Source organism: Henckelia pumila, chromosome 2 (genome assembly GCF_033568475.1).
Source record: "Henckelia pumila isolate YLH828 chromosome 2, ASM3356847v2, whole genome shotgun sequence".
Lineage (NCBI taxonomy): Eukaryota > Viridiplantae > Streptophyta > Magnoliopsida > Lamiales > Gesneriaceae > Henckelia > Henckelia pumila.
The window spans coordinates 30193713-30263912 of NC_133121.1; the positions used below are offsets into that span (position 1 = coordinate 30193713).

A 70200-nucleotide genomic window follows, 5' to 3' on the forward strand; every position below is an offset into this window, starting at 1 on the left:
GACGAAGACAATAAAGAACGAGAGCCAAGCGATAAAAGAATGGAGCAGTGAGGAAATCGATAAGTTTGATATGTATGAGCAGAGGAGACAGTGAAGACAAAAGGAAAAGATTTAATGCGTACAACCGGTTGTCGCTTTACATCCCAACCAATAACATTTAACCATTTTGTGTGTGAATCGATGGAGACGTAGGACACAAAACACGTGTATTTGTGAGACGAGGAAATCCAAACACGTGTAATTGTGGCGGACGGGAGACCGGGATTTTATCGTCTTCTAACCAAATTCCAGCAACTAGGGATGCGGTAGGTTTGTTAAAAACGCGTTGATCAACAATAGGGTCGGCTTGTAAAGCAATGTTATATTCGTTTAAGTTCTGAATTGTACTAAGACTTCGGAAAAAATTTCCGTATGGATTCATTTCTAAAATATGAGTTATTTTTTGTACGAGAGTTTCTTGAAATTTAGAACTAATATACATTCTATTCAAGATCTCGTGTTCAGTGTCAAAAAAATACAATTGCAGATTTTTAGGGTTCTGATTGTTTGATGGTATTAGTTGATCCAAAAAATGATAAACTTGGCCTTGTACACGGAATGTATAAATCCCAGCATTTCTTATAGCTAAAGATTTGTCACAATGTACACCCATTGATGTGAATGCAAACATATTATTGTAACTACGGACGTAGTTAATGAATTCTTTGGCATCCTGATCATTACCAAGATATAATCAAACTAAGTCAGTAGGCATTTCAGTGTTTAGAAAATTTACATCACCTAATGAGCAACAAAATGTAGGTGGTTCCAAGTAAATACGGTGTGCACCACAATATTGACAGTTTGGAACACCAGGCAGTAAATTTGGACTGCTGACTTTGCATGCTAATGGTTCAATATCAACATTTTGTTTATCAATTGTATTTGAAATTGAAAGTTGTTTCTTTTTTTGTCGTCGATTCTTTTTAGACACTCTACGATCTTCTATGCTATTGTATTTTCATTTTTGAGTTTTGTTGACATGATTGCAAACGTCAAGAGGTAGAAAAAGTATCAAAATATAGGCTAAATATTTTGGAACTTATATTTTCTGCGAGTAAAAATTCAAGTAATGTGATTTTATAAGATTAAATAATTTTTTTTTACAGCTAAGTAAAATACACAAAGACAGAAAGTTAACAGAATAGTACAAGATAGAGTTTAATTTAATGAATCTAAATAACCCTACATATAATCATAGTTGAAGCTACTTACTAAATCAGTAAGGAAACAATTTTAAATTTTTTTTTTCAACTACAGCCCATTAAATATCTGTAAGAACATATATTATCAAACAACCTAGTACAAAAAAACCAGGAATATCATTAGAAGAAATGATAAAGGTAATCTATAATTGCAGACTGGAGGTTAATAGTATTAGTAGTCAGATTTAAGCTACTTAATGAAACTTAGGATACTAAATCAGTCTGCATGTCTTTATTTCGTAGTCCTTTTAATTTCAGAATTCAGAAGTGACTAATAAAAGAGACAACTGTTAAGTTTTTCAATTTTATCGTAATCTTAAATAACAAACTAGTTAATGGTTCAGTCTGTAACAATCCTTTGATTCTAGGTTGGGAATATAAAAAAGTGAAGACACAGTTAAATGGTAGCCGAATATTCCATATATATGCATGTGTGGTTATGATGTATTTAAAAACAACGTAAGTTGCAGACAGAACAAATAATCCAAAGTGCATTAATTAAGTTACAGGGAAATAAGAGAAATGACATAAACTAAGGTGTTTGAGGTCAGGAAAAAAGTGAAAAAAAAAAAAAGATATGCGAGAAATGACATAAACCAAGCTGTTTGATGTCAGATGCGCATAAAAGAAAACACAAGTAAATGTAAACCAAACGAATCAAAATCGGATGACTTACAACTGAGCAGATCAAAGAAAACACAAGTAAATGTAAACCAAGAGAATCAAAATCAAAAGACTTACAACTGAGCATATACATGTCGTAAACACAGTCAAAAACTAACTGGCGAGCAGATCGGAGCAAATTGATGTCGAAACCTAAACAAGGAAGATTTAGACGCAAGAGTAGAGAAGAGAACACAACTATATTCGTAAAACCAGACGAAACCTACCGATTTCGAGGCTGAGAACCCAACAGTGAGCAGATCATGAAAAGCACAAGGAGAGGTGATGAAGACAGTAAAGAACGAGAGCCAAGCGATTGAAGAACGGAGCAGTGACGAAATCGGCAAGCAGATCGGAGCAAATTGGTGTCGTAACCTAAACAAGGAAGATTTAGATGTAAGCGTAGAGATGAGAACACAACTCAATTTGTAAAACTAGAAGAAACCTACCGATTTGAGGATGACAACCCAGCAGTGAGCAGATCGTGAAAAGCATAAGGAGAGGCGACGAAGACAATAAAGAACAAGAGCCAAGCGATTAAAGAACAGAACAGTGAGGAAATCGATAAGTTTGATATGTATGAACAGAGGAAACGGTGAAGACGAAAAGAAGAGATTTAATGCGTACAACCGGTTGTCGCTTTACATCCCAACCAATAACATTTAACCATTTTTGTGTGTGAATCGATGGAGGCGTAGGACACAAGACACGTGTATTTGTGAGACGAGGAAAGCCAAACGCGTGTAATTGTGGCGAACGGGAGACCGGGAGTTTATCATCTTCTAACCAAATTCCAGCAACTTGGGATGCGGTAGGTTTGCTAAAAATGCGTTGATAAACAATAGGGTCGGCTTGTAAAGCAATGTTATATTCGTTTAAGTTCTGAATTTTACTAAGACTTCGGAAGAAATTTTCGTAGGGATTCATTTCTAAAATATGAGTTATTTTTTATACGAGAGTTTCTTGTAATTTAGAACTAATATACATTCTATTCAAGACCACGTGTTCAGTGTCAAAAAAATACATTCCAGATTTTTAGGGTTCTGATTGTTTGATGGTATTAGTTGATCCAAAAATTGATAAACTTGGCCTTGTACTCGGAATTTATAAATCCCAGCATTTCTTATAGCTAAAGATTTGTCACAATGTACACCCATTGATGTGAATGCAAACATATTATTGTAACTATGGACGTAGTTAATGAATTCTTTGGCATCCTGTTCATTACCAAGATATAATCGAACTAAGTCAGTAGGCATTTCAGTGTTTAGAAGATTTACATCACCTAATGAGCAACAAAATGTAGGTGGTTCCAAGTAAATACGGTTTGCACCACAATATTGACAGTTTGAAACATCAGGCAGTAAATCTGGACTGCTGACATTGCATGCAAATGGTTCAATATCAACATTTTGTTTGTCAATTGTATTTGAAATTGAAAGTTGTTTCTTTTTTTTTTTTGTCGTCGATTGTTTTTAGCCACTCTACGATCTTCTATGCTATTGTATTTTCGTTTTTGAGTTTTTGTTGACATGATTTAAAATGTCAAGAGGTATAAAAAGTATCACAATATAGGCTAAATATTTTGGAACTTATATTTCCTGCGAGTAAAAATTCAAGTAATGTGATTTTATAAGATTAAATAATTTTTTTTACAGCTAAATAAAATACACAAAGATAGAAAGTTAACATAATAGTACAAGATAGAGTTTAATTTAATGAATTTAAATAACCCTACATATAATCATAGTTGAAGCTACTTACTAAAGCAGTAAGGAAACAATTTTTTAAATTTTTTTTTTCAACTACAGTCCATTAAATATCCGTACGAACATATATTATCAAACAACCTAGTACAAAAAAACCAGGAATATCATTAGAAGAAATGATAAAGGTAATCTATAATTGCAGACTGGAGGTTAATAGTATTAGTAGTCAGATTTAAGCTACTTAATGAAACATAGGATACAAAATCAGTTTGCATGTCTTTATTTCGTAGTCCTTTTAATTTCAGAATTCAGAAGTGACTAATAAAAGAGACATCTGTTAAGTGTTGATATTTTATCGTAATCTTAAATAACAAACCAGTTAATGGTTCAGTCTGTAACAGTCCTTTGATTCTAGGTTGGGAAAATAAAAAAGTGAAGACACAGTTAAATGGTAGCCGAATATTCCATATGCATGTGTGGTTTTGTTGTATTTAAAAACAACGTAAGTTGCAGATAGAACTAGTAATCCAAAGTGCATTAATTAATTTACAGGAAAATAAGAGAAATGACATAAACTAAGGTGTTTGAGGACAGGAAAAAAGAGGAAAAAAAAAAAGATATGCGAGAAATGACATAAACCAAGCTGTTTGAAGTTAGATGCGCAGAAAAGAAAACACAAGTAAATGTAACCAAACGAATCAAAATCGGAAGACTTACAACTGAGCAGATCAAAGAAAACACAAGCAAATGTAAACCAAGGGAATCAAAATCGGAAGACTTACAACTGAGCAGATCCATGTCGTAAACACAGTCGGAAAACTAAATGGTGAGCAGATCGGAGCAAATCGATGTCGAAACCTAAACAAGGAAGATTTAGACGTAAGAGTAGAGAAGAGAACACAATTATATTTGTATAACCAGAAGAAACCTACCAATTTCGAGGCTGAGAACCCAACAGTGAGCAGATCGTGAAAAGCACAAGGAGAGGTGACAAAGACAGTAAAGAACGAGAGCCAAGCGATTGAAGAACAGAGCAGTGAGGAAATCGGCGAGCAGATTGGAGCAAATCGGTCTCGTAACCTAAACAAGGAAGATTTAGATGTAAGCGTAGAGAAGAGAACACAACTCAATTCATAAAACCAGAAGAAACCTACCGATTTGAGGATGACAATCCAGCAGTGAGCAGATCGTGAAAAGCATAAGGAGAGGCAATGAAGACAATAAAGAATGAGAGCCAAGCGATTAAAGAACGTAGCAGTGAGGAAATCGATAAGTTTGATATGTATGAGCAGAGGAGACAGTGAAGACGAAAGGAAGAAATTTAATGCGTACAACCGGTTGTCTCTTTACATCCCAACCAATAACATTTAACCATTTTTGTGTGTGAATCGATGGAGAAGTAGGACACAAGACATGTGTATTTGTGAGATGAGGAAAGCCAAACACGTGTAATTGTGGTGGACGGGAAACCGGGAGTGAACTGGCCATTTTAAGAAATAGCACGCTTTCATATATGTAGATGTAGATGTATTAAACGATTAATATTTTTTGGCAAAAAACTTTATCTATTTATTCATGCAACTTGAACAAATAAAGACCTCGAAGACTAAATGAACAATGAGATGGCAAATATGATGACTTTCATAAAACATCATTTAATTACTGTATATTTTAAAACATGTTTATGGTCTATTGGTCAAGCTAAAAGAAGGATAAATGTCTCCTGATGGGCTATTGTCGAATCACGTACCAAACTTAAATATCTACTCTCGAATAAAAATGAATTTAATGATGAGCAGGATAAAATCCACAAAGAATAAGGATTTATTTCTTTTGAGAGTATGTAAATAAAAGGTGGATTTTTTTTTGTTTTTCTACTAATAATGAACAAATAAAATACTAAACAATAAATAAATACGTGAGAAAATGATTAAAGAAATGTTAAAACTCAATATTACCAAACTCTGATTCATAGGGTTTCGAATATTCAATTGTATCATTGGTCATCGACTAATAAATAATTTATTTATACATTTCGAGACGATTAAAGAATCTTTTAGGATAAAAAATGCGTATAGAGAGGGATTAATACACATTTAAAAAAAAAATTTAAAAATGTTGTGGCAATTAAGCTGAGTTACCTGCTTGAATATCTAGTTTTTCTTAACAACCAACTCAATGCGAGAATTGAACTAGTCAAGCGGAAAATTCTAACGGTCAAAGTTTGAGCTAGTTACTTAGGCAGATATAAAATGCAGTGAAGTACATAACACAAAGATTTTTTTTATGGAATTCAAAGTCTAAACTTCTACGTCTCATCTTCATCTTTTTCCATAAAGATTTCCACTAGAATAATTTAATTTATACAACCACTTGTACAAACTCTATCCAACCGACTCTTTGATTAGAACTCGTCTTAACAAGATTCTGTCTAAAATCAGAACCACTTCTAATAGAGTTTCAACAAGAAGTAACAAGTAATTTTGATCTTCAAAATCTTGGAGGTGTAGCACTAGCTAGTTGATCACTTAATTGATCTGGTAATATAGTGAAAGTGTGCTTGTAGCTAAAAAATTTGATATGATCTCTTTTTAGCATGAAAACTTATAAGGCACAATTCTCTTAATTTCTCATAATGATGATTCAAAAGTCCTTCAAATCTTTATACTCCTCGAGTATTTATAGATGTTGAGATCCAATGTCATAAAATATAGCTCGTGCAATCTTTTTACAAATATAACCGACACTTGTGCAGAGTATTCCACGTGTCTTTGTCATCTTTTCCAAAAGAATACAATAGAGCGGGGTTCTTTTGGATGACAATTAAATACGGAAACAATGATTTTTTTTTTTTTGCATTATCTCCAAAAAATCAAATTGATCTTTGTAGATGTTTGAAATTATTCTGACAAAGAGTTTATCTATTATGGATAACTAGAACTGGTCTGGACAAGTAAACTGATCTAGAAAACTAGACTGGTCTTGACTTGAAAGATTAGTCTGGGTAGAATTTGATTTGATAATAATTTCCTTATCAGTTAGTGTTTGTCCAGAGAAATTTAAATAACCAAATTATTATATATATATATATATATATATATATATATATATATATATATATATATATATCAATTAAGTCCTTTTGGTTTTGTTCAAGTGCTCCCATCTAATCTACTCGGCAAATTTGATATGCTCGGGTGATCTGCGTGAAGTTTGATTTATATAATAAGTTATTTGTCATCACCAAAACCTTATTGTTTTGACTTAACAGTTTTACTTTTTTTGGTGATGTCAAAACCAAACATAAATTGAAGTTTGTCTGACACGAAGAAATATGAAGATAAAGAATTGATCTGATAAAAATCAGTCAGAATAACTCTAAACAATTATCTCTTGTAAAGCTGATATGATGAGTAGCTCGGTCCTCTTCCTCCAATTCTGCCTTGACGGCCTTGCCTCTTTGGAGGTGAAGAAGGTCTTCTTGAAGTAGAAAATAGGTACCTTGTCCTTTTCTCTCTTTTGGCTTCACCGATCCGCTGAAGGAACTCCATAATTATGGTGAGCTGGCTGTCGAAGGTGAACTGCATCGACTGAAATTGACTAATGAGCTCAGTCTGGACTTTGTTGATATGGCAAGTGTGAGGACCTCGTTTCTAATCATCTAATCTTGAATAATCATTCAATCGATAGTAAATATCAAGTCAGAAAAATTAAAGAAATTTTTTTTTAAAAAAAGACTATGCCCAGACCCCGTGCACCCTCCGTGCATGGGTCCGTGCATTTATCTGAAGAGTACACGGATACCATACCACCTCCGTATCTGGGTCCGTGCAAAATCAATACACTAAAAACCGACTTTCTGCCTCACTACACGGACCCTCACCTGGCGGTGGCACGGGGTCCGTGCATGATAAAAAATTGCAAACTCCAACCAATGCGAAGGTGCACGGACCCTTGCACGGACGTGGTACGGGGTCCGTGCCCTGATACACCAGCAAAAATAAAAATAGCAGCAGATCATGCAACTCAATTCCAACTCCAAAAATCCTCAATTCAACAGGCATAAATCCATACAACCCGTATGAAAATAGTACAGGATAGTTCTAAGTTGTACAATAAACGATCTAGTAGAACATGCATCAATTCTAAGCTCTGCAATTCCAAAAACAACAAGTACAACGAGTTCGAAACAAAGTTTGACTTCTAAAACCAATTCCTCACTTCTATCATTCCCAACTCGATCTAGTCATGTTGCCTCTGACTCCAACCTATCTCACCTGTTGCCAAGCACACATACAAAGACAAGATAACAGCCGGATAAATCAGGTGAGAATACAATTCCCAGTAAAAGAGACATAACATATAATTCATTTAATATATCAAATCCTGATATACGTAAAAACATGAAAAGCAAGTCAAGTAGTATATCAACAACTCCATTTGAAATGCAATAAAATGCAATGTGTGTCTTTAAATCGGGTTCTCATATCTAATAGTTAAAGAAAACGGTTCTCTGCTCTATTTGGGATCCCAAGGAAAAAATATCACACAACTCACCGACTCTACCGATCGAGGTGGAAGGTGCATATTTCAATCCTCTAGACTCTAGGGCATCTACATAGAGCTGATCGACAATTGGTAGTAATTCGTCCACCAATGCCACTCGACAATAATCCCCAGAACGTCTAATTCTCTTGGGCCATCTACGCCCTTTCAAATCAAGAATTTAGGCTCAATATGAATGCAAGTGCAATTTAGAAAAACAATCAAACATATAATTCAGTGACATGCAAGTATGTGATTTCTTCGGAACACTCGAATCAAGTGAGATTCGAGTAACTCGTTCCATTCAAGTCTAAGTCGTCTTATACCTCTTCTTTGATTCGACGTAGCTGCAATCCGGACAAGCGTTCTCGATCAAATCTTCAACGATTCGAATTCTGCTACTCCTGAACTCCACAATTTTCAACCAATATGTACGGAGATACACAAACATACAATATCAATCAATCCAATTCAAGTCGATTCAAAGACTTAACTCAAACTCCTAAAATCCCAAAATCTCAAACCGGCGGCATAACGACTATAAAATCGACTAACCGAAAATGCAACCAACAATATAACAATCCAAACAACAACAAATCCTCCAATTCAAACCAATTCCAACAAATACCAAAATCCAAATTTTTGAATAAAGCCTAAAAATTCAAAACAAATCCGAACGACGTTATTTTTCCGATCCGAATGCAAATATACAATCTATTTTAGCTCAAGAACAACATATCCGAATTTAAATAAATTCTGACAACATCCCAAAATCAAAGTATATTGGATCGAAGAAAAACTTACGGTAGAACGGAGCTCTCTCAGCCGTGATCACTAATCTGCCTTCAGATTGAATTTCTATCGGATGGATCGAGCACGAAAAGATATCAGAAAGCCCAAAGGGGCGTGGATATGGTAGATCGGCCAAGGGAAGAAGAGTGAAGCCATCTACACGCCTCTTTCCTATTTATATGCAATTGACCAAGTCAAATTCCAAAAATTGCATTTTAGTCCCTGAAAATTCCCAATTTGAAATTCAGTCCCTTATCGAATACCAATTAAATCCTCAATTTCCAAAAAATTGCATTTTAGTCCCTAAAAATTCCCAATTTGAAATTCAGTCCCTTATCGAATACCAATTAAATCCTCGAATTTCTTAATCTCTGATTATCAATCTTAGTCTTCTAAACTCTTGATTAGGCTAATTTTGGGGCATTACAATTCTCCCCCTCTAAGAACTGATTTCGTCCTCGAAATCTAATGGGGTTCAATCTCAAAAGATAAGAGATATTATCCAAACTGCAGAAAGAATTCACCTCTCAGAAAATAACTCCAGGAAATGCTGTCTCAAATCGGACTCTGTCTCCCAATTCTCTTCTTCAAATCCGTAACAGCATCACTGAATTATCACAAACTGAGTCTGTTGGTCTTGGAAATACTTCTAATTTCTGGTCAAAACTCTGAATCGGTCGCAGCAACTCGACGACTCACTACAGTCGTTCTTGACGGTAGAAGAACATAAGAAGAATCTGGTGATAATCCGCAACAAAAGACGGAAGAATACATCGAAAACACTAGAAGAGATGGAACAAAACAAGTCTATATACAAGAGCGCCTATCATCTCCATACTCTAATTAGAACAATCAATCTCAAAGACGGCTTCCCTATCTTCCCATAATCAAAAAATCATCTGAAAGTCGAAATCTTCAGAATATTCGATCTTTCCGATCAAAATACGAAAGTCTGCATCTAAGATATGTATACTTCGACTGTCTAGTCCAAGTCATCTTCATTCTTGACAGACATTCTTCATCTGTCCATTCAACCTCAAAACAAATCTGGTTCCAAATCAGGAGACTCAGAAAAATCATCTCAATTCAATTGAGATTTTCATTTCTGATCGTACAAATCATCAAAATATGCCATCCAGATAATTATCTGATAGCTGTTGTTGTACAAGAACTTCATAGGAGTTAGCGACACTTGTCAGCTAATGCAAGAGTCAAGCACCATGCTCCAGATCTTCTCCTCCCGGGATCAGGGTGTTTCATATCTTCCTATAATTCGAACCATGGACCTTCAGGATCGATACCATGATCTACCAAGTTTGGTAAAATTGAGCTTAAGAGATGGCATGGACCGATCACCCTCACCTAGCCCAATCGAGCTATTCAGATATTGGGTTGGCCCAGCATTACAGCTCGGCAAGGCCTCTAAATAAAATCGTCTGTTTTGACTGTCTGTCATTCTGAGGATAACAACTATACTCAGATGTAATCTAATAACAAAGTCTCTTTGAAGACCATGCCAAAAGGAAGAGTACATCAAGGATCTCTATCTGAAAATGACCCAATGATATGTCGATATTTTCCTATGTTTACTTGGATTAAATTATGATGATTAGGTGCATTTTGATTGATTATATTCATGTTATAGTTCCTAATCATTGTATGTGATTTGATATAGGAAAAGAGAAGAAATGAAACTAAATATGGAAAAAAGAGGCGAGATAAGAGGAGAATTACAAAATAGCAATGATCAGAAAATCATATTTAATTTTAGAGAATTCCAAATCCAATCTCAACCATTACGAATTAAGTTCAAGATGTTTTAAAGAAGCTGTCCAAATTTCAGTTCAATCCGACGGCTAGATCTCTGAATATGAATTTTGTAAAATCGCTGCTCGCTGGAAAAAAGTCGTGCCCGATCCTACCAACTCACAGGATCGAGCGCGAGAAAGAATTTGCAAACAGTAAGTTGAATATTTTTGCGCGCTCGATCCTACCAACTCGTGCAATCGAGCGTGCCCATGAGAGACACAGGCATTAGGTTCACCATTTTCTTGGCGCTCGATCCTACCAACTCACAGGATCGAGCGCACCGAATTTTCCGAGAAATCCTTTTAAGTTAGGAAACTTATTTATTTATGACTCTAGTCATATTTAAGGTTTTTGATCTCATTTTTTGAGAGTATTATCAATCTTCTGGACGGCTGAACACGCAAGAAAACATCTGGCGGCTAGGTTCTATTTTTCTCTGTTCTTAATTTTAATCTTTCTAGTTTTTATTCTTGGGTGAGGAAGACAAACCCTTGATTTTATTTACTGTGTGAGATTTTGATTTTTAGTGTTTAATTCAATTTGAGTATCAAGAGTTGTTCTAATTTATTTCATGCTTGTGTGTTTGATTATTAGATTGATCACCTGATAATTCTTTCGTACAATCTATCGCTAAATTATAATTCAAATCTGTAATTGTTTGATTCATCTAATTTGTGAAGAAACTGCGTTTAATATTTTATGCTGTTGAATTTATTAAATCGTAGAAACAACAATTGACTAGGCTAAATACATCCGCTGGTGCATGTGTTGTCTAGATTCAACAGTTTCACTCATATGAATGCTACCTTAGATTTAAATCTAGATCGCTGGTATTTGGGTTGATTTATTGGTAAGGGTTAATCTAGAACGCTGGTGTCTAATTAACTAAAATTAAGGTGAAACAGGAATTAAATTTTCAATGGTGAATATTCTATGAGAATTAATTATTTTTAGAGAATCGATGATCGAGTGAATGATTTCAAGGGTGTAGTCGACCGATACCAAGGCTTGTTTTTAATTGATTTTTCTAGTTTAATTTAATTCTTGCATAGTAGTTAATAGAATCCAAAAAACACCCTTTTAATTATTTTCAGTATTTTTAAGAATCACAAATAAATTTCACTTTCCTCCTGGGAATGATCCCTACTCTTGCTACTACATGTTTATTTAGTTAACCTGAGTTGAATTTATTTGGGCGCGACACGACTAAGCGCTACCACCCAAATTCGGCAAAACGAACAATCTAAAAAGGTTCTGACAAAATATCTATCATCTGAACATGTCTGAGGATCATACTGTACAAAAAACAGTAACAGATTACATCAATCTTCCAATCATATTCGGATAGCAACTCAAACTCAGACTGATAATAGTAATCTCGTGATGAATCCCTCGAAACATGATCTGTATCCCATTCTGAACCAGAATAAACTGTACAACATATCATCGGGTCGTTCTATCTCTGCTTCTAAATGAACTGACTCTTCAATCATTGTATACCTTTCGATCATCTGAAAGAATTCTGAATAGACTGCAATGTGCCAATCTCAAGATATGTTGTCTCAACCAAAACATCTGGCACAACAATATGCATAATCTCAATAAGGCATCAACACCAACTTGAATCTCAGACTGGTTCAGTTCTGACTTTTCTTAATCGAATTCTCACAATCGAATCAAATCTCTAAACGACCTTGATCTTCTAAATCAGTTCTGATTGGGCTCGAAAGCAAAGTTCTGATAGACCTTCCATCTGCTTCAAATTCTAAACCGGAAGTGTCGTATTCATAAATCAAGGAGAATGCCGATAGTAGATAAAATAAGAACAGATCTTTCGGCTCAGAGCATCCGCTGCTGCATACAATCTCTCCGGATAGAATGGATTTCCAATCAGAAATTCCTTAGCACCTCTAATCATCTTCTCTTTCTCATACTCAGTCTGTACGGCGAAACTGAAAGAGTGGGTGCCCGGTTAGCCAACTTGTGGCTAAGGGCTTTTATGACTCTATGTATAAACAATCTTTGTTTAATATAATTTACATTCATTAATGGCATTTTTTTGTCTTTCTTCATATTGTTATATTGTGATATACTATTGTTGTTTTGATAAAGACCTCGAATATACTATAGTGTAAGTAAGATGAGATAGTGAATAAAGAGAGATCACTATTATGAAACACATCTTATAGTCACTGTATATTCTAAACAGTTCCTAGTCAATTGAGCCGTCCGCTAATAAAGATAAGGATCGCTCGAGATTGAGACTAGCATTTGTGATGCCAAGTACCACGTTTCATTGGTAATGGATATGGAGATGTTCAAAACATTCAAATGGATATTCATATGATGAATGATCAAACTACCCTATTCGGACTTTTCAAGTGGTAATCACTTATCGAGTGGATAAAGTCCGCGGTTTTGGTTGTACACCATTAGTCCTTACTACTTGAAACATCATTGAGACTCTATATGCTAGTACTGTACTTTGACTCCTTTACCGACTCTATTGGGGTCATCAGGTGTCGGGATTGGGTACAGTTATGACACATATAGGAGTCAATGCATTGTTGTCAAGGATTCACCACATACTTGCGAGTATGGATATCCTATGCGATCTGAGGAGATATTAGTGTGACGAATCTCTGGCCAGAGTACATGATGTGTTTTAGGTTACTCGATTTTCCTAGTAACACATGCGATGTCACTATTTGATCTCCAAGATGTAATGCATAGTTATCGAATCTCGAACGACTCTCGATGCACCAATGGTTGTTGATTCGATCGGGATATATGGATGAAGGGACCATACTGTACGCTAACCAAAATCTACTGGTTCTTCCAGGCACTATCAGTGATACCTAGGGAATCATGAGGCGATGTTGCTAGACACTCTTACCATGATTCGTTGGGCAAGTCGGAAATTGTTGTTCCGAGTCACAAGGAGTTGTGAGCCCACGACTAGCTGTATCCCTGAACCATTGAGGGTCACACAAGTAATGGATTACTAAACCCCGTTGAGATAGTTAAATTTAAAGAGTTAAATTTAATGAAAGAGAAGTTGGACTTCTTAACTAAAAGGGAGTGGAATTTCCTAAAATGACATAGGGATGGGCATTTTTGGAAATCACTGAATTCGGATTCAGAAAAATTATCTTGACTTTAAAAGGTGCAAAAATGGTTTCTGTGCACATTGGTGAAATCGGTTTATCAATCGGAGTCATGATAAATTTTATATTAATTTCTATAATAACGAGCTTGGCTTGTTGGGCTTAAGTTATGGATTATGGGCCCTAAGGATTTAGAGTCCTAATACAATCATAACTTAATCTAGTGTAGAAATTATCTATAAATAGATGAGTAGTGTTCGAAAATCACAAGAATTCATTCTAGCAATTTTCAAAAATCACTCATATTATTTCAAGGGGATTTTCGAAATCCTCTGTCCCTTTTTGAGAAAATTCAGTTTGTGATTTTTACGAAAAATTACATTCTGAATTGACAGATCAAATCTGTTTATTCTCATCGATAAACATCTGATTGATTTCTAGTGCAATCAATTAGAGGGTTTCTGTTTTCTGTTCGTGGACCTGATTCCGGAGATTGATCGTGAAGCTATCGGTTCCCGGGATATACAAAAAGAGTAGATTAAATTCTGTTGGTGTCCATAATCAAGCCATTACTTGAAGAGGTAAAAATTTAATTGTGATTTTATTTTTACTTGAATAATTTAATCGTAAAGTTTTGATACCCATGATATGGAATCGTTCCATATATAAAAATAAAAATTTTAAACTTCCGCTGCACCGGGTATCAATTCTTAATTGATCTGAACACGTTTTTCCAATAGTGGTATCAGAGCCAGGTTGCTCAGATCAAACGATTAAATTAATCGATTGTACAAAATATTTGGCCTCGGTTTTTGAAAACAAAACGAATTTTAAAAATTAAAATTTTGACGGAACAGGGGCATTGGGGCAGCGATCGTCGCTGCCCTGGGCAGCGATCATGGGCAGCCCTGTCCCACGTGGAGGAGGGGGCTGCCCAGGAATGTCCCGGGCAGTCCGGGAAAATTAAAATTCATTTTTAATTAAAATTTTGAAATTTTTGAAATTTTAGTTTTTGGTTCGATCGAAAATTGTTTTTGATTGGTCCACGAGGCATCGGATCAAATTGTTTGAGTCCGAGATTTTTAAAATTGATTTTTGGATAAATTTGAATTTTTGGAAAATTTATAAATTTTATCCGTTAAATTAGATTTTATAAAATTAATTATTTTGGTACAATTGATGATAAGATATGATCTTATGAAAGGATAAGATAAAATTTGATTTTATCTTGTTAATTATGATGCCATTGCATGTTATCCAATTATTTAATTATTGAATTAATAATTAGATAAAAGGATGATCGATTGCCATGACCAATTTGGTAGGTGTATGTTAGGTTATTTACATTTGGTTTTATTGTTGTTGGGTTTTATTAATGGGCTTGGTTTATAGCTCAATTTGAATTGTCATTTGTAATAAAAGTGGGCCTGGTTTATGGCCCATTCCCACCCTTAAATATGTATCTCCTACTTGTCATCGAAATTTATTGTAAATTTATTAGACTTATTGGGAGATAAAGATTTGAATACAAAGGTGGGTCCAGCAGACAATAAAGACCAAAAAAATGTAAATTGGAAGCTCAATGTAATAGGATTGCATTGCATACTTGCATATCACCTAGGATTGGACTTAGACTCGTGATTGGCAACCACGGGTTGATTAGTGATTGGGATCGATCATCCTTTAAATAATATATGATATTATTGTTGTATGCATGTTTAGACTAAATTGTATGAATCCCGCAAGCATACAAATATTGCATGATGAGACAATTTTCAAAATTAAAAATCCCTCATTTTAAATATGATTTAAAATTGATATCAAGATAAACAAAAGGGAATTTAAATATTGTTTAAATGTTCCTACCTTCCATCAACGATCAATGTATGAGATGCTACCCGCGGGCACGGTCCGGCTCATATTTGGGGGGGGGGGGGGGGGGCCGTTCGTCGGAAAGCTGTACATTGGATTGACACATGTTGTAAGTTGGGTGGAACTCCCATGGAATTGGCTCATATTATTTGGGATCCACATGGCGACCGTCCATCACAACTTAATATTGATGGTTCATCTTGACATGTCACATTAAACGGCGTCATATTATTGGGCCCTTATTGGACATGAGGTAAAAACATGGGGGTTGCTTTGGAAGCAATTAGGCTCTACCTTTTGAAAATTATGGTTGGCTGATATTATTCGTGACTATAGTTTGTCAATTGGATTCCATGTTCCCACTAAGGAAACCAGTTTCCCGTTTTCACTAGAGGGTAGTGAAATCGTTAAAATAGTGGAAGTGAAATTCATAAAATAAATTTTGCCATATTTTATGTCTTAGTAAATTAATTAAACAATCATCGATTATTATCTGTTTCATCTCAGTATATCATTATGATGAATCTTCGTAATCCACATGTTTCAATTCTTGAACAAAAAAAACTTTTTGGCGCAAACTATAAGGAATGGTTCCATAAGTTAAGATTGTCCTGAGCTCGGAAAAGATTTTCCAAGTGTTAGAAAAGGCTCCACCGAAAACAGCCCCGGCTGATGTAACTTCGGAAAGGTTGGCCGAACTAGAGAAATGGTAGGACCATGATCTCAAGGCCAAATGTTACATGCAAAGATGGACAAGTCTAAATAAGTTTGTCATCACTGCAAGAAACTCAGTTACTGGAAGCGCAACTGCAAAGAATGTATATCGAGTAGTTACGAACTACAAAGGATATATTTTATAAATGTTTCACTTAATATTAATTCTTGGGTATTGGATACCAGATGTAGATCTCACATTTACAATGAGTTGCAGATGATGACAAGAAGTCGTAAGCTTAGGATGGGTGAGACCCAGTTAAGGCTCGGAAATAGTTCCAGAGTTGAATCCAAAAGCTATGGGAAACATTTGTTTAATTTTGAAAAAACAATTTTAAGCTATATTTTGAGAGAGATGTTTTTATTTGTACCAAGATTTCATTAAAACATTATTTCTTTTTCTATTCTTGATAGAGAAGATATTTCTTGAAAATTTGCGAATGAGATTTGCAATATTTACAAGAATGAATATTTGATTTGAAATGGACAATTTAAAAACGATCTATATAACTTAAAATTAAAAGACGTTCCAGTTGATTATGTTGATAAACCGGTAACAACAAACAAAAGGAAAATCGATAGTCAAAACCCGGCAAACCTTTGGCATGCTAGGCTAGGTCATATTTCCTCAAGGAGGATGAACAAGCTAGTGGGAGAGGGAATGTTTGATATGTCTGATATTAACTCTCTACCTACTTGTGAGTCCTGCCTAAAAGGAAAAATGACTAAATCTCCTTTCAAAGGGAAGCCTGAGCGTAGTCAAAATCTGTTGGATTTGATCCATACAGATGTTTGCGGACCATTTAAGTATCGGTACTAAATTTGGTCACACCAACTTCATTACCTTTACTGATGATTATTCTAGGTATGGGTATTTATATTTAATGAAATATAAGTCTGAATCATTTGAAAAGTTCAAAGAATTCAAGGCTGAAGTAGAAAACAAACAAGGTAGAAGTATTAAAGCACTTCGATCGGATCGAGGTGGAGAATACTTAAGTACCGAGTTTTTGAGCTATCTAAAAGAGAATGGGATTCTCTCTCAGTGGACTCCTCCTATGACACCACAGCTAAATGGTGTCTCGGAGCGTCGCAATCGAACTTTGTTGGACATGGTTTGATCTATGATGAGCTTTACTGAGCTCCCTCCTTCGTTTTGGGGCTATGCACTTGAAATGGCGGTGTTGTTGTTGAACAATGTTCACACCAAAGCAGTGAATAAAACTCCATACGAGTTATGGAATGGCAAAGCTCCCAAGTATTCGTACTTGAGGATTTGGGGATGTCCTGCTTACGTGAAGCAGACAGTGGGAGATAAGTTGGATAGTCGATCCACCTTATGTTATTTTGTAGGATATCCGAAGAATTCAATCGGATATTATTTCTATCATCTTACTGAAACAAAATTGTTTGTTTCGAGAAATGCCTGCTACAACTTAAATTGTAATTCACCCAAGTGTAGGTTGTCTGCAAGTAATATACTCGTGAGTACGAGATCGATCCACGGAGAGGATGCTGTAAGTTAAATTTTAGCATGATATATTATAGATGGAAATATTATTATGAAACTTCAAATACACAAATTATAAAATTGTCAAGGTTTCAAAGGTTCATTGTTGGTTTATTTAAGATTGCTTAATAAAAATAAATAAAAGAAACTAAAATAAGAATAAACATAAAAGAACAATGAAATATTTAAACAAGTATATCATATAATATAGTTCCCACTATATTAATATCAGATTAAACGATATTTAATACATGGTACCCATAATATATATATAGATGAATAAATATAAACATAAAAAGAACAATTAAATATTTAAACAAGTATATCATATAATATAGTTCCCACTATATTAATATCAGCCGATATTTAATACATGGTATCCATAATATATATATAAATGCATAAATATAAATTGACATAAAAGTAAATGTTAGATTAAATCACAAAATTTCATTTAGAACAACCGGCAGAGCCACGCTATCATCTAAATAAAATATATGACTTTATATTAGATGCGATAAAGTAAATGTTAGTTGCGGAAAAATAAATGTTATATGCGAGAAAGTAAATGTTAGTTGCGGAAAAGTAAATGTTAGTTGCGATAAATTAAAAGTTAGATGCGAGAAAGTAAATGTTAGTTCAAATCACAATATATTATTTAGAACAACCGACAGTGTCACGCTATCGTCTAAATAATATATATGACTTTATTATAAATAGATACATATATTTATAGTATATAATTATTGTAGTATTTATTGTATCATATTTGACAACAAATCTAGGTAACCACATTCAAGGTACCAAGCATTTGATGTAAATAGATAACAACAAATCTTCCAAAATTATACCTACAAATAAGGATCAATTAGAAAAAAACAAATAGAAATAGAAAAAGAGAAGAATATACAAAATATAAACAATCTTACTTGACCAACAATGAAACCTTTTCACCTTGACATAAAAAGATTTAGCTTGCCATGAACATGAAACTCAAGAGTAAGGATAAAATAAATTTCATACTTGAACTTGAGAAATATGCACACTCAAACTTTTATTCTCACACACACAATATTTATTTTACAAGTGAGGACTTCTCTACACTCTTACACACTACAAATCTTATACAACACATCTATTTATAGGCCAAATGAGAGCAAGGGTCCAAGACTCATTAAATATGAAATAGTAAAGTTGGTGGGTGCTTGTCTCCTTGAATGTCAATACATTGACCCAACTTTAATTGGCATGTTTGATGCCTTAGACTTCCGATTTGGCTTCTGCACTAAACATATAACACGTAGCCCTTTGTCTATAGATGTGTTTTGACAACTCATTCACCCCTTTTGGATAAAATATGAAATACGTATGATATTTGTACTCCAAGCTGGTCATAGTAAAAGTAAATCTGTCTCCATTTTCATGTTTGATTATTTTGATCATCTTAATGAAGTTTTTGGAATTTCTTGTTCTCTACAAAGTTGAAGATGCCTCTTTTGTGATTTTACAGGTTTTGAGATTACTCCATTATGACCTCTGTAGCTTGAGTAATTTTATTTTTACCAAACCTGCGCAAACCATAAAATACAACATTTTAGTAAAACATTTAAATATAAACACATAACACTAAAATAATACAACTTCATAATTTTAATTAAACTTAAATTTTAAAACACACTTTTTAACATATAAATAATTACAAATTTTAAGTTTCATCACACCCCCAAACCGGCTAATTACTAGTCCCTTAGTAATAAAATTTCATAAAATCACAAGTTAGATTTTTATTCCTTAATATATATATTCAAATTTGCAAACTTTGAAATTTTAAAATATACTTGTAAGAAGATCATATGTTATTTATAAATCTTGATATCAACTAATATATTAATATATAATTGGATGGGATATACATATATATTTCACAAAATATCAAAATAGAAATCCTTTTCATAACATGTATATCTTCAGGAATTTTAATGTAAAAGTCTCAACTCCATATTCTCTCGGGTTATGATATTTTTTTTATATATATATATATATATAACTAGTTTTCACTCATGGAGTTGGAATAAAATTATACACTCATTGAAAATGGTTAATATGTAAAGCAGACAATCAAATAACCTAATATTGAAAATAAGATAGGATAATTTACAAAGAATAAACCCATTTTGTTTTTATTTTGTTTTTGTTTTTATTTTTAGTTTTTTTCTTTTTTCTATTTTTCTCTTTTTTGCTTGGCTGCAAAATTGTTTTTACATAACCAAATACCTCCAATAAACTTTGAAAATGTAACATATATTTTTTTTTTCAAAGTTTATTTTTTTTGTTTATTTTTTATGAGGTAAATCTATTACATTGATAATTATAGTAGAGATATTAATACTCTACATCTTTACAATCAAACTTCAAACAATCTTTGCAGCCAATTTTCATATGCACAATAAATTTTTTTTTAAATGGGTTTAATCTAGTAATCAACCATTTCTTAATAATCAATAAAAGCTTATAAGTTGTTTTCTCAATTCTCACCTCTCACTCACAAAATTTATGTGAGTAAATATTGCACTTTTACAAATTAATTTCCTCAATTATACATGTTATTATTCATTCAATCAATATCACTTTAATTATATACTCATAAAAGTTTTAAAAAATATGTAATTTGAAACACACAATTATATATTATTTATAACTTATATCCCATCAATTACATATTTTCTATTAAATTGATAAAAAGAAGAATAAATAAAAATCTATACAAAAAGACTTCATTTTCTTAGTAGTTTGCAATTTAAATATATACGGAATATTAAAATCTAATCTATTGTGATAATATGATAAATAAAAACTAATGCGTGTCAGGAGTTTTTGACTCCTTACTCTGCCATTGAAAAAGGAAAAATATATATTATTATAGAAATATATATATTTTTTAAATTTTATTTTTTTATTTTTTTTAAAAAAATAAACCCTCCCCCAAACCTGAATATGACATTTTTTTAAAGAAAAATAAAGAGTACATGATGAAAGAGATATCACCTGGAATTTATTGAAGATGAGGAACAAACACAAACCATTTCGTGACATGTTGAATCAATGATCCAGTTTTCTTTTCTTACTGGTTGGTTGAGACCAATTGATCTTTGTTATAGCCGAATCAGGTTGATGAACAAAAGCTTGGAGATCATCAATTAATTGGTCCTCATTCGAAGCAGAGATGAGCATCTTTCGTGAATTTTCTGAAATAAAATTTTGTTCCACGGCTACATCAAGAAAAGTCAACAAACCATCATAATAGTTATTGATATTCAACAAGCCAACAGGTTTATTATGGATATTAAGTTGTTCCCAAAAAACAACATGAAAAATTTCTTCTAAAGTACCAAAACCACCAGTTAAGGCAATAAAAGCATCAGAATTTTCTATCATTTTAGTTATTCTCTCGTACATTGATGAAACTTCAACTCTTCCCCAACCGTAACACCTATAATATTTCCTTCAGCTAAAGCTGTAGGAATAATACCCAAAACCTGACTACCTCCAAGATGAGCTGCTGTTGAAATAGATCCCATTAACCCAATATTTCCTTCTCCGTAAACCAAGTGAATTTTTCTCTCTGCTAACTTTTTTCCAAGATTAATTGCTGCATCAACAAATATTTCATTCTTTCCAGTATTAGAACCACAAAATACACAAATATTCTTCAATTTTTGTGAAGAAGATCCTGTCATGTTTTTTTTTTCTTTTCAAAAATATAGAGAGAGTTGAGTGATTTTATAAGGAAAACAAGGAATAAGACAGAAATAGGAATACATATGTGAACAAAATGATGAAAATAGTAAAAAACAATAATATATAATAATAACATGCATGCGTATAAACAGTGATGTGATTGTGGCTCACAGTGTTCCTTCAATATTTATGAGTCGAGGGTTGGCTTACCATCCAATTTTCTTATAAATTGGCAAATAGGGTCTTTTTTAGTCAGATTCCCAAGACCATTACCATGACGCTGCGCTTGGAATAGTTTCCATAAATGGAGAAGTTGACCTTGAACATCTCCACTAGAATGCGTCTTAAGAGTCAATGAGATATCATCTAATGACTCTTTACTCAACTCATTCTTAATGAAATCAATTTTATCTTCTCTATTTGTAGAAACATATCCCAAAGATCTGCATTGTCTATTACAAGTCCATCTAGCACAATTATGACAAACATCTAACCTTTTAGCCCTTCTTTTCTTCGCATAGTTACTTTTTCCTAGTCCAGACATATTTCGAACAAGTAAGAATTTTGGAACTTCACCACCTAATCGAACCTTGGCTTCAATTATAAGAATAATATCCTCCGGGATTCCTTTTTGCATAAGCATTCTCAATCTTTCACATCTGCCTTCATAAATCATTCTCAGAACTTTTTTAGAAACAGATGGAAAATATTTACCAAGTTTTTTGATAGCTTCATCCATAATATATATATATATATATATATATATATATTCAATTATTTTGGGAAATTGAAATAAAACCGACTGAAAGTAGTCACGGAGTACCGTTATCTGCCATTTAACCGGGAAGTGAACTCAATTCTGCAAAAATAAAATAAAAATATAAGTAACAATTAAGTTGGATCATATAAAGGCATAAACTCTTCATTAAGAACTTCATTTTCTATAAACGGTTTAAGTCTTTGCCCATTAACTTTAAATACATTATTATTTTTAGGATTTTCAACATCAACAGCACCATGAGGATAGACAAATTTAACAATAAATGGTCCAGACCATCGCGATCTAAGTTTTCCTGGAAACAAATGCAAGCGAGAATTATAAAGTAAAACTTTTTGTCCGATTTCAAAAAATTTCCTCATAATATTTTTATCATGAAATGCTTTTGCTTTATCTTTATAAATCTTTGCATTTTCATATGCATCATTTCTTAATTCTTCTAGTTCATTTAATTGCAATTTTCTTAATTTAGATGCATCATCTAAATTAGTATTAAACGCTTTAATTGCCCAATAAGATTTATGCTCAATTTCAACAGGTAGATGACAATGCTTTCCAAAAACTAATCTGTATGGTGACATCCCCAATGATGTTTTAAATGCAGTTCTATATGCCCATAATGCATCACTTAATCTTAAAGACCAATCTTTTCGATTTGGATTGACTGTTTTTTCCAAAATTTGTTTTATTTCTTTATTTGCAAGTTCAACCTGACCATTCGTTTGAGGGTGATATGGAGTAAAAACTTTATGTGTAATACCATATTTTCTTAACAACGAAGAAAATGATTTATTTATAAAATGACTTCCCCCATCACTTATTATAGCTCTAGGTATTCCAAATCGACTAAAAATATTTTCTTTCAAAAATTTTATCACAACTTTATGATCATTAGTTCTACATGCAATTGCTTCAATCCATTTTGAAACATAATCGACAGCCACTAAAATATAAGTGAATCCAAAAGATAATGGAAATGGACCCATAAAATCTATTCCCCAACTGTCAAATATTTCAATAATCATGATTGGATTTAAAGGCATCATGTTTCGTTTTGAAATTGAATCCATTTTCTGACAATTTTCACAAGATTTGCAAAATGAATGTGTATCTTTGAATAAAAAAGGCCAATAAAATCCACATTGAAAGATTTTTGCAGCTGTTTTCTTTGACGAAAAATGACCTCCACATGCCTCAAAATGACAAAATTTAATGACAATACTAACCTCATTGTCGGGTATGCATCGTCGAAAAATTTGATCAGGACAATACTTAAACAAATAAGGATCATCCCAATAAAATTTTTTGACCTCTTTCAAGAATTTATTTTTATCTTGTGAACTCAAATGAGAAGGCATTTTATTTGTCACAAGAAAATTTACAATATTACCAAACCAAGGCATAGTAGTAGCATAAAATAGTTGATCATCCGAAAAATTTTCATTTATTGATATTTTATTTTGAGATGATTCAGAAATTATTCTTGATAAATGATCGGCTACTACATTTTCTTTTCCTTTTTTATCTTTTATTACAAGATCAAATTCTTGTAACAACAAAATCCATCTTATTAATCTCGGCTTAGCATCTTGTTTATTTGATAAATATTTTATGGCAGAATGATCAGTATAAACAATAGTAGTAGAACCAATTAAATAGGATCGAAATTTATCTAATGCAAACACTACTGAAAGTAATTCTTTTTCAGTTGTTGAATAATTGATTTGAGCACTATTTAAGGTTCTACTTGCATAATAGATCACATAAGGTTTACCTTCTTTTTTTTGTCCTAACACGGCTCCTACAGCATAATCACTTGCATCACACATTAATTCAAATGGTAAAGACCAATCAGGAGGTTGTAAAATAGGTGATGTAGTTAAAAGATTAATTATCTTTTTAAAAGAAGTTTCACATTCTTGAGTCCATTCAAATTGTGCATCTTTTGTTAAAAGATTTGAAATTGGTTTCGATATTATGCTAAAATTTTTTATAAATCTTCTATAAAATCCCGCATGACCCAAAAATGATCGAATTTCTTTGATCGTGTTTGTGATGGTAAATTAGCAATAACATCAACCTTAGCTTTATCAACTTCAATTCCTTTTTCAGATATGACATGCCCTAACACAATTCCGGATTTAACCATGTAGTGACAATTTTCCCAATTTAAAACAAGATTTTTTTCTTCACATCTTTTTAAAACTTCTTCCAAATTTTTAAGACAGTTTTCAAATGAGTTTCCAAAAACAGTTATATCATCCATAAAAACTTCCACAAATTCTTCAATCATGTCACTAAAAATACTTAGCATGCATCTTTGAAAAGTAGCCGGGGCATTACATAAACCAAATGGCATTCTTTTAAAAGCAAAAGTTCCGAACGGACAAGTGAAAGTAGTTTTTTCTTGATCTTCTAATGATATTGGTATTTGATAATATCCCGAATACCTATCAAGAAAACAATAATAAGGATTACCTGCCACTTTCTCTAAAATTTGATCTAAAAATGGTAACGGAAAGTGATCTTTTCTAGTTGCATTATTTAATTTTCTATAATCAATGCACATACGCCAACTAGATGGAATCCTAGCTTGTAATAATTCTCCCTTTTCATTTTTTATAACAGTGATGCCTGATTTTTTTGGTACTACTTGTGTTGGAATTACCCATTTACTATCCGAGATTGGGTAAATAATTCCGGCATCTAATAGTTTTAAAACTTCATTTTTAACAACTTCTTTCATGTGTGGATTTAATCTTCTTTGTGGTTGTTGATATGTTTTAGCATTTTCTTCCAAGTGAATTCTATGTGTGCAGATTAAAGGATTTATACCTTTTATATCTTGCAAAGTCCATCCAATTGCATTTTTGTGTTTTTTAAGTAGTGTTATTAAATCTTCTTCTTGTTTTGGTAAGAGGGTAGAAGATATTACAATAGGATATGTTTGATTTTCACCAAGGAAAACATATTTTAGTTCTATTGGTAAGGGTTTTAATTCAAGTTTTGGATGATCATTTTCTTTTACTTCTTCAAGTTCATTAATTTCTTCAAATAACTTTGATTTAAAAACATTTTATGAATCAAAACTTTCCACTAAACAAACTTCAGATTGTTGATTTAAGTTTTCTTGGTGTATATTTTCTTCCACGATTGTTTCTATTGCATTATCATCTTCATCTTCATTAATACTTGGTTGTTTACATAAATTGAACACATTAAGTTCTAAAGTCATATTTCCAAAAGACAATTTCATTATTCCATTTCGACAATTAATTAAAGCATTTGAAGTTGCTAGAAATGGACGTCCCAATATTACTGGAATTTCGTTATGTACTTCTATTGGTTGTGTATCCAAGACAATAAAATCCACGGGATATATGAATTTATCAACTTGAACTAATACATCTTCTACAATACCTCTAGGTATTTTGATTGACCTATCGGCTAGTAAAAGAGTAACAGATGTAGGTTTTAAATCTCCCAACTTAAGCTTTTCATAAACTGAATAAGGAATTAAATTCACACTTGCTCCCAAATCTAACAAAGCTTTTTTAATTTTATTTTTTCCAATAATACATGAAATTGTTGGACAACCGGGATCTTTATATTTCAAGGTAGAATTATTTTGAATAATTGAACTTACTTGCTCCGTTAAGAATGCTTTCTTCTTTACATGCAATTGTCTTTTCACAGTACATAAATATTTTAAAAACTTTGCATAAGAAGGCACTTGTTTAATAGCATCTAATAATGGAATATTTATTTTTACTTGTTTAAAAACTTCATAAATATAAGAATCATTTTTTTGTTTTTTATTATTTACTAATGCATGAGGAAAAGGAACATGTTTATTTATTTTATCATCAATTTTTTTATTTTTAGGACTCAAAGCATCATCTTTCTTAAAAGTATCAAGATTTTCATCCTTACTCTTTGAGTTTGACTGATCTTTGTTTTCATCACTATATGGATCATTAACTATTTTACCACTTCTAAGAGTAATAACAGATTTTACTTGATCAAATTTATCTTGATTTTTAGGATTAGGTTGTGGTTGAGATGGAAATTTTCCTTTTTCATGAATATTAAGTGCAGATGCAAATTTTGCAAGAGTTTCTTTCAAATCATTCATAGATTGAATGTTTTGAATATTGATAGACTCTTGCTTTTGAATGTATGCATGAATTTCATCTTCAAAATATTTTCTTGGAGGTGGGATATAAGGAGCATAACCTTGATGATTTTGGTTATTTTGAAAAGGTTGTTGTGAAGGTTGTGCATTATTATCGTTCCTCCAACTAAAATTAGGATGATTTCTCCAACCAGGATTATATGTTTGTGAAAAAGGATCTAATGTTGATTTTTTAAAATTGTTAACATAATTGGCTTGTTCATGGAGACATTCTTTAAATGAAGGCAAAGTAGGATAATTTTTTGTAAGGTGATCATGTGTGTCACATATATGACAAACAATTTCTTGAACACTTTTTAATTGATCACTCTTTTTCATTTCTAATGACTCGATTTTTCTTGCTAAATATGCAAGTTTAGCTTGAACATCTACATCATCTTTAAGATGATAAATACCACCCCCATTTGTTGAATTATTGGTTTTACTTGGTGGTTCAATTGAGCCTATATTATCCCAATTTTGAGCATTTTCTGCTAATGACTCCAAATATTCTATAGCTTCATTTGGGTTTTTATCTTCAAAAGTTCCATTACACATGAATTCTATCATTTGCCTATCTTTAGGTATTAAACCTTCATAAAAGTGAGAAACTATCCTCCATATTTCAAAACCATGATGTGGGCATGTATTAAGTAACTCTTTATATCTATCCCAACATTGATAAAATGTTTCCCCTTGTTTTTGAGAAAAAGTTGTAATTTGTCTTTTAAAAGAGTTTGTTCTATGGGAAGGAAAAAACTTTTTTAGAAATTGTTGTTGCATTTCTTCCCATGATCTTATTGAACTTGATCTCAAATTTTGCAACCATGTTTTAGCTTTATCTTTTAAGGAAAAAGGGAAAAGCTTTAATCGAACAGTATCCATGCTACAATTTTGATCATTATATGTAACGACCCACTGTATCAAGACTAGTCTTTTCAGCGTGCTTATGTCCTCACTCACACGCACCCTGAGAAACTTCCCAGGGGGTCACCCATCCTATAATTTTCCCAAGTCAAGCACGCTTAACTTTGGAGTTCTTATGTGATGAGCTCCCGAAAAGAAGATGCACCTTCTTGATATGAGCAGTACATATGAAATCTTTTAAGCCCTCCTCAACTATGTAGTCCCATACCTACACAGTCTCAGAATCCCCCCTCATTCCGGCACGAGATCGGTTCATTCATGTCTCCCTCCGCCTAGAAGCCTAACAGGAGCCGCTCATTGTCCGTGCAACCTCTTGGCACCGGCGATCACTCCCTGCCTCTTCAGCCCCGGGCGTCACATGCCCACCAGCTTCCGCTTGGTTCGTCCCCGAACCATACCGTACTAAGAGAGGTCGGCTCTGATACCATTTGTAACGACCCACTGTATCAAGACTAGTCTTTTCAGCGTGCTTATGTCCTCACTCACACGCACCCTGAGAAACTTCCCAGGGGGTCACCCATCCTATAATTTCCCCAAGTCAAGCACGCTTAACTTTGGAGTTCTTATGTGATGAGCTCCCGAAAAGAAGATGCACCTTCTTGATATGAGCAGTACATATGAAATCTTTTAAGCCCTCCTCAACTATGTAGTCCCATACCTACACAGTCTCAGAATCCCCCCTCATTCCGGCACGAGAGCGGTTCATTCATGTCTCCCTCCGCCTAGAAGCCTAACAGGAGCCGCTCATTGTCCGTGCAACCTCTTGGCACCGGCGATCACTCCCTGCCTCTTCAGCCCCGGGCGTCACATTATAAGTGTTGCAAACCTCCTCAAATTCTCTTAAATGCAAATATGGATTTTCAGAATCTAGGCCATGAAAATTTGGTAAAAGTTGAATGATTTGAGGTTTAAAATTGAAATTAGACGCATCGGGAGGAAAGACTAAACAAGATGGTGTACTAGTTCTTATTGGATTCATATGGTGCCTAAGTGTTCTTGGTTGTTCATGTTCTTGATTATTATTATTATTATCATCTTGATTATTATAATTATCCTCCATGTTTAAAATATTTTCAGATACTCGAACAAGTCTACCACTTTGTTTACGACTCCAAACAATCATACAATTAAAAACAACATACTATTTACATAAATAACATAAAATTAAACTTAATTTATACCTTCCCGGCAACGGCGCCAAAAACTTGCTACAACTTAAATTGTAATTCACCCAAGTGTAGGTTGTCTGCAAGTAATATACTCGTGAGTACGAGATCGATCCACGGAGAGGATGCTGTAATTTTAATTTTAGCATGATATATTATAGATGGAAATATTATTATGAAACTTCAAATACAAAAATTATAAAATTGTCAAGGTTTCAAAGGTTCATTGTTGGTTTATTTAAGATTGCTTAATAAAAATAAATAAAAGAAACTAAAATAAGAATAAACATAAAAGAACAATGAAATATTTAAACAAGTATATCATATAATATAGTTCCCACTATATTAATATCATATTAAACGATATTTAATACATGGTACCCATAATATATATATAGATGAATAAATATAAACATAAAAAGAACAATTAAATATTTAAACAAGTATATCATATAATATAGTTCCCACTATATTAATATCAGCCGATATTTAATACATGGTACCCATAATATATATATAAATGCATAAATATAAATTGACATAAAAGTAAATGTTAGATCAAATCACAATAAATTAAAAGTAAATGTTATATGCGAGAAAGTAAATGTTAGTTGCGGAAAAGTAAATTTTAGTTGCGATAAATTAAAAGTTAGATGCGAGAAAGTAAATGTTAGTTCAAATCACAATATATTATTTAGAACAACCGACAGTGTCACGCTATCGTCTAAATAATATATATGACTTTATTATAAATAGATACATATATTTATAGTATATAATTATTGTAGTATTTATTGTATCATATTTGACAACAAATCAAGGTAACCACATTCAAGGTACCAAGTATTTGATGTAAATAGATAACAACAAATCTTCCAAAATTATACCTACAAATAAGGATCAATTAGAAAAAAACAAAATAGAAATAGAAAAAGAGAAGAATATACAAAATATAAACAATCTTACTTGACCAACAATGAAACCTTTTCACCTTGACATAAAAAGATTTAGCTTGCCATGAACATGAAACTCAAGAGTAAGGATAAAATAAATTTCATACTTGAACTTGAGAAATATGCACACTCAAACTTTTATTCTCACACACACAATATTTATTTTACAAATGAGGACTTCTCTACACTCTTACACACTACAAAGCTTATACAACACATCTATTTATAGACCAAATAAGAGCAAGGGTCCAAGACTCATTAAATATGAAATAGTAAAGTTGGTGGGTGCTTGTCTCCTTGAATGTCAATACATTGACCCAACTTTAATTGGCATGTTTGATGTCTTAGACTTCCGATTTTGCTTCTGCACAAAACATATAACACGTAGCCCTTTGTCTGTAGATGTGTTTTGACAACTCATTCACCCCTTTTGGATAAAATATGAAATACTTATGATATTTTTACTCCAAGCTGGTCATAGTAAAAGTAAATCTGTCTCCATTTTGATGTTTGATTATTTTGATCATCTTAATGAAGTTTTTGGAATTTCTTGTCTTCTACAAAGTTGAAGATGCCTCTTTTGTGATTTTACAGGTTTTGAGATTACTCCATTATGACCTCTGTAGCTTGAGTAATTTTATTTTTACCAAACCTGCGCAAATCGTAAAATACAACATTTTAGTAAAACATTTAAATATAAACACATAACACTAAAATAATACAACTTCATAATTTTAATTAAACTTAAATTTTAAAACACACTTTTTAACATATAAATAATTACAAATTTTAAGTTTCATCAATGCCACCCTCATGAAGAAGGAGTTTTTATTAGATAAGAAAGGCAAGATGATGGAACTCTAAGAAATTCGAGAACCTGAAATACAAAATAACGATCTCACACCTCAAGAACCTTTAGTGGACACGCCTACATCTAGGAGATCCGAGAGGACTTCTAGACCTCCTATTCGATATGGTCTTCTTCTTGAAGGGGATCAAAGTAAACCCGACATTGGATGTGATCCAAGAAACTTTAAGGAAGCAATTTCTGATGCGGATTCGAATTTATGGCTTGACGCTATGCAGTCGGAAATAGACTCGATGCATACAAACCAAGTTTGGTCTTTAGTAGATCCTCCCGATGGAATTGTTTCAATAGGGTGTAAATGGATCTACAAGAGAAAACTTGGGCCTGATGGCAAGGTACTAACCTACAAGGCACGATTGGTAGCAAAAGGTTATACTCAAAGACAAGGAATTGACTATGATGAAACCTTTTCACCAGTCGCAATGTTCAAGTCTATAAGAATCCTTATTGCCATAGCAGCATGGTATGACTATGAGATATGGTAAATGGATGTGAAGACTGCATTTTTTAATGGAAACATTAAGGAAGAAATCTATATGATGCAGCCCAAGGGATTCACATCCATGGGAAGCGAGCATAAGGTATGCAAGATTCAGAGATCAATTTATGGTCTCAAACAAGAATCAAGAAGTTGGAACCAAAAATTTGATGAAACAATAAAGGACTTTGGTTTCATCAAAAACCCGGAGGAACCGTGCGTGTACAAGAAAGTAGTTAAGGATGCGGTGACGTTCTTAGTGCTTTATGTTGATGACATCCTACTCATTGGGAATGACGTAGGGATGTTGCAGTCAACAAAGATATGGTTATCAGGTAGATTCTCAATGAAGGATTTGGGTGAGGCCTCCTATATTCTAGGGATACAGATCTATAGAGATAGATCTAAGAGAATGATAGGACTCACTCAAGCAACCTACATCGACACCATATTGAAAAGGTTTTCTATGGATGAGTCCAAGAGAGGACATCTACCTATGTGTCATGGAGTTTCTCTATCCAAGTCTATGTGTTCCAAGACTGATGAAGAGATAGAGAAAATGACACACATACCATATGCATCAGCCATAGGTAGTATTATGTATGGGATGATATCTACCAGACCGGATGTAGCCTTTGCTCTGAGTGTCACGAGCAGATATCAGGCCAACCCTGGTCAAATGCATTGGAAAGCCGTGAAGGATATTCTTAAGTACTTGAGAAGGACTAAGAATATATTCATGGTTTATGGAGGAAGATAATTGAAATTGGAAGGGTATACCGACTCTAGCTTCCAAAGCGACGTGGATGACTCGAAGTCAACCTCTGGATTTCTATTCAAGCTCAATGGCGGTGCTGTCTCTTGGAAGAGTTCCAAGAAAGACACCACAGCGGATTCCACCATTGAGGCAGAATAAATTGCAGCATCAGCTGCTGCTAAAGAGGCCATTTGGATGAGGAATTTCGTCCAAGAGTTGGGCGTAATTCCTGAAGCTGTTGGTCCAGTTCCGGTGTACTGCGACAACACTGGTGCCATTGCTCAGGCAAAGGAACCAAGGTCTCATCAAAGATCCAAACACGTACTGAGAAAATACCACATCATCCGGGAGATTGGGGAAAGAGGAGACTTCACTATCGAGAGAGTGGCCTCTACAGACAATATCGCTGATCCACTTACTAAGCCCTTGCCAGGACCATTGTTTGACAAACATCGCGAAGCAATAGGATTACGTAGTATGACTAGTTGGCTTTGAAAGAGTGGGTGCCCGGTGAGCCAACTTGTGGCTAAGGGCTTTGATGACTCTTTGTATAAACAATCTTTTGTTTAATGTAATTTACACTTTTATTAATGGCAATGACTTTATCTTTCTTCATATTGTTATATTGTGATATACTATTGTTGTTTTGATAAAGACCTTGAATATACTATAGTGTATGTAAGATGTGGTAGTACATGGGGATGACTATCATGAAACACATCTTATAGTCACTGTATATTCTAAACAGTTCCTAGTCGATTGAGCCGTCCGATAATAAGGATAAGGATCGCTCAAGTTTGAGACTAGCATTTGAGATGCAGAGTACCACGTTTCATTGGTAGGGAACATAGAGATGTTCGAAGCATGCAAATGGATATTCATATGATGAATGATCGAACTACCCTATCCGGACTTTCCAAGTGGTTATCACTTATCGAGTGGATAAAGTCCGCGGTTTTGGTTGTACACCATTAGTCCTTACTACTTGAAACATCATTGAGACTCTATATGCTAGTACTGTTCTTTGACTCGTTTATCGACTCTATTGGGGTCATCAGGTGTCGCGATTGGGTACAGTTACAACACATATAGGAGTCGATGCTTTGTTGTCAAGGATTCACCACATACTTGCGAGTGTGGATATCCTATGCAATCTGAGGAGATATTAGTGTGACGAATCTCTGGCCAGAGTACATGATGTGTTTTAAGAAATGGTTTCTTAGTAGCACATGCGATGTCACTATTTGATCTTCAAGATGCATTGCATAGTTATCGAATCTAGAACGACTCTCGATTTACCAATGGTTGTTGATTCGATCGGGATATATGGATGAAGGGACCGTACTGTACGCTAACCAAAATCTATTGGTTCTTGCAGGCACTATCAGTGATACCTAGGGAATCATGGGGCGATGTTGCTAGGCGCTCATACCATGATTCGATGGGCAAGTCGGAAATTGTTGTTCCGAGTCACAAGGAGTTGTGAGCCCACGGCTAGCTGTATCCCTGAACCATTGAGGGTCACACAGAGTAATGGATTTTTAATCCCCGTTGAGATAGTTAAATTTAAAGAGTTAAATTTAATGAACAAAGAAGTGAGACTTCTTATTTAAGAGTAGAGGAGTAAGATTTCCTAAAATGACATAGGGATGAGCATTTTTGGAAATCACTGAATTCGGATTCAGAAAAATTTATCTTGACTTTAAAAGATGCAGAAATGGTTTGTGTGCACATTGGTGAAATTGGTTTATCAATCTGAGTCACGATGAATTTTATATTAATTTCTGAACATGCGGGCTTTGCTTGTCAGGCTTGAACTTATTACTAATGGGCCCTAAGCTGTTAGCAGCCCACATTATAAATAAGTTATTGTAGTACAGAAATTACACAACAGAGGTCATAAAATATTTTTGAAAACCCTAGCTGTTTTTACACAGTGGCCGCCGCCCCCTCCCTCTCTCTGTCGAAAATTCCAGCCTGTGAATTTTGAATTTGCAGTCTGGTTTAACGGATCAAATTCGTTAATTCTCTTCGTAGAAACTTCTGATAGATTTTTTAGTGCAATCTATCAGAGGGATTAAATCTCTGTTCGTGGACCTGATTGAAGAACAGTTCGTCCATCAGTTCCAGGGATATACAACAAGAGCAGAGTAATCTGTTGGTGTCCATAATCTCGATTCGAGATTGGAGGTAAAAATTTATAATTGTTATTTAATTTTTACATGCACAATTTAATCGTAAAGTTTTGATACCCATTATGAAATCGTTCTATATAAAATTTTTAAACTTCCGCTGCACCGGGTATCAATTCTGATTGATCTGATCGCCGTTCTCCAACAGGCTTTAGGGCAAGTGGGAGATTGAAAGTGTGGGTGCCCGGTTAGCCAACTTGTGGCTAAGGGCTTTTATGACTCTATGTATAAACAATCTTTGTTTAATATAATTTACATTCATTAATGGCATTTTCTTTGTCTTTCTTCATATTGTTATATTGTGATATACTATTGTTGTTTTGATAAAGACCTTGAATATACTATAGTGTAAGTAAGATGAGATAGTGAATAAAGAGAGATCACTATTATGAAACACATCTTATAGTCACTGTATATTCTAAACAGTTCCTAGTCAATTGAGCCGTCCGCTAATAAGGATAAGGATCGCTCGAGATTGAGACTAGCATTTATGATGCCAAGTACCACGTTTCATTGGTAATGGACATGGAGATGTTCAAAGCATGCAAATGGATATTCATATGATGAATGATCGAACTACCCTATTCGGACTTTCCAAGTGGTTATCACTTATCGAGTGGATAAAGTCCGCGGTTTTGGTTGTACACCATTAGTCCTTACTACTTGAAACATCATTGAGACTCTATATGCTAGTACTGTACTTTGACTCATTTACCGACTCTATTGGGGTCATCAGGTGTCGGGATTGGGTACAATTATGACACATATAGGAGTCGATGCTTTGTTGTCAAGGATTCACCACATACTTGCAAGTGTGGATATCCTATGCGATCTGAGGAGATATTAGTGTGACGAATCTCTGGCCAGAGTACATGATGTGTTTTAGGTTACTCGGTTTTCCTAGTAACACATGCGATGTCACTATTTGATCTCCAAGACGTAATGCATAGTTATCGAATCTCGAACGACTCTCGATGCATCAATGGTTGTTGATTCGATCGGGATATATGGATGAAGGGACCGTACTATACGCTAACCAAAATCTACTGGTTTTTGCAGGCACTATCAGTGATACCTAGGGAATCATGGGGCGATGTTGCTAGACGCTCTTACCATGATTCGTTGGGCAAGTCGGAAATTGTTGTTCCGAGTCACAAGGAGTTGTGAGCCCACGCCTAGCTGTATCCCTGAACCATTGAGGGTCACACAAGTAATGGATTACTAAACCCCGTTGAGATAGTTAAATTTAAAGAGTTAAATTTAATGAAAGAGAAGTTGGACTTCTTAACTAAAAGGAAGTGGAATTTTCTAAAATGACATAGGGATGGGCATTTTTGGAAATCACTGAATTCGGATTCAGAAAAATTATCTTGACTTTAAAAGGTGCAGAAATGGTTTCTGTGCACATTGGTGAAATCGGTTTATCAATCGGAGTCATGATGAATTTTATATTAATTTCTATAATAACGGGCTTAACTTGTTGGGCTTAAGTTATAGATTGTGAGCCCTAAGGAGTTAGAGTCCTAATACAATCATAACTTAATCTAGTGTAGAAATTATCTATAAATAGATTAGTAGTGTTCGAAAATCACAAGAATTCATTCTAGAAATTTTCGAAAATCACTCATATTATTTCAAGGGGATTTTCGAAATCCTCTGTCTCTTTTTGAGAAAATTCAGTTTGTGATTTTTACGGAAAATTACATTCTGAATTGACAGATCAAATCTGTTTATTCTCATCGATAAACATCTGATTGATTTCTAGTGCAATTAATCAGATGGTTTCTGTTTTCTGTTCGTGGACCTGATTCCGGAGATTGATCGTGAAGCCATCGGTTCCCGGGATATACAAGAAGAGCAGATTAAATTCTGTTGGTGTCCATAATCAAGCCGTTGCTTGAAGAGGTAAAAATTTAATTGTGATTTTATTTGTACTTGCATAATTTAATCGTAAAGTTTTGATACCCATGATATGAAATCGTTTCATATATAAAAATAAAAATTTTAAACTTCCGCTGCACCGGGTATCAATTCTTAATTGATCTGAACACATTTTTCCAACAGAAACCAGTACTACAGCTTCCAAGATCAGGAAAGATTACGAAAATCTCCTCATAAGAAAATATATGCCAGATCTTCTAATCAATAAGATTGTTGCGAGCTCAAAATCCAAAATCAGACATTGAGTCTCAAGCGTCTTCAACTGTCTCGATGCTCAAGCTAATACGTTATTATTCTGAACAAGAATATACCTCTAATCTCAATAAGAAGAAGTGCAAAGCACCATAAGGTCATCAATACTGAAGAAATAAAGAATAATGAAGCGCTGATCAATCTCTTCTTCAATCAATAAGAACTGGTCTCATAAGATTAAGTCCAGACATAAGAACATATTCTGCTGAGTAATCGGCTTCACAAACGATAAAAATCCTTCGACAAATCAGGGATAGAACTCATAAATCTTCAATCTCAGGTAAGGATGTCGATAGAATAACATAAAACTGCTCGGCATGCAAATCTGCAGACAACTCTCAAAGAATCTGAAAGATCAGTACGACTCTTCGAATGGATAAGCAATTCATCGATAAGAATAATCACGAATTCATCTAAATATATCTGGAAGATTTGGCTTCTAAAATTCATAATCACTGCAAGAGCGTTGCCAAATCAAACGCCAAGACAAAATCCAAAGAGACCATACCTCGTTCTGAGTCCGGTCAAAGGAAGATGATATTCTGATCTCAATTCCAAGTTGATGTCAATCTGAAGAATTGGAATCAAAACTGGAAGCTCATCCTGCTATATCATCTTCTGCAATTTCCATAACCACTAGTGTATCAACCAGATCGAGTTAAAATTCAGGACATCAACTGAAAACATCTCGAATTCTTCCGTACGTTTCTGCGATAAATGGTTCATCTACAGTATGATATCAATAAAATCTTAAAATCGAGAATTATTACTGGAGGGTTTCCACTCATCAAATGATTCAGATCTGAATCTGACAAATTCCTGAAAAATATTCCTCGGTTGCCCTGTGCTTGGTTAAACAACTCAATGGATAATAAAATCAAAATCCGATAACCTAAGTACTAAACCGCCTAGTTTAATCTTATTCCCATTCTAATCAAGAGTTGCGACTACAGTAACCCAAAAGCTCACAAATAGGGAATGCATCAATAACTATCATCAAAAGGCAGAAAAACCAAAAATTCGAATGGTTACCTGTCATACCATCTCCAGGTGCAGTCCAAGTCTGCTGATCCTTGCTAAGAGAAAATACTAAAGTCTGTTGCATCGGAGGTTGATTCATATTCGGATAACCTCCTAGTCTATTCTGTTGTGGCAGCTGAAAGGAATGAACCACAGAAGCTTGCCGCCCCTATTGAACCATCGGTCTAAAAGAATTCCCCAACCGAGATCCAACGGTATCACGCTGAGGACATCTCCTCGCGTAGTGCCCTGTCTGATGGCAGATATTGCAACTACCATAAATTCCCAGACAAAGCTCAGTGAGTTGTCGAGCTCCACAGTTATTTCAAAATACTCCGGAAGATCCAGAACTCTGTCCTGTACCAAACTGTTTTGATCCGCTGAGCTAGAAGAACTGCTCCCAAACTTCTTGAAATGCTTACTCTTTGGCTGAAGGTGTTCTCTAAAGTTACTCCCTCTATATCCAGTCGAATGCTGAAACGGAATCTGTCAAAGAAATTTGGATCTAAACAGACTCCACGAAATGACCGAACCTTGATTCTCCAAAGCTTTCTTCTTCGATATCCACCAAATTTTCGCAATACCTTGCAGTTGGTACACAACTAACCAAAATTTTTCGGTCATCGGTGTATCCTAGAGAGTCAAACAACTGATCAATTTCTTATATCCAGCTTTCACAACCATTAGCATTCTCAGTACTCCTCAGAGTTGGCGGGTTAAACGGCTGAAAACTCATTAGTAAAGCTTTCATCGGTGTTGAAGTGGCATCCATTCGTTCAGTCGTAGAACAATTTTGTTCGATCGGGGTTCTCTGCTAAATGTTTCCTGTTCAAAATTCATCGAGAAAACATATCTCATAATCAAGAGAATTAGGGCACAAATATCTCAATTCAACAATCTCGTGACCCTAATCTCTGTTCAAAAATTTCATTCCATATCAGGAATAATTTAATCCGCAATTATAATATATCATGCTTTAATATTTAAATCACATAGTCATGTAATTCAAATCATTTATGAAATAATAAAACATGTTCGCATGGGATTTAAATAATCATTTAAACAATTCAATCACATGCGAGAATTCAATTCATGCGGACTCGATCTACCCCGCACACTTCTAATTCAATTCAAGATCTTATCGCTCTAATACTCAGAAAGATCCAAAACTCTGTCCTGAACCAAACTGTTTTGATCCGCTGGAGCTAGAAGAACTGCTCCCAGAATTCTTGAAATGCTTACCCTTTGGCTGAAGGTGTTCTCTAAAGTTACTCCCTCTATATCCAGTCGAATGCTGAAACGGAATCTGTCAAAGAAATTTGGATCTAAACAGACTCCACGAAATGACCGAACCTTGATTCTCCAAAGATTTCTTCTTCGATATCCACCAACTTTTCGCAATACCTTGCAGTTGGTACACAACTAACCAAATTCATCGGTCATCGGTGTATCCTAGAGAGTCAAACAGCTGATCAATTTCTTCTATCCAGCTTTCACAGCCATTAGCATTCTTAGTACTCCTCAGAGTCGGCGGGTTAAACGACTGAAAACTCATCAGTAAAGCTTCCATCGGTGTCGAAGTGGCATCCATTCGTTTAGTCGTAGAACAATTTTGTTCGATCGGGGTTCTCTGCTGAATGTTTCCTGTTCAAAATTCATCGAGAAAACATATCTCATAATCAAGAGAATTAGGGCACAAATATCTCAATTCAACAATCTCTTGACCCTAATCTCTGTTCAAAAATTTCATTCCATATTAGGAATAATTTAATCCGCAATTATAATATATCATGCTTTAATATTTAAATCACATAGTCATGTAATTCAAATCATTTATGAAATAATAAAACATGTTCGCATGGGATTTAAATAATCATTTAAACAATTCAATCACATGCGAGAATTCAATTCATGCGGACTCGATCTACCCCGCATACTTCTAATTCAATCCAAGATCTTATCGCTCTGATACCACTTAATATGAGGACCTTGTTTCTAATCATCTAATCTCAAATAATCATTCAATCGATACTAAATATCAAGGCAGAAAAAGTAAAGAATTTTTTTTAAAAAAAGAATAAGCCCGGACCCCGTGCACCCTCCGTGCACGGGTCTGTGCATTTATCTGAAGAGTACACGGATACCATACCACCTCCGCGTCCGGGTCCGTGCAAAATCAATACACTAAAAAACCAAATTTCTGCCTCACTACACGGACCCTCACCTGGAGGTGGCACGCGGTCCGTGCATGATCAAAAATTTCAAACTCCAACCAATGCAAAGGTGCACGGACCCTTGCACGGACGTGGCACGGGGTCCGTGCCCTGATACACCATCAAAAATAAAAATAGCAGCAGATCATGCAACTCAATTCCAACTCCAAAAATCCTCAATTCAACAAGCATAAATCCATACAACCCGTATAAAAATAGTACAGGATAGTTTTAAGTTGTACAATAAACGATCTAGTAGAACATGCATCAATTCTAAGTTCTGCAATTCCAAAAACAACAAGTACAACGAGTTCGAAACAAAGTTCGACTTCTAAAACCAAGTCCTCACTTCTATCATTCCCAACTCGATCTAGTCATGGTGCCTCTGACTTGAACCTGTCCCACCTGTTGTCAAGCACACATACAAAGACAAGACAACAGCCGGATAAATCCGGTGAGAATACAATTTTCAGTAAAAGAGACATAACATATAATTCATGTAATATATCAAATCCTGATATACATAACAACAAGACAAGCAATTCAAGTAGTATATCAACAACTTCATTTGAAATGCAATAAAATGAAATGCATGTCTTTAAATTGGGTTCTCATATCTGATAGTTAAAGGAAACGGTTCTCTGCTCTATTTGGGATCCCGAGGACAAAATATCACACAGCTCACCGACTCTACCGATCGAGGTGGAAGGTGCATATTTTAATCCTCTATACTCTGGGGCATCTACAGAGAGTTGATCGACAATTGGTAGTAATTCGCCCACCAATGTCACTCGAATATGATCCTCAGAACGTCTAATTCTCTTGGGCCGTCTCCGCCCTTTCAAATCAAGAATTTTGGCTCAATATGAATGCAAGTGCAATTCAGAAAAACAATCAAACATATAATTCAGTGACATGCAAGTATGTGATTTCTTCGGAACACTCGAATCAAGTCGGATTTGAGTAACTAGTTCCATTCAAGTCTAAGTCGTTTTATAACTCTTCTTTGATTCGACGTAGATGCAATCCGGACAAGCGTTCTCGATCAAATCTTCAACGATTTGAATTCTGCTAATCCTGAACTCCACTATCTTCAACCAATATGTACGGAGATACACAAACATACAATATCAATCAATTCAATTCAAGTCGATTTAAAGACTTAACTCAAACTCCTAAAATCCCAAAATCTCAAATCGGTGGCATAATGACTATAAAATCGACTAACCGAAAATGCAACCAACAATATAACAATCCAAACAACAACAAATCCTCAAATTCAAACCAATTCCAACAAATCCCAAAATCCAAATTTTCGAATAAAGCCTAAAAATTCAAAACAAATCAGAACAACGTTTTTTTTCCGATCCAACTGCAAATATACAATCCTAAAATAGCTCAAGAATAACATATAAGAATTTAAACAAATTCTGACAGCATCCCAAAATCAAAGTATATTGGATCGAAGAAAAATTTACGATAGAACGGAGCTCTCTCAACCGTGATCGCTAATCTGCCTTCAGATTGAATTTCTATCGGATGGATCGAGCACGAAAAGAAATAAGAAAGCTCAAATGGGCGTGGCTATGGTGGATCGGCCAAGGGAAGAAGAAGGAAAGAAGAATGAAGCCATATGCACGCCTCTTTCCAATTTATATGCAATTGACCAAGTCAAATTGCAAAAATTGCATTTTAGTCCCTGAAAATCCTCAATTTGAAATTCAGTCCCTTATCGAATACCAATTAAATCCTAGAATTTCTTAATCTATGATTATCAATATTAGTATCCTAAACTCTCGATTAGGCTAATTTTGGGGCGTTACAGCAAGTTAGGTTTGCTGCGAACCTCATTTGAGACTTCTGCAGGATGTTCATCTTAGAAAATAAATTCTCAACCTCAGCGAACAAAGGAGCTAGATAAGTCAAAAGGAGTTGATTGAACTGATCTACACCTGGAGGAGAAATCACTTTATAAGTCTGAAAGTTTGTGATTGTCTCGGTGAGCTTCCCTAGTGCAGAAGTGGGCAAGTTGGTTTCCAAATGAATCTAAGGTATTTGAGTTGTACTGTCTCATATTCAAGTGTGACCGAATTTTGTTTCTCTATCATATTCCTTTTCATTATCAGGTTAGTATTCACTTCTTCAATCATCTTTATCTCAAACCAAGTATTGGTATGCTCATTTATGTCTGCTCAACCGTTTCAATGTGTAGTAACCCGAGTTCCATTTTACATATTAGAAAATGACACTAAAACTTAAAAGTGGAAAAACATGATTAAGGAGTCATTATTTGGGAAAAATAAGTGGAAAATCAGCTCTGAAACGTCCGAAAATGTATGAGGTTCTCGAGTGCCCGAGTAGTTCGGAAGAATCTAAACCAGTTTGGATCTTCCAAAATCAACAGGCAATGGGTGTCATGGTAGGTTGGACAAGTGTCAGTTTGGAACCCCTGAACTCACTTGTCTAGAAACATGTCAAAGTACGGAAAAACGTGGCAAACATGCTCATATCGGAGCTTCCAAATCCAGATCAGACTTTCCAATCTCTGAGTTATAAATATGCATCCAAACCCCATTTTCAAGTACAAATTTGAAGGTTTTTTGATTAGCATATATTTGAGTGTTTTGGGACATACCATCGAGGCTCGGGCACTAGCTAGGTGCTACAGGGCTTGTAGCGGAACTGTGTTTAGGTCAGGGCCTTTGACACTAGCAGGCTGACGACAAACGGAAGCATAAGTCTATACACTTAATAGCTTTTGGTAGTAACTATTAGTCTAGTTAAGACTTTTAGATAAGTTATAGTAATATGGTATTCACTTGACTTGTAGCCAGAAATGTAGACAGTTTTACGGCTAGACCAGTAGTTGAGGTACGTAAGTACAGACTGAGATAGCCAGTTGAGTATGCATGTTTATGTGTTGCATTATTATCTGTCATGTGATGCATGATTATATTGTTCATTATTTGTATGTGGCATTGGCATACCATGTTGAGCATGTTATCCTTTTGAGATAGCTAGTTGTTCTAGGACGCTCATCCCTCGTGTTTCCTTGTACGATCAGGTATCATGTGACGCCCATTGGGCCGATGGGATAGTGTGTGAGGTATACCCAGGATGGTGATAGTCCAAGATCGGGTTCACTATATGGGGTACCCACTGGATCTTTGGAGTAGCATGCACATACTGGAGGCACATACGTTCTGAGCATGTTATTCCAGATCTTGATCCCAGTGTACCAGTTCATTCATGTTTCATGTTGCATGTATCATATAGACCTTTATACTAATGCTTATGTATTGGGCGTTAGCGCTCATGTTTATGTTGTTACTGTAGGCACCGCATTTGACAGGGTAGTTGCAGGTTGCTCTAGAGGTGGATCTGTGTGTAGTTGGTTGTAAGGCCCTAAAATATTATTATTAATTACGGAATTTGAAATTTAAATTCCGAATTTGGTAAAATATTAATTGGAGAATTTATGAAAATTAGAGATTTAATTTTCGAGTTGAAAATATTTAATTTTAGAATTTACGGATTTTGAGATTTAAATTCCGGAATTCTTAAATTAAAATATTGAATTATTTGAATTATATATTAATGAGATTTAAGATTTAAATTTTGAGTTTGAGAATAAAGAGGACTCAATTAGAAGCGAAAGATTGAATAAGAACTAAATTGCAACTATGCCAAAATTAAGGGACCAAAGTGCAATTTATGTTGGCAAGTGGGAAAGTACACGTGTACATGCATATATTGATGTGTAATTGCATGTATTGAAGAATTATTCAGCAGCCAAGAACCGAGAAGGAGAGAATTCAGAAATTTCAAGTCAAAATTGTCTTTCAAAATCTTGATTTTTTTGATCCGTCCGGTAGAATTCAAGATTTATCGTATATTTACAATCACGACTTCGAGTGCTACGTTTTGATGTAAGTATTATGAAGTTCTACGATGCTTGAAATCTTATGATATTGTTAAAATTAAGATTTGATTGTATAAATGTGTTCTAGTATATACGACGATAGTATATCTAAGACAGATCGAGAAAAGATCGTCGTTTGAACATGTTTTCGAATTTTAGAAGCATTTTCAGGATTTTGAAATTTATAGCTGTTGTATTTCAAGATTTTGATGATGAAATGTGTATTATATTGAGTTTAGATGATTGATAAGATGATAATGCTTTTGGAATTATCGAATTCGAGCTGTTACGCCGTCAGTTGTCGTTTGACGAATTTCTGAAAATTTAAGATGTTGATTTCGAATTTGCAATGATGAAATGATAATGATATGAGTTATATATCAATATTTAGATGATGCATAAGTTTTTGGAATTATCGGTTTCGAAACCGGTATGTCGTTGGTTTGAATTCCGGTTAAATGCTTGAGACTTTGAGTAATTGAGCTAAGTTGTAAACTTGAATAAGATTGAAAGCTGATATTTGAGAATGTAAATACTTTATTTCAGATTTGAAGTGAATGATATCGAATCCGACTCGACGAGTTTGAGTTTGAATGTTTTAAAGTGTTTGAAATTAAATTAAAACTTGAACAATTAGCAGTTTATGTTTGATCAAGAATTGTTATGAATTTCTAGCATGTGATCGGCTTCTTGCACATCTGATTATGCTTATATATGATGCTATATATGCTGATATATGTGAGTTGAAGAAGATTGATATATTTTTATATTTGAGTTTCGGTTATCGATTTTGATACTGTTACGCCGTCGGTTCAAGAGTTGATTCAATTTCGAGTCTTGTTGATTGAGTTGAACATTATATAAGTTCATTGCTGATATTTCTAGCTTATGATCACTTCTTCTTAGATTGGTAGTGAAGTTTGACGACTCGGGAATTTAGATTCGAACAGAGAAAGATTTGATCAAGATTGGGAGCACTTCAAGAATAAAGAACGAAAGGTATAAGTCGACATTGATCGCAAAGGGATTTAATACTCGAGACCGAGGATTCTTGAGTTTCTCTAAAACCACATGCTTGTTTAATTATGTGTTTTTTATTTAGAACTTGAGTTTGTTGACTTATTTGAGTTAATACTTAATTGTGTTTATCTTGATATCTAGTCGGATACAAACTACGGGGAATGGATATATCCATATCAAGATCGGATACGAATCTTGATGTCGGGATCGGATACGAATCTCGATGATTGAGTTATTTTATAAAACATGTATTGTATTTACGTTATATCTTGAGATTGATATGTTATCGTTATTGCATGTTTATGTTGCTTATACTGAGAAATATATTATTATCGGAGTTATCCTGCTGTTGCTTTTTTTTGTATGTGTGCATGACAACAGGTGGGGCAGGAGATGGTCAGAATCGACATGGGTAGCTCGAGACTGAGATTTAGATGTGGGGCATCGGGTCTAGAAGATGTTTGGTTTGAAACTTGTGTTAGAATAAATCAAACTTTGTAAGATAGCATGTTTAGTCTTGTATATACTTTTCACTTTGAGATCTTGTTGTAGTTTTTAATATTGGTTTTGCCACAAGAGTTGGTATTGTTGCCTTAATTTATGAAGATTTTCATATTTAGCATCTTGTGGGGGGTTTTATAGATCAAGAGCAGTTTTTTTTAAAAAAAAATGGGCCAAAGTCGAAGGGTAAGCACGGTCGCGCCACCCTTGCACAAGAGTGCATAGCTCTCGTGTGTCCGAGCTGTCCGAAGGGCGCGGCCGCGCGAGAGGTTCGAATTTAAAAATATTTTTTTAACTTTGGATCAGTGATGCTTAATTGTTAATTGTCCTATAAGAGTTGATTAGCACCCGAGGTCCCCACATTGGTGACCAAGGCTCTGTTTGAAATGTGAAACCAGATGTGTTGTCTTCGTTAGTCAGCCTTGCTAACTTTTGCAATTTCGGATCAGAAAACTGAGATTCTCTGATCTTGGCATAAAAAGATGGTTCGGATAAAATGTTAGCTACCCAAACGGTCTCCATCCCTTTTTTTGTGACTGAAATGAAATCCCAAAGAACAAAATTCTTGGATCGTACTCAAAACAATACTAGTATGTAATGCAGATATCCTCACCTTGCGAATAAGAGCATCTGGTGTGAGTTTTGCTGACCCTGGGTGGTACTTGATCTCATAATCATAATTCTTGAGCAAGTCCATCCATCTTCTTTGATGCATATTCAATTCCACTTAGGTAAGGATATACTTCAAGCTCTTGTGGTCTGTATAAATCTCAAATCTTGCCCCATGGAGATAATATTGCCAAATTTTTAGATCAAACACGATCGCTGCCAATTCCAAGTCATGAACTGGAATATTCTCCTCGCGTTTCTTCAGTTGCCTAGAGGCATATGCAATCACATGTCCATTCTGCATCGGAACTGTTAGGATAAAGTTTTGGTATTTGACAAAAATAAAGAAATATTTCAAAGTAGTTGAAATACAACCAGTAAAACTGCAAGCAGTTCAGTCCAGATACAAGCAGTCCAGTCAAACATTATGATAAAACAGTTCAAGACCAGTTGAAGAAGACTGTTCATATAACCAGTTCAAGATTCAAGACTGTTGAGGAGACGAATTAATCAGACATATTGAAATATATATCATCCTACTAATTCAAGATATATTTCAAATATACATGATTGTTGCAAGATCCAGACACTTAAATTGAAGAACATGCAACTTCATTAAAGTCTTAATAAAGACTTATTGAAGATCTTGATGCAAATGAGACATTCATTTGTGAACGTTGCAAAGATACTTATAAATATGAATAAAGAGGATGCAAAAAAAAAAAAAGAGATAGATAGACAGATGGATATACACATATATTCAACAGAGAGATACACATAAGAAATATCATATATACAACTATAAAAATATAGGAAGATAAAATTTGCTTGAGCATTCATAAAAGATACATCAAATCTGCTCAAAGTGCTCATACACAAAAACTATATATTTGATCTCTGAAGATTATTAAGGGCAAAGAATCGACTCTCTATTACTTATCGATTCAAGAGGAGTTGATCTATTATTTGAGTTTACAGATTCATTCATTACTGTATTTTGATTGTTAGGACGAGGTGTCTTAACTTTGTGATGTTCTTAGAGTTACGATCTAGGCAAATTTAAGTCCTACGATATGAGTGAGTTGTATACAAGATGTTATATAAATCAAAGTCTTCTAGTAAATCATTCTTCTCATGGAAGAAGGGGCGATGTAGGAGTTTTGTCTCCGAACATCCATAAACAAATCTGTTCTATTTACATTATAAGAACGACTAAAAAAAAAAGCAAAGTAACAAATATAAGCTAAACCCAAATCAGAATCAATCTGTAATCCATTCACATACAGAAAAATTTTAGAACTTACTTTATCACCGAAACTCATCACAGAAACCGAAAAAAGTTCGAGTTCATTGAGGGGAACAACCAAAAAATTGGTCAACATTCATGATTCATTAACTAGTTTTCCCCTACTTTTCAAAGTTTTGCAAAGAAGTCCGTGTGTTGAATTTATTTCCGGAATGACCCAAAAGGGCTATTTTTTAATAAGTAATTTGAAAAATAAATTACCTAATATTTTAAAAATTAAGATTTATTTTTTATTTTTAAAAAATAGATGTCCCGTTTATCCCCATTTTTAAATCAAAAAATTTCAATGAAAGGGTTCCACTTAGCAATTTTGTGAAACTGTTATTTGGTCATCTTCATCACATGAAAAAATATTATTTTTTATATTAAAATATTAGTTTTTTTTATATAAATGTGGACAGAGTTCACCCGTCTCATGGATAAACATTCGTGAGATCTTTTCACAAGATATCTATTATTGAAAAATTATTGTTTTTCAAATTAGAGAAGCTTGTGTGTGAATGTAATTTTGAATCTTATTTTGTTAAATGAAAGATCAAATTGTAAATAAAACAAACAAAATAAAAACAAAAACAAAAACAAAAACAAAAAAAATTGAGTATACAGTTTTAATTGGAGCGTCTACTATTACAAGTAGAATTTTGCAGTACTTCAAAACTCCAACATTCAAAGTATATGAATTATGACAAGAAGTCCTCTAGTGTGGATTATTATCTTCTTTGTATCACATTAACCATATTTCTTGATATTACTTTATGGATAAAACCAACATTTTATTGTATATCCAACTTAATTGATATTTTCTCAAAATAACTGAATATGCATACAACTTAACATAAAACTGAACGAGTTTCAAACATCAAAACTCAAACCAAATTCAAATCCGAAGTATTTTCAAACTAATATTAATCCATTTTAGGCAGATGATAACAAACTCAAACTAAAGACTGATTTTTATGCAACCTGATTAGTATCACTCAAATTCGAGATAGAAACCATTTTCTCCTCATCGAATCCAAATTATTTTCAAACCAATATTAATCCATTTTAGACAGAGGATAACAAACTCAAACTAAAGAATCTGATTTATATGCAACCTGATCAGTATCACTCAGATAGATTCGAGATAGAAACCATTTTCTCCTCATTGCACCTCTTAATACAATACGAAATCCAAGTAAGTGTTGCATAAGAAGTATGTGTTCTACTGAATCAATTTTCGACAAAATCCCAGAAAATCTATCCATCTTTACTTCACAGTTCTTGACTCATGTCGGATCTCAGGATCGAGGAATAGTAATGGGATTCAAGCTCCTTGAGTCTAGCTGCTGCCTCTTCTCCAATTCCAGCCAACATACCATTTGTAATTTCCACAAGTTTATTTAACTCATCTGTTCTCTGGTCCACATGGTCGTTGAGTGATGCAAATCCGGAAAATACTGATGTCTGCTTTAATTCGGACACCAACTTAAGCAAAGAGTCAGCTGCTTGAACCTGTTATTTCACATAAATACTTGGTAATCCAAAAAGGTAAACTTGATGATTAAAGGGGAAAAAAATGTAAACATGATAGAGTCGTTTCATAAGGACAAATACAATTAGCCAGAAAAAAGGCATAGACTAAGATGTGGATATAAGCTAACTAAAATTCAAAACCCACAATTCTTGCAGCGCGCATCTCCATCATGAAAGATTCTTGAGAATTTTGAACCGGAGCATCATTAACCTAAAACATGAGATGCACCATCAGATGTACTCAATCTTTTAAAGTATCATTAGTTAACGGAGGAAGATGAGCTGGATAAGCAATGAGCAGAATCTTGACACATTTTTTATAATCAGAAAAGGGAAGAGAGGATGAAACACATACAAGATGTCTAGCAGATCTAATAATAATGTCATCAATCAATCCATAGCAGTTTCCCATGTCAGTTAAAGCTAATGCCGTTGTATATACAAGATATCATTCTATTTAATTGTAAATAAGTTTGATCAGCACTATCACTGCAACCAAATTCAAAAATGAAACTAAGTTTTGAAAATTTCCGATATTCTTTGAAAATATGCTCATTATAACCTCATTGAAAGATTGACGACTAGGATACCAACTCTGAGTTCCGCTTCAATATATCGTGTGAACACGGACCACGTAATTGATGTTGTCCCGATGATAGCCCTTTTTAGGTTGCTCCATCCCCTTAGGTCAACCCTGAACGAAAGGACTAACACTAATATGAAGCCATAGGCCAAAAAGCAAAATCCAAAACCAAAAACCAAGTCAACTTGATGGGAGAACCCTTTATACTTATTTATCAATTCCACTTTTTAATATGGGGCTGATGTTGGATTTAGCATCCATCTAATGGAATTCCCTGGCCAGATAGTATGCATTTCTCTATATATCTACCTTCCTGTACTGTTATACTGCACATTGGATCTGCACAGTAGTTATCAAGGAACTTATAGCAAGAGAAAAAAAAAGAACAAAACAAAGCAAAACAAAACAAAAAAAAAGAAGAAAGACAAGACTCAAAAGTATGGCTCTTGTAGGTCAAAGAAGAAACTTGTTTATAAGAAGTGAAAAATCCAACAAATCATTTATGAAATTTAGGTTTGCTTTTGATGTGTCACGTGAAACAAACTTCGATTGAGAGTGCTCAGTTTGCCAATCGATGTTATGCACTACTAGACTCATCGAAAGGTCCTAATAGTAAATCATATGTCACTCCCCAGTCAATCTGTCCTAAGAGTCCAACACAACTACCTTCACTATGACTACTGCGAAGCATTTAACCACATTTCCAATATTTTAGAACAATGTACTCTAATAACGGAAAATACTAAGAAGCACAATGAAATCAAAACAATTGCAACTCTATGATATCAGATTAATTAAAGTTTCAAACATCATACATATTTCCCGTATTGTTATCATAGACTATATAAACAATCTAATACACAAAGCCTTCAAAAAAGCTACAGAAGAAAGGATTTCAATAGTACCCGAGCCACATTAACGAGGTACGCGAAATTATCAACAAGATGTCCAACATCTCCATCCACCCTTTGAAGGAGTACTTTCTGCTTTTGGGCCGCCGTTGCGGACGCAGCGGCAGTGGGTCCACCGCCACCTGCGGCGCCTCCTATGCCTGCTCCTTTATTCATTGTATATTGTTGAAATCAATCTACCCTAACCTTGAGTTGAGGGAATAAGAACGACTAAAAAAGGCAAAGTAACAAATATAAGCTAAACCCAAATCAGAATCAATTTGTAATCCATTCACATTCAGAGAAATTTCAGAACTTTATCACTGAAACTCATCACAGAAACCGAAAAAAGTTCGAGTTCATTGAGGGGAACAGCCAGAAAATTGGTCAACATTCATGATTCATTAACTAGTTTTCCCCCACTTTTCAAATTTTTGCGAAGAAGCTCTTGTGTTGAATTTATTTCCAGAATGACCCAAATGGGTTATTTTCAATAAGTAATTTGAAAAAGAAATTATCTAATATTTTAAAAATTAAGATTTATTTTTTATTTTTTAATTTTAAAAAATAGATGTCCCGTTTATCACCATTTTTAAATCAAAAAATTTCAATGAAAGGGTTCCACACTTCCACTTAGCAATTTTGTGAAACGGTTATTTGGTCAGCTTCATCACATGAAAAAATATTATTTTTATATTAAAATATTAATTTTTAATATAAATATGGACAGAGTTCATCCGTCTCACGGATAAACATTCGTGAGAACTTTTCACAAGATATCTATTATTGAAAAATTATTGTAGTAGCCCGTATCCTAATTGAGTAATTAAAAGATTAATGCTAATTAAATAAATTGGGTATCGGACGGATCGGAAGCTCCGAAGGCACGATCGGAAGCTCCGAACAGGATCGGAAGCTCCGATGAGCGATCGGAGGCACCGATAATATTACGTCAGGCATGACGTGTGGTTGGATCGGAAGCTCCGATCACCCCTATCCGGAGTCAACTAGTGATATTTTGACACGTGGCAGATCAGGATCTTCGGAAGCTCCGATGGCTGGATCGGACGTTCCGATCGAGGTTCGGATGTTCCGATCAAGGATCGGAAGTTCCGATCGTTGTCTATAAATAGAGGGCCGAGGCTTCATTTCCAATTGCCAATTCCGAGTGTTTCCCTCTCCTTTCTAATCTATTCGAGTTGTTCTAGCCTTCCTAGGCTTGACCCGGCGGTCGGCGAGGCGTTCAGTAGTCGTAGCGGAGTTGTACCCAAGTTCTGGAGGCATCGACATCAAAGGGCTAACGACGGACGAAGGTATAGCTTTTGCTTTCTATAAATATTTAGGAGTATGCAATAGCTTAGTTAAGGCTTTTAGAGCACTTTAATGATAGTAGTATCATTTGGCAGTGTAGAGCAGACTATAGGCGTGGACCTAGAGTTGGTAGAGCTTGCACTGTTTTGAGGTACGGAAGTACTGTTCGAGATATCCTGACTGAGTATGCATGTATTATGTGACTGCATGGTTTATATGTCATTGATTTATGCTGCATTCATTTGCATCTTGCTGTATCTCTTTCGAGATGTCTGTTAGTAGGGTTGTACCCTATCCTGTTAGTGGATGGACTTCCATCGATTTGGGTCCGGCGTATTCACGGTTATCTCGGTATGGGAGCCACCTCCTGAAGCGACGGCACAGCGTGCTACATACCAGGGCCCGGTCTGTCTCTGTTATCTGATCCTTGACCTCGAGTTTATAGGGAGTTCACTTTGCATGCATGTATACTCATACTCTCGTACTGAGCGTTTTATGCTCACGTCTCGTACTCTGTGTTTCTGGACACCCTATTCCATGGGGCAGGTTTGCGATTGGACGAGGAGGGTGGATCCAGGAGGGGCTAGTCAGTGGTTGGCCAGCTGGAGCTTCGACTAGGTTTTATTACTGTTGTTTGGGTTGATACAGCTATTCGATTTGGTTGTATATTATTTGGATAAATTACAGATTCCTTTACTTGGGATTGTATTATGTTTATGGTTTCCGCAGTTTTATTCTGATATCTGTTTAATTAAGTTAATTGCATGCCTAAATTCTGTTTAGTAGGTGATCCGGGTGAGGGTCACTACATTTATGATATCAGAGCATACAAAAGAATTCTTGGGATTTAGTCTCATCATGAGGTATTTTTGTAGATGGCAAATCGTGACGACCGGAGTTCTCATGGCAGTATTGGTGGGCGTTGGGGTGATGCCGACCGGGAGCCTCGTCGAGAACGGCGTCATCGTCATCATGACGACGAGCGTTTCACTGTGCGTCGATTCTTAGCTATGGGTCCTAAGCCCTTAGTTGGAGGTGAGTCTCCGGAGGATGCGAAAAATTGGTTAGACCGCATGGAGACGACTTTTTAGACTTTCCACTGCACCGAGGAGCAGAAGATAGAGACCCTTGGCTATCTTCTGGATGGGCGAGCCCGTAGGTGGTGGAGGTTTACTTCTGCACCCTTTATTGCGGCGAGAGGAGTGGCCACCTGGGCCGAGTTCCGCACAGCTTTCCAAAAGCGGTATTTTCCTCCTGCACTCCGTCAGTCGAAGGCAGGCGAGCTACTGAGTCTGCGACAGGGAGCCATGTCTATTGATGAGTATCAGCAGAGGTTCTTTGATCTGCTATCCTATTGCCCCGAGATTGCTGATAGCTCAGAGATGAAGTATAATCTGTTCCTTCAGGGCCTTAACCCTGAGATCCATGACCGTGTGGCGGTTGGCGACGACATGTCCTACGAGGGTTTGGTAAGCCGTTGTCACCAGGCGGAGGACAGTATTCGGCGGAACAGGTCTTTCCCTCAGTCAAGGCCTGCTAGTTCTTTGGGTCCCCGTGCCCAAACTTTCAAGAAGTCTGGATCTACTTCTTCTTCCTCTGGCTCTGCTGGTGTTGTCCGTTACGGTAAGAAGGAAAAGTGTGATCACTGTGGGAAGAACCATCCATCCGACAAGTGCCGTAGAGCTTCTGGAGCTTGTTTCCGTTGTGGAGAGACTGGTCATATCCGGAGAGATTGTCCACTATCTGGGGGAGGCGGTTTTGGTTCTGGTTCAGGATCGGGTTCTCAGGCCACCGTTCAGCAGAGGTCGCAGGGACAACCTGCTGGGAGTTCTCATTTGAGGTCACGAGCTTCTGGACAGGTGTTTGCCTTGAGGCATGATCAGGCTGTGGAAAAGAATGAGAAAGTCATCGCAGGTACATTTCTGCTTTATGGTATACCTGCTCTTGTACTTATTGACACTGGTGCATCTCATTCCTTCATTTCTGCACGTTTTGTTAAGAGACATAAGTTACCATGCATTGCACTAGACGTAGTGATGTCTGTTTCTACTCCGAAGGGCCAATCTGCTTTGGCTAAGCATCTAGTGATGGGTTGCCCTTTAGAGTTTGAGGGTAACATTTTGATTGCGAATCTCATGGTCTTGGCGATGGACGACTTTGATTGCATTATGGGAATAGATATGTTGACTACCTATCGAGCTTCAGTGGACTGCTATCAGAGATTAGTACGCTTTCATCCGGAGGGGAGTGAGAGCTGGTTTTTCTATGGTGAGAGAGCGCGACCCCCGATGCCTTTGGTATCAGCTTTGAGAGCCTGTCGAGCTCTAGAGTCTGGCGGGGAAGGCTACCTTATCTATGCAGTTGATTTATCCGCTGAGAGCATTGGGATAGAGAGCATTCCTGTTGTGGATGAATTTTCAGATGTATTTTCTAATGAGATTCCGGGTTTTCCTCCTGTTAGGGAAGTCGAGTTTGGCATAGAGTTGATGCCGGGTACTTCGCCTATTTCTAGAGCACCGTATCGTCTAGCTCCGTCAGAGATGCGTGAGTTGAAGAATCAGCTACAGGATATTTTGGACAAGGGGTACATCCGCCCTAGTGTATCTCCTTGGGGAGCTCCTGTTCTCTTCGTGAAGAATAAGGATGGGTCGATGCGGCTGTGCATTGACTATCGGCAACTGAATCGAGTCACTGTGAAGAACAAGTATCCGTTGCCTCGTATTGATGACTTGTTTGACCAGCTGTAGGGCACGTCAGTTTACTCCAAGATTGACTTGAGATCGGGGTATCATCAGTTGAGAGTCCGTGATCAGGACGCAGCCAAGACTGCATTCCGTACTCGCTATGGGCATTACGAGTTTCTAGTAATGTCATTTGGTTTGACTAATGCGCCGGCTATATTCATGGATCTGATGAACCGTGTCTTCAGGGAGTATTTGGACAAGTTTGTCGTGGTCTTCATTGACGATATCTTGGTGTATTCGCGTAATACGGAAGAGCATGTTTCTCACTTGCGGTTGGTACTGCAGACTCTTCGAGATGAGCAGTTGTACGCCAAGCTGAGCAAGTGTGAGTTCTGGATGGATAGAGTGGTCTTTCTTGGCCATATCATATCCAGGGAGGGGATTTCGGTTGATCCAAGCAAGATTGAAGCGGTACTTAATTGGTCGCGTCCGATGACAGTTGCTGAGATCCGTAGTTTTCTGGGTCTAGCAGGGTATTATAGTCGCTTCATTCTGAACTTCTCTCAGCTAGCTCGACCTTTGATGCAGCTTACCCGCAAGGGTGTGGATTTCGAGTGGTCCTCCGAGTGTGAGAAGAATTTTTGTGAGCTTCGACGGCGGTTGACTTCTGCGCCGGTGTTGGCATTATCGTCAGAATCTGGAGAGTATGTGGTATACACTGATGCTTCTCTTCAGGGGTTAGGTTGTGTCCTGACTCAGAATGGGCATGTGATCGCATACGCTTCTAGACAGCTAAAGCTTCACGAGGACAACTATCCAGTCCATGATTTGGAGTTAGCAGCCATTGTGTTCGCTTTGAAGATCTGGCGTCATTATCTGTATGGCGAGAAATTTGATATCTTCACCGACCATAAGAGTCTCAAGTAATTTTTCACTTAGGCGGAGTTGAACATGAGGCAGAGACATTGGATGGACTTGCTTAAGGACTATGATTGCGAGATTAAGTACCATCCAGGAGCTGCTAATCTCACCGCTGATGCCTTGAGTCGCAAGGTGCGACTATCCGCACTTCAGACTTGTTCGATGTCTAGTGCGATCAGTGACTGTTGTACTTCAGGTTATACCTTCAAGCATAAGAAAGGTATGCAGAGTATCCAGATGTTTGCGATATTATCTGAGCCAGCCTTGTATTCGCGGATCCGAGATGCTCAGATGACTGATTCGAAGACCCAGCGTTTAGCTCGTCTAGCTAACGAGGGTAGCTCGTCTGGATTTCATTATCAGTTAGATGGCTTTCTGTGTTTGTCTGGTAGGCTTGTGATTCCACAGGATGAAGAGTTGCGAGAGGAGATTTTGTCTCAGGCACATCGCACTAAGTTGAGTATTCATCCTGTGAGCAACAAGATGTACAAGGATCTACGTACTCGTTTCTGGTGGAAGGGTATGAAACGCAGTGTTTATCAGTTTGTTTCGAGATGTTTGGTGTGTCAACAGGTCAAGGCAGAGCACCGACGACCTGGAGGATTGCTTCACAGTCTGTCTATTCCTGAATGGAAATGGGAGTTTATCACAATGGACTTTGTGACCCATTTGCCGGTATCCCCGAGGAACTGTGATGCTATCTGGGTTGTGGTGGATCGACTCACCAAGTCAGCGCATTTCATTGCCTATAGCCGGGAGTACAATGTGGATCATATGGCACGGTTGTACATTCAGGAGATCGTTCGACTTCATGGAGTGCCTGTGAGCATTGTCAGCGATCGGGACCCCAGGTTCACTTCTAGATTCTGGGGGAGTGTTCAGCGTACGATGGGTACTACTCTTAGTTTGAGTACTGCCTATCATCCAGAGACTGATGGTCAGTCAGAGCGCACTATCCGTACTTTGGAGGATATGCTTAGAGCGTGCGTCATGGATTTTGGTTCAGCCTGGCAGGATCATTTGTCGTTGATCGAGTTTGCGTACAACAACAGCTATCATACTAGTATTGGGATGGCACCTTTTGAGGCGTTGTACGGGCGACGTTGTCATACTCCACTCTTCTGGGAAGAAGTGGGGGAGAGACAGACTGAGGGACCGGAGTTTATCCAGCAGGCGATAGAAATTGTTGATCAAATCAAAAAACGGATTAAGACTGCACAGGATCGTCAGGCCAGCTATGCTAATATCAAGCGTAGGCCTTTGCAGTTCGATGTCGGGGAGAAAGTGTTTCTGAGAGTGTCACCTTTCCGCAAGATTCTCAGATTTGGCCTTAAGGGCAAGTTGTCTCCCAGGTTTATCGGTCTGTTTGAGATCTTGGAGAGCATTGGCGATTTGGCTTATCGACTAGCTTTGCCACTGCATCTATCCAGTATTCACGACGTGTTCCACGTATCTCTGTTGCGACGGTATGTGGCGGATGAATCTCATATTCTGCAGCGGTCTGAGGTTTAGGTGAACAAGGATTTGACCTATGTTGAGAAACCTATTCATATCCTGGATTATAAGGATAAGGTTTTACGGAACAAAGTCATTCCTTTGGTTTTAGTTCAGTGGCAGCGCCGAGGCACTGAGGAAGCTACTTGGGAGCTTGAGGACAGGATGCGTGAAGACCATCCTGAGTTGTTTTGATTTCATTCTTAAGTGTATTCAGTTGCAAACTCTGTAAACGTTTGATTTGAATAAAGAATGTTTCTGATTTCTGTATTGCATTCGGTACTTAAGATCTGATTTCGAGGACGAAATATCTTAAGTGGGGGAGAATGTAGTAGCCCGTACCCTAATTGAGTAATTAAAGGATTAATGCTAATTAAATAAATTGGGTATCGGATGGATCGGAAGCTCCGAAGGCACGATCGGAAGCTCCGAACAGGATCGGAAGCTCCGATGAGCGATCGGAGGCACCGATAATATTACGTCAGGCATGACGTGTGGTTGGATCAGAAGCTCCGATCACCCCTATCCGGAGTCAACTAGTGATATTTTGACACGTGGCAGATCAGGATCTTCGGAAGCTCCGATGGCTGGATCGGACGTTACGATCGAGGTTCGGACGTTCCGATCAAGGATCGGAAGTTCCGATCGTTTTCTATAAATAGAGGGCCAAGTCTTCATTTCCAATTGCCAATTCCGAGTGTTTCCCTCTCCTTTCTAATCTATTCGAGTTGTTCTAGCCTTCCTAGGCTTGACCCGATGGTCGGCGAGACGTTCGGTAGTCGTAGTGGAGTTGTGCCCAAGTTCTGGAGGCATCGACATCAAAGGGCTAACGACGGACGAAGGTATAGCTTTTGCTTCCTATAAATATTTAGGAGTATGCAATAGCTTATTTAAGGCTTTTAGAGCGCTTTAATGATAGTAGTATCATTTGGCAGTGTAGAGCAGACTATAGGCGTGGACCTAGAGTTGGTAGAGCTTGCACTGTTTTGAGGTACGGAAGTACTGTTCGAGATATCCTGACTGAGTATGCATGTATTATGTGACTGCATGGTTTATATGTCATTGATTTATGCTGCATTCATTTGCATCTTGCTGTATTTCTTTTGAGATGTCTGTTAGTAGGGTTGTACTCTATCCTGTTAGTGGATGGACTTCCATTGATTTGGGTCCGGCGTATCCACGGTTATCTCGGTATGGGAGCCACCTTCTGAAGCGACGGCACAGCGTGCTACATACCAGGGCCCGGTCTATCTCTGTTATCTGATCCTTGACCTCGAGTTTATAGGGAGTTCACTTTGCATGCATGTATACTCATACTCTCGTACTGAGCGTTTTATGCTCACGTCTCATACTCTGTGTTTCTGGACACCCTATTCCATGGGGCAGGTTTGCGATTGGACGAGGAGGGTGGATCCAGGAGGGGCTAGTCAGTGGTTGGCCAGCTGGAGCTTCGACTAGGTTTTATTACTGTTGTTTGGGTTGATACAGCTATTCGATTTGGTTGTATATTATTTGGATAAATTACAGATTCCTTTACTTGGGATTGTATTATGTTTATGGTTTCCGCAGTTTTATTTTGATATCTGTTTAATTAAGTTAATTGCATGCCTAAGTTCTGTTTAGTAGGTGATCCGGGTGAGGGTCACTACAATTATTGTTTTTCAAATTAGAGAAGCTTGTGTTTGAATGTAATTTTGAATCTTAACAGTGGGATGCATGGATTGGAGGCGCACGGTCTGCTGTTTTTAGCAGACCGAGCGCACCCCCTTTTAAAAAAAAATTTCTTGCTTTGCTTTTATTCTTGGATCTTGTATGCTTAATTATTGTTTAATCCAAGATTAGTTGTTTAGAACCTCTCTCACAGAAATTCCGCTTGAACATGAAGCCATATAAAAAGAGTTAATTGATCTCACTTCAAGACTACATTAGTCAAGCATTGGACAAGAGGCTGAACTTGAAGATACAGAAATGATAATTGAACCAAATCAAGCGACTGGATTTGAGAAAGTTGAACTATTGGAGGTTGCAACCAAGGACAAGATCGGTGAAGAAATAGAATTACCATTACTAGAAGGGACTACTGAAGAAGATCATATGGCTTACTTTCAGTCCTTAGTATGTGAAACTTTCTTTTCTCACCAAGGCACTACTCCAGAGACTGAGAAATACCAAGACCGGGAAACTGAGCAAAAACAACAGACAGTTCTTGATATAGAAGCTCAGGACAATTTTGATGACACAGAGACTGAACAACAATCAAATGGGCCAAAAGTTGAGAAATTCTCAGTCAAAATTGAAGCTGAGGAAACTATTATGCAGAAGGCAAGCAGACAAGCACTGGGAAAGCTGGACCCTCAAGAACAACTGAACATCAGTCTGATCAAGAACTGCCAGAGGAAGTATATACTCCCGACTTAGATGCATTTCTGGATACAATAGAAGCAACATTGTCAGCTCTTACTACAAATTTTTTAGTCATGCGTACCGAGAAATCTGAGAACAATCGTCACGTTGGTAGTTTGAGATATGTTTTGACTGCTGACATGGCAAAACTTCAACTCTAGATGTCCATATTTCTCAAACTCATGGATGCGATTAATCAAAACACCGCTGCCATTCCCAAACTAACCAAATCACAACAACAAACTGATAAGAAAGTCGATACTATATCTGCTAATGTTCAATCTCTTGGAAACACAATGGATGATAACTACATTCAGTTGACATCACATATTGTTGGAATAAGTTTTGGTTTTTTACAAAACACGAAGATATATTCAAGCAGTCCAGTCAAAGACAAAGAAGTTCGAGATCAAGCAGTCCAGTATAAAGCTCAAGAACAGTTGAAGAAACCAGTTCATATGAGCAGTCCAAGAATTAAGACTGCTCGAGAAATTAATCACAAAGATATACTGGTATATAATATCAACTGCTCAACAAGGATATATTGTTCGACTGCTCAAACAAGTTATAGAAAGAGGAACATTCAATTCAAATATAAGAGATGTTGAAAGATCAAGACATCTCTATCAAAAGATGTGCAACTTCATTAAAAGCTCTTATAAAGACTTATTGAAGATCTAGAGACAATAGAGAAATGCATTAGTATCAAAGTCGAACGTTGCAAGAGATATGCACACACACACACACACATGAAGTATGAAGACGAAAGACATAGAGCATACGAGAGCAGACAAAGGTATACACAAGAGAAGATAAACATGCACATATACAAGCTCTTCAAGTATTGTGAACAAACTATCTTTATCAGTTACTTCGGCCACTCATATTGATATATCATATTCAAAGATCAACTAGGGACAAGAATCAACTCTCAACTATCTAGTTCTTGTAAGGAGTTGATTTACTGTTTGAATCAAAGGATTCATTCATTATTGTATTTCACTATTAGGACGTAATATCTTAACTTAGGTGTGTGCTAGGAGTTTCGATCTATGCAAAGGGTAAGTTCTATGATTGGAGTGGGTTGTATACAAGATGTTGTATAAGCCAAAGTATTCTAGTGGATCCTTCCCTTGTGGAAGAAGGGGTGACGTAGGAGCAGTTAAGTATCCGAACATCCATAAACATATTTCTATTATTTGCATTCTAGTTCAGCTATCACATACTTGTTCAATCTGTTAGTTGGCCTGTTTCCGCACATATATTTGTTGGCCAGTTAACATCGACACACGAGAAATATAAGAGTTCTATTTCTAACAACAATTGAGCTCACATTCAAAGATTTTCATCTTGAGCTTCTCTATGAAGTTGTAAAGACCAGTCCAAATCAATCCTAACACATATTGCTTCAGTTTCTCGCCTGGTTCAACATTTTATGGCTAATCAATTTGAGAATTCTCAATTGAGAACAGGCCATCAGGGCACTCACACCAGAGGATCTACCAATTTAGGCCATCGGGGCCATAGTTCTCAAAGAAATAACTACCAATGATGAACAAATGAATTCTTATGTCATCTAATTTATATGTCTTCTTGTATATCTTTTGAAGCACTGATCAATGGAATTCTTCTTATTTTATCTACACACTTCGGCTATGTTTGAAAAAAAAGGAGGAAAATAGTTTTAAAAAAATGGTTGTTCAATTAAATCAGTCGAAGAATATCGGTCTTGAAATATACTTCAGTCACCTAATTACAAGACTCAAATCAAATTTTGCCTAAATCAAAGTTGAGTTTTGTCAAACATCAAAAGGAGAAAATTATTGGAGGATAATTAAGTTTTGGTTTTTGAACAAAATACCTCAAGGAAAAATTATAATATTGAACTAAGTAACTCAACTGGTCAATATCAGTCGACGATAGTAATCAATCCTAAGCTATATTGTGTTAGGTGCAATAATTGTCCCTGTTTGATAGAGCGATTGAACCATAATGTTTGGGTTGTTGTGCGGTTTAAAAGATTTGAGTTGCACAATTATCACTAGATATAATTTTTGGTAAAGCGGCAAACGTTTGGTTCTACAATTGGTATCAGAGCCAAGGTCATGGGTTCAATTCTCATTGATTGCAAGGAGTGCAATTATTGGTAGGGAGATTGTTGGGTGCAATAATTGTCCCTGATTGGTAGAGCTATTGAACCATGACGCTTGTGCTGTTGTGCGATTTAAAAGATTTGAGTTGCACCATTACCATCAACTATAACTTTTGGTAAAGCTACGATTGAACTAGACGACTGAAGCTTACGATAGATTCTCAAATGAAATTAACGAAATATCTGAAGATTGGAAATTGACGATTAAACTCGGTACCCTGACTAAACCTCGACTTAATGACTATCTCAAATCAGTCAAGGACATTCAACTGAACATTGGGAGAATGACATCAATCAAAGAATATTCAAGAAATTCAGTTACAGTCAAACCGACATTCCTCAAACTATTAAAGTCAAGATATTTGAATTGTTACCATTTTTGGGAAAAACACAAAAGGTCATAACAGACGTTGCAATAGTAGTAGTGCGCAGGGACGTACTATCTTCAGAATTTGCCTCTAAGACTTATAGCTCGAGTAACGATAAATTAATGTGAGTAACTGATACATTTGTATGTGATTCTGACCGTTGCAAGATGATGCCTATAAATAGGCATAAAGATCAGTTGTGATAGTTGTCTAGAATTTTCGAACTATCAAGCACTCTAAGATCAGTCATTCGAGCTTTCAAAAATCTTAGAATATCACAAATGTTGAAGCACAATCTTTCAATTATTCATTTGATCATTAAGGATCATTTTTGTGCTAAATGTTAAGCATTGTATTCATACTTTGTAATATCAGTCGAAGACTGAACTTGTATTAAGTCTAAGAGTTTTAGGTTAAGACAGTGTTAAGTCCATGTTGAATTGGGGTTGTACAAGGTGTTGTATCACTCAAATCTTCTAGTATAAACCTTTCCAGTGGAAGAAAGGGTGACATAGAAGTTTCTATCTCGAACATCCATAAACAACTACTGCGTTCTTACTTTTTAGTCGAATCTTTCTACTCTGTTAAGTTTATCTTATTCCGTACATTTCTTTTATTGATCAGTTAACATCAACAGTCAAGAATGAAACAAGTTGTTCAGTTATGACCACGACTGAACCAATTCTTTAATTCGAAGAAAAGTGCAAGTTTGTATTCAAACCCACCCCCCGCTCCCCTTTTACACATATTCGATCCTAAAATCCTTCATATCAAACTCAACAAACCTATCAGTAGAATCAATTTGAAAACAATCAAAAATGTCATTTGGATATTTAATATAATGAAACACATTAAATATCACACTCGTATCATTCAATCTCAACACCAACTCACTTTTTTGTACATCAATCAAAGCTTTCCTGGTGACTAAAAATGGTCTACCTAAAATAAGAGGAATCTCACGATCCTCTTCCATATCCAACACAATAAAGCCTACTGGGAAAATAAATTTGTCAACCTTCATTAAGACATCCTCTAAAATTCTCTTAGGATATTTAATTGATCTATCAGTCAACTGTAAGGAAATTGTAGTTGGTTTCATTTAGAGGTGTCAAAACGGACCAGCGGGATAGGCTGGCCCACAAACCATCGCAACCGACCATTAGATGGGGCGGGCGGCCCACTTTTTAGGCGGGTTGAGAAAACACCAACTCAACACACCTATTTTAGGTGATGGGACGGGCCAACCCAGCGGACCTACATGTAATTTTGAGGGTTTTTGCGGGCCAACCCGCAACCCACCACAACACACCATTAAGCGGGATGGAGCGGGCCGGCTCACTTTTAGGTGGGTTGGAAAATATCCAACCCAACCCACTTATTTTGTATGGCAAAACTGGCCAATCCGATGGACCTAACCCATTTTAACACCTCTAGTTTCATTTCACCAATTCCTAACTTCTCAAAACATGAATAAATCATTAAAGTTATGCTTGCACCAAGATCACATAAAGCCTTGCTAAAAAATGAACTTCCTATGGTACAAGGGATAGAGAAACTACCAGGATCCTTAAGCTTTGGAGGTAATTTATTTTGTAAAATACAATAAAATTTCTCCGAAAGCTTAACTGTCTCAAAGTCCACTAGTTTTCTCTTGGTTGATAAAATCTCCTTTAAAAAATTTGTATAAGAGGGCATTTGAGCTAAAGCTTCTGCAAACGGGATATTTATGTGTAGCTTCTTAAAAATATCAAGAACTTTTGAAAATGTATTATCAAGTTGCAGTTTATTTTCTCTTTAGGGAAAATGGAGAGAATTGATATCAATATTAGCATTAGAGCTTGGAGACTTACCTTTCTCCCTTGCGTTCTGGTCTAACTTCTTAGGTGATTCTTTCTTCTTTTTAGTTTCTTCATCATCAACATCCACATTTTTCAATTGTGCAGCTACTGTGACCGCACTGACACCCTTCAAATTCTTTTATGTGTCACTAGGTAGTGAGCCTGGAGCTTGTGTAGCAAACTGGTTCGCCAACTATCCCAATTGAGTTTTCACCTTTTGCATCATAGCATCGTGGCTTTGCGATTGCATCTCATTTCCGACTTTGTATTTTGCAAGAATATCTTCAAGATTTTACTTGTTCTCATATTGTTTGAAACTTGGAGGCATTGAAGGTCCAGTACCTTGTAGAGGTTTAACTGGTTGTTGATGAGGCCTTTGTTGTGCGGGATGCTGAGGAGGATTGAAGTAATGTGATTCAACAAGATTTTTCGCTGGCTTCCAAACAAAATTTGGATTATTTCTCCAACTTAGATTATATGAGAAACTGAATGGATTGTACTATTGTGGCCCTTGGTTCCCCACATAATTTACCGAGTCTCCCTCGAAAACTGGCGGTCCTTCATAAGTATGTCTTGCGTGAATTGAGTGCCACTCGATGATCCTCCAGCCATCTAAGTGCTTTATTGAACTTGATTAACTCTTTTGAATGGTGTTGATTGATTAGCTTGCAACTGAGCCACTTGATGTGTTAATCCATCAATTTTTTCCGTTATTGATGTTAGAGCATCCATCTCAAGAAATCCGACTTCCCTCTTTCTTATGTTGTCTTGCCAGACCACATTAATTTCAGTAATATTTGATACGATTTTGAGTGATGTTGTTGGCGTCTTTCTATACAGGCTTCCATTGGCAGCTGCATCAACCATAGTTCACTATAATTAATCCACCCTGTAGTAGAAAGTTTCAACTTGTTTTCCTGTTGAGAAACCATGTGTATGACACATTATCAACATATTTTTCAATCTCGTCCATGCTGAATTCGGTGATTCTCCATCCTCCTGCCTAAAAGATGTGATATCATTTGGCAGTTGTGTAATCTTAGTTGGTGAAAAATACTTGTTCATGAAGACTTCAACTAGACCATCTCATGTAGTGATAGATCTCTCTAGTAAATCTCGAAGCCACTTCATCGGTTTACATTGTAGAGAAAAAGGGAATGGCCTTAGCCGAAGAGCATCAGTGGTTACTCCATTGAATTTGAAAGTGTCACATATTGACAGGAATTGTTCGATCAGATCCTTGGAGGTCAATCCTCTGAATCTGACTTAAAGTTGAATCATCTAGATGATGGGTGGTTTAAGATCAAAAGTATTCACCTGAACTATTGGGCGGACAATGCTGGATCTATATCCTCCAATCAATGGTCGATGAAGTTCCATCAAAGTACAATTATCCTCTTATTCAGTCATATATTCCTAATTCTCTTCAAATTCTAGCTTGTCGTCAGTATCAAACTCCTCTTTAGATTCGAAGTCAAGAGACAAGTCATTATACCTCTTAGCTCTACGTATGCGACAAAGAATGCTTTCAATCTCCAAATCAAGTGGAACGAGGTTTTGATGTCTTGAGCACAACTAATATAACATGAGCTAAACTCATGAAATCAAAACAAAGTGCACAATTTAAACACCAAATGAGAACAAAAAATTGAATCTTACATTAACGAAATAGAAACAGTAAAATTAAAAGCCTAGTCTCAAATAAATAAAATATCCTAATAGTAAAAATAGTCCCCGATAACGACGCCAAAAACCTTGACCAAAGATTTCGTTTGGGAATTCTAGCAAGAGCTCTAGGTTAAGTAATAATATATTTTGATTAAGTACAAGTTTATCTCACAGAGACTGTTATCTAATTACTAGGATGTTAATTAAGATCGGACGCTCTGATCCCCTCTTTGGACACTTAGAACCTATACATGCAGCTACGTGTTCAATTCCTATTGCCACGTGCATGGAACTAAGATCGGACACTCCGATCTGCCCTGTAGCTTCTGAACTCCTTCGATGGCTCCGATCCTATTTGGACCCTCCGAACTCTGTTCGGATCTCCGAACTTCCCGAGCCCAATTAAGCCCATTAAGCATTTTTTGGGCGTTTTGGACCCAATTCTTTGGTCCGTTAGATCATATTAAAATTCCTAAATCATGATTCATTAAATCTAAACATGATTAGTAAATTAATCTTGTAAAATAGAACCGGACTACTACAGAACTACTCTTTGGAGCTTCCGAACTGTCCAATAACTTGAAACCTTTGGAACCATTTTTGATCATTTTGAATCTGATTCTTAACTCCTTAAATCCATTTAAGAACTCCTCAATCATGTTTAGGTAGTTGATTAACTTAATTAGAAAATCGGGCTACTACATCTCCATTGAATTTGAAAGTGTCACATATCGACAAGAATTGTTCCATATGTGCATTCGGATTCTCGGAGGGCAATCCTCCGAATCTGACTTAAAGTTGAATCATCTGGATGATGGACGATTTAAGCTCAAAAGTATTCTCCTGAACCGTTGGACGGACAATGCTGGATCCATATCCTCCAGCCAATGGTCGATGAAGTTCCATCAAAGTACGGTTATCCTCTTATTCAGCCATATCTTCATAATTCTCTTCAAATTCTGACTTGTAGTCAGTATCAAACTCTCCTTCAGATTAATTCAAGAGCCAAGTCATTATGCCTCTTGGCTCTACGTATGCGGCGAAGATTGCTTTCAATCTCCAAATCAAATGGCACGAGGTTTTTGATGTCTCAAGCACGGCTCATATAACATTAGCTAAACTCCTGAAATCAAAATAGAGTGCACAATTCAACGACCAGATGAAAACAAAAAATTGAATCTTACGTAAACGAAATAGAAAGAGTAAAAATAAAAGTCTAGTCTCAAATAAATAATATATCCTAATAGTTAAAAAGTAGTCCCCGACAGCGGCGCCAAAAACTTGACCGATGATTTCGATTGGGAATTCTAGCCTAAATAAAATAAGTGATTTTTATGACTTACTTAAACTAATTAAAATAAACTAAATAATTCTAAAGCAAAAATCGTAATTGAATTAAACAGTAGAATAAATTCAAGACAAATTCAAATTTCAGGAAAATGATCAGAAACACACAATACTATTTGTGACGCCCGGGGCTGAAGAGGGAGGGAGTGATCGCCGGTGCCAAGAGGTTGCACGGACAATGAGCGGCTCCTGGTAGGCTTCTAGGCGGAGGGAGACATGAATGAACCGATCCCATGCCGAAATGAGAGGGATTCTGAGACTGTGTAGGTATGGGACTACATGGTTGAGGAGAGCTTAAAAGATTTCATATGTACTATTCATATCAAGAAGGTGCATTTTTTTTTGGAAGCTCATCATATAAGAACTCCAAAGTTAAGCGTGCTTGACTTGGGGCAATTTTATGATGGGTGACCTCTTGGAAAGTTTCTCAGGGTGCGTGTGAGTGAGGACATAAGCACGCTGAAAAGACTCGTCTTGATATAGTGAGTCGTTACAAATGGTATCAAAGCCGACCTCTCTTAGTACGGTATGGTTCGGGGACGAACCATACCGGAAGCTGGTGGGCATGTGACGCCCGGGGCTGAAGAGGCAGGGAGTGATCGCCGGTGCCAAGAGGTTGCACTGACAATGAGCGGCTCCTGGTAGGCTTCTAGGCGGAGGGAGACATGAATGAACCGATCCCGTGCCGGAATGAGAGGGATTCTGAGACTGTGTAGGTATGGGACTACATGGTTGAGGAGAGCTTAAAAGATTTCATATGTACTATTCATATCAAGAAGATGCATCTTCTTTTAAGGAGCTCATCATATAAGAACTCCAAAGTTAAGCGTGCTTGACTTGGGGCAATTTTAGGATAGGTGACCTCCTGAAAAGTTTCTCAGGGTGCGTGTGAGTGAGGACATAAACACGCTGAAAAGACTCGTCTTGATATAGTAAGTCGTTACACTATTTCTATTTGATTTAACCATATGTCGATCAATATGTTTGAAGCTATTTTGGATCTATCTCTTTCATGTCAATATTGAATAAGAAACATGTTATTAATTGGCCAGATTAAAGGCTCAAGTAAATACTATCAAAGATATGTTAAATTCTTTAAATTACATTTTAAAAAAATCCTATAGAATATCTATTATTTATTATTATAAATATGTGAGTTTCATTGTGAATTTACATGGTTACCATTTCATTATTATATAAGATTAATGTGTTTTTTCTTCATTTATTTATTCGTGTGACTCTTCAATTAACTTATTTACTTAAAAATTATACTATGAACTCTTTCAAATAAAAAATTAAAATACTGTTAGTATTTTCAATCTATTATTACTATTATAAATATGTGAGTTTCATTGTGAATTTACATGGTTACCTTTTTATTATTATATAAGATTAATGTGTTTTTCTTCATTTATTTATTCGTGTGACTTTTCAATTAACTTATTTACTTAAAAATTATATTATGAACTCTTTCAAATAAAAAATTAAAATAATGTTAGTATTTTTAAAAATATATATTATCTATTATCTATTACTATTATAAATATGTGAGTTTCATTATGAATTTACATGGTTACCCTTTCATTATTATATAAGATTAATGTGTTTTTTCTTCATTTATTTATTCGTTAATTAACTTATTTACTTAAAAATTATACTATGAACTATTTCAAATAAAAAAATAAAATACTATTAGTATTTTTAAAAATAACTATTATAAATATGTGAGTTTCATTGTGAATTTGCATGGTTACCCTTTCATTATTATATAAGATTAATGTGTTTTTTTTTTTCATTTATTTATTCGTGTGACTCTTCAATTAACTTATTTACTTAAAAATTATACTATGAACTCTTTCAAATAAAAAATTAAAATACTGTTAGTATTTTCAATCTATTATTATTACTTATTACTATTATAAATATGTGAGTTTCATTGTTAATTTACATGGTTACCCTTTCATTATTATATAAGATTAATGTGTTTTTTCTTCATTTATTTATTCGTGTGACTTTTCAATTAACTTATTTACTTAAAAATTATACTATGAACTCTTTCAAATAAAAAATTAAAATAATGTTAGTATTTTTAAACATATCTATTATCTATTACTATTATAAATATGTGAGTTTCATTGTGAATTTACATGGTTACCCTTTCATTATTATATAAGATTAATGTGTTTTTTTTTTATTTATTCGTGTGACTCTTTAATTAACTTATTTACTTAAAAATTATATTATGAACTCTTTCAAATAAAAAATTAAAATACTGTTAGTATTTTTAAAAATATATATAAATATGTGAGTTTAACACTTGACTCTTCAATTAAATTATTTATTTCAGCATTATGCTATAAACTCTTTCAAATAAAAAATCTATTACTATTATAAATATGTGTGTTTCATTGTGAATTTAATGGTTATCCTTTCATTATTATATAAGATTAATGTGTTTTTTCTTCATTTATTTATTCGTGTGACTTTTCAATTAACTTATTTACTTAAAAATTATACTATGAACTCTTTCAAATAACAAATTAAAATACTGTTAGTATTTTTAAATATATATATATATAAATATGCGAGTTTAACACTTGACTCTTCAATTAAATTATTTATTTAAGAATTATGCTATAAACTCTTTCAAATAAAAAATTTAAATGCAATTAATATTTTTAAAATATTTTTTTCACTATGAATATGTGATTTTCATTGTGAATTTACGTGACTATCGTTTTTCTTATTACCTAATGAATGTTTTTTCTCAATTATTTATTCATGTGACTCTTCAATTAAATTATTTGTCTAAAAATTATACTATGTACTCTTTCAAAAAAAAAATTTAAAAATATTTTACTTTGATTTCTAATTTATCGTATTCGATTATTTACTTCACAGATGAACCTACACATGGAATACTAATAATAATAATAAATTTTGTTATCTTACAAGATATTATATGTATACTTAAATAAAAAAATCAATATCGTACTTTATTTTTCATATTAATCTATCTTTTATCTATTTTATTACTATTATGAGTATAGGAGAGTAAGAATTATGATTAACTTAAATATTTTTTTACACACTAATTTTTTGAAGTTCACTTTTATATTTTATACATCTACTATTTATTATTTGCTCATTTTCTTATTTGAGTTTTTCCTACAAAATGTATTTAACTTATTTAATTCACACTATTTTTTCTAGATCTTACAAGATATTTTATGAATACTTAAAATAAAAAATTTACATCGTGTAATTTATTTTTTTATTAATATGTCGATGGTCTATTCTATTACGATTATAAATATATAAATAACAATTATAAATTAACTTAAATATTTTTTTACACACTATTTTATTTTTTCCACTTTCATATTTTGTGTATATACTATTTATTATTTGCTCATTTTTTTATTTGAGTTACTATTATAAATATGTGAGTTTAATTGTGAATTTACATGATTATCCTTTCATTATTATATAGGATTAATGTGTTTTTTCTTCATTTATTTATTCGTGTGACTCTTCAATTAACTTATTTACTTAAAAATTATACTATGAACTATTTCAAATAAAAAATTAAAATACTGTTAGTATTTTTAAAAATATATATAAATACGTGAGTTTAACACTTGAATCTTCAATTAAATTATTTATTTAAGCATTATGTTGTAAACTCTTTCAAATAAAAAATTAAAATGCAATTAATATTTTTAAAATATTTTTTCACTATTAATATGTGATTTTCATTGTAAATTTACGTGACTACCGTTTTTCTTATTACCTAATGAATGTTTTTTTTCTCAATTATTTATTCATGTGACTCTTCAATTAAATTATTTGTTTAAAAATTATACTATGTACTCTTTCAAATAAATTTTTTTTAAAAATATTTTACTTTGATTTATAATTTATCGTATTCGATTATTTACTTCACACATGAACCAACACATGGAATACTAATAATAATAATAAATTTTGGTATCTTACAAGATATTATATGTATAAATAAATAAAAAAATCCATATCGTACTTTATTTTTCATATTAATCTATCTTTTATCTATTCTATTACTATTATGAGTATAGGAGAGTAAGTGATTAACTTAAATATTTTTTTACACATTAATTTTTTGAAGTTCACTTCTATATTTTATACATATACTATTTATTATTTGCTCATTTTCTAATTTCAGTTTTTCCTACAAAATGTATTTAACTTATTTAATTCACAC

At 35.2% G+C, this 70200-nt stretch overlaps 2 protein-coding genes and 1 non-coding gene across 3 annotated transcripts; 1 reads left to right on the top strand and 2 right to left on the bottom strand.

Moving 5' to 3' along the window:
- Positions 1-4394: 4394 nt before the first annotated feature.
- LOC140877452 (uncharacterized) lies at positions 4395-38800 on the bottom strand. Its single transcript, XM_073280989.1, has 9 exons — positions 38676-38800; positions 38452-38515; positions 37486-37695; positions 37222-37378; positions 25610-25799; positions 23708-23876; positions 23192-23674; positions 4549-4696; positions 4395-4474 (listed from the first exon to the last, which is right to left on the bottom strand). The coding sequence occupies exons 1-9, from the start codon at positions 38798-38800 to the stop codon at positions 4395-4397; spliced, it is 1626 nt and encodes a 541-aa protein (XP_073137090.1).
- On the top strand, positions 27284-27394 carry LOC140885771 (small nucleolar RNA R71). The gene has a single exon (XR_012151187.1). It is a non-coding gene; the product is annotated as a small nucleolar RNA R71 (small nucleolar RNA).
- A 9000-nt stretch (positions 38801-47800) lies between the features above and the next one.
- Positions 47801-50217, bottom strand: LOC140883371 (mediator of RNA polymerase II transcription subunit 22a-like). The gene is made up of 3 exons (XM_073289808.1): positions 49784-50217; positions 48441-48506; positions 47801-48274 (listed from the first exon to the last, which is right to left on the bottom strand). Exons 1-3 carry the CDS (start codon positions 49943-49945, stop codon positions 48035-48037), a joined length of 468 nt encoding a protein of 155 aa, XP_073145909.1. The 5' UTR covers positions 49946-50217; the 3' UTR covers positions 47801-48034.
- Positions 50218-70200: the final 19983 nt, after the last annotated feature.

What these genes read in the sequence shown, in the direction of transcription:
- LOC140883371 (XM_073289808.1), bottom strand. Translation starts at nt 49,945, where the DNA reads ATGAATAAAGGAGCAGGCATAGGAGGCGCCGCAGGTGGCGGTGGACCC. An exon ending in ACCTCGTTAATGTGGCTCGG is followed by an intron (nt 48,507 to 49,783) that starts GTACTATTGAAA and finishes CTCATGTTTTAG; the next exon opens with GTTAATGATGCTCCGGTTCA. An exon ending in AGATGCGCGCTGCAAGAATT is followed by an intron (nt 48,275 to 48,440) that starts GTGGGTTTTGAA and finishes GTGAAATAACAG; the next exon opens with GTTCAAGCAGCTGACTCTTT.
- LOC140877452 (XM_073280989.1), bottom strand. Translation starts at nt 38,800, where the DNA reads ATGGATGCCACTTCGACACCGATGGAAGCTTTACTGATGAGTTTTCAG. An exon ending in GAAGAAAATATACACCAAGA is followed by an intron (nt 23,877 to 25,609) that starts AAACTTAAATCA and finishes TACTATGCCTTG; the next exon opens with GTTTGGTAATATTGTAAATT. An exon ending in GGTTCTCAGCCTCGAAATTG is followed by an intron (nt 4,475 to 4,548) that starts GTAGGTTTCTTC and finishes TTCCTTGTTTAG; the next exon opens with GTTTCGACATCGATTTGCTC.